This window comes from Nicotiana sylvestris, chromosome 7 (genome assembly GCF_000393655.2).
Source record: "Nicotiana sylvestris chromosome 7, ASM39365v2, whole genome shotgun sequence".
NCBI classification, from domain to species: Eukaryota; Viridiplantae; Streptophyta; class Magnoliopsida; order Solanales; family Solanaceae; genus Nicotiana; species Nicotiana sylvestris.
The window spans coordinates 82,799,892-82,871,980 of NC_091063.1; the positions used below are offsets into that span (position 1 = coordinate 82,799,892).

Genomic DNA, 72,089 nt, shown 5'->3' on the forward strand with positions numbered 1-72,089 from the left:
CCATACAGGATCTTATTGACACCAATAAGATCGAGGTCCAGACACCGGAGGCTCCTAACATCAACCAAAACCCACTGCCAGCCCACCACGAAACTCACATGATTGAGTTGGGGTGTGAGGGAGAGAATTAAGAAAACCCTCACAAATAGTGATGATGATCCAAGCCGCCCCGAAAGAAGTCTTAACCAGTGGAGGAACGAGTGTACAGTCGCAGAGAGGAGGCGTCAAGCCGGTAGTGATATTGGGAAAGAGCCCGTCCGCCATAACAAGCAAACCCGAGCCAAGCAAGTTGGTAATACCAGGGATCCTGCCCACACCGGTAGTCGTGTTGAAAGGGGTGTGTAGAGAACGGGTGACCATAAAGCCTGTGGTCCAGCTGCCGATGATTGACAGCAGGGCTGTGCCTTGGAAATATGAAAAGGCGGTGGTGATGTACAAAGGAAAACCGGTGGAAGAAGTCAGTTGTGAAGCGCAAGGGCTGACTCGATCAGGTCGATGTTTTGCTCTGGTGGAGCTAAGAAGAACCAACCCAGTTGCAACCAAGAAACCTGTGTCCGAAGAAGAGGCAGAAGAATTCCTGAGGAAGATGAAAGTACAAGACTATTCTGTGGTCGAGCAGCTGAGAAAAACACCGGCCCAGATCTCACTGTTGTCATTGTTGATCCATTCTGAGGAGCATCGTCGGGCCCTGTTGAAGATATTGAACGAGGCTCATGTACCCAGTGAGATTTCTAAAAACCACCTGGAAACCATTGCCAGCAAGATTTTCGAGGTGAACAGGGTAACATTCTCAGATGATGACCTGCCGGTGGAAGGTACGGAACACAACAAAGCTCTATACCTAGCCGTCAAATGTGAAGACTTGGTGGTGACTCGAGTATTGGTGGATAATGGCTCAAGCGCCAATATTTGCCCATTATCCACCCTAGACCAGTTAAAGATCGACCGCGGAAGAATCCAGAAGAATAGTATCTGTGTCCGAGGGTTTGACGGAAACGGAACAGCCACTGTGGGGGATGTTGTACTTGAACTGACCATTGGTCCAGTCCTGTTTACCATGGAATTCCAGGTATTGGACGCCACGGTATCTTACAACTTGCTGTTAGGACAACCCTGGATTCATGCAGCCAAAGCGGTGCCTTCCACCCTACATCAGACGGTGAAGTTCGAGTGGGAAAGACAAGAGGTCGTGTTACACGGCGCGGATACAACATGCACCATGGGCGGAACCATTGTACCTTTCATAGAGACCGCCGATGACAAAGGTCCTTGGGTCTACCAGATTTTTGATACAGGGTCGGCCAACAAAATTTCTGAAGGAGAAATCGTCCCGCACCCGAAGATAGCTGCCGCTACAGTCATGATGGTCTCGGAAATGCTGGGTAATGGATTTGTGCCAGGAAGAGGCCTGGGAGTCGAGCTTCAAGGGATAGTCCAACCTGTCTCCCTTCCTAAAAATCTGGAAACTTTCGGATTGGGGTTCAAACCAACCGCAGCAGACAGGAAGCAAGCGCGAAAAATGAAGAAGAGGGTCTGGTTTCTGCCCAAACCAGTGCCACGCCTCTCAAGGTCTTTTGTTAAAACAAGTGCCAAGGGGTCACCGATCCCAAAAATTCGAGGACCTTTGATCGGTATAAATGAAGACCTGAATCAGAGTTTTGAGAGGCTATTCGCAGATGTCAGTATGGTGGAAGCTGGAGAAGGTTCCAGCAGAGCAGAGATACAATTTGTGGGGCCTGAGGCCAAGACCAACAATGGGACGGTTACTCCTCTTCCTGTCCGAGGGGAGTCTTGGTAGTAGGCTTTGATTTATGTTTGTTTGTTTGTTCGGATTATTCAAGGGTGTAATCCAAATTTTACTTTCGTTTTTGTAAAAGTGTGAACCCTTTTTATCCCGCAAAGTTTAATAAAGTTCTTTTCTTTTGTCCCATTTTAATTTTGTTTTGTTCTTTTTCTTTCTGAATAGTTCTCTTTTTACTGGTTCTAATGACATGGCATGCACAGCGGATCTTCGACCTAGTCTAATAAATCAATCTGAAACCGACTCAATGATGCAAAAGGTCGTTTGTGACGATGAATCTGAATGTGACGAAGGTGAAGCCTTCGAAGAAATAAACAGAGAACTGTGCCAATTTGAAGAGAAACCCAAGCCTAACTTAAATGACACCGAGGCTGTGAATCTAGGAGACGCTGATAACGTCCAAGAGACCAAAATTAGCATCCACATTGAGCCGAATGTCAGAACAGAATTGATCAAAACTCTCAGGGAATTCAAAGATGTTTTTGCCTGGTCATATGATGATATGCCTGGATTAAGCACCAATTTAGTGGTTCACAAATTGCCCACTGACCCGGCATACCCTCCGGTCAAGCAAAAACTAAGGAAATTTAAAACAGAAATGAGTGTAAAGATCAAAGAAGAAGTGATTAAGCAGTTGCAATCGAAGGTCATTCGGGTCACTCGATATCCCGAGTGGTTGGCCAATGTGGTACCAGTCCCAAAGAAGGATGGAAAAATCAGGGTGTGCGTTGACTACCGCAACCTCAACAAAGCAAGTCCCAAGGACAATTTTCCGCTACCCAACATTCATATCCTGATCGACAATTGCGCTGGGCGCGAGATCGGATCCTTTGTGGATTGCTATGCGGGTTATCATCAGATCCTAATGGACGAGGAGGATGCTGAGAAGACAGCGTTTATCACGCCATGGGGAACCTACTGCTATCGGGTAATGCCATTCGGGTTAAAGAACGCTGGGGCAACGTACATGCGGGCAATGACTGCCGTGTTTCATGACATGATACACAAATAAATCGAGGTGTACGTCGATGATGTGATCATCAAATCTTGGCGTCAGGAGGACCATGTGGCAGACCTAAGGAGATTTTTCCAAAGACTCCGGAGGTATGATATCAAGCTTAACCCGGCCAAATGCGCATTCGGGGTTCCATCAGGAAAGTTGCTAGGATTCATCGTCAGTCGACGGGGGATTGAGTTAGACCCATCCAAAATTGAATCCATCCGAGATTTGCCACCGCCAAGGAACAAAACAGAGGTAATGAGTTTGCTGGGTAGACTCAATTACATCAGCAGGTTCATCGCTCAACTCACAGCAACTTGTGAGCCCATATTTCGGCTGCTGAGAAAGGATGCTGCGGTAGGTTGGACGGCAGAGTGTCAGGAGGCTTTCGACCAAATCAAAGGGTATCTGTCTAATCCACCCGTATTGGTCCCGCCTAAGCCCGGGAAACCCCTAATCCTTTACCTGACGGTCTTGGAAAATTCATTTGGTTGTGTACTGGGGCAACATGATGACACAGGAAGGAAGGAGCAGGCCATCTACTATCTTAGCAAGAAATTCACAGTGCATGAGGTCAAGTACACTCAACTCGAGAAAACATGCTGCGCCCTAACTTGGGTAGCTCAGAAGTTGAAGCACTACCTGTCTTCATATACTACTTATCTCATATCCCGCTTGGACCCATTGAAGTATATCTTTCAGAAACCTATGCCCACGGGAAGGTTGGCAAAGTGGCAAATTCTGCTCACAGAGTTTGATATCATCTACGTAACGAGGACGGCCATGAAAGCCCAGGCACTGGCAGACCATTTGGCAGAGAATCCCGTTGATGAAAAATACGAGCCCTTAAGAACGTATTTTCCTGACGAAGAGGTGATGCATACGAATGAGTTGGAATTACCTGAGGAACCGGGTTGGAAGCTTTTCTTCGATGGAGCTGCAAACGCAAAAGGGGTTGGAATAGGAGCAGTACTCATTTCTGAAACAGGACGGCATTATCCTGTTACGGCTCAACTACGCTTCTATTGCACCAACAATATGGCCGAGTATGAGGCTTGCATTCTGGGTCTGCGCTTGGCTGCTGACATGGATGTCCAAGACGTCTTGGTCTTGGGAGACTCGGACCTCTTGGTACATCAAATTCAGGGTGAATGGGAAACACGAGATCTAAAGCTCATACCATACCGACAATGCTTGCATGATCTGAGCAAGCAATTTCGATCGGTGAAGTTCAAACACATCCCGAGAGTTCACAATGAGGTTGCGGATGCCTTGGCCACCTTAGCATCAATGCTGCACCACCCTGACAAAATGTATGTTGATCCTCTGCACATCCAGGTCCGTGATCAGCACGCCTACTGCAATGCCGTAGAAGAAGAAGCAGATGGCAAACCCTGGTTTCATGATATCAAGAAATACCTCAGAATGGGGATATATCCAGAACATGCCTCTAGAGACCAAAAAGAGCCCTTCGGCGTTTGTCGAATGGTTTCTTCCTCAGTGGAGGAGTATTGTACAAAAGAACCCCAGATTTGGGATTGTTGAGATGCATAGATGCCAGTCAAGCAACGACGGTTATGGCAGAGGTACATGCTGGAGTTTGTGGGCCACACATGAGCGGATATGTATTGGCGAGAAAGATCCTTCGAACAGGGTGTTATTGGCTCACCATGGAACACGACTGTATCACTTTCGTGAGGAAATGCCATCAGTGCTAGATACATGGAGATTTGATCCATTCTCCGCCAACAGGGTTACATACGATGTCAGCACCCTGGCCGTTTGTAGCATGGGGCATGGATGTCATTGGACCCATCGAGCCGGCGGCATCCAACGGCCATAGATTCATTCTAGTGACCATCGATTACTTCACCAAATGGGTTGAGGCTAAAACCTTCAAATCAGTAACCAAGAAGGCAGTGGTGGACTTTGTTCATTCCCATATCATCTGTAGATTTGGGATCCCAAAAGTGATCATCACGGATAACGGTGCGAATCTTAATAGCAGCTTGATGAGAGAGGTATGCCAACAATTCAAGATTACACACCACAATTCCACCCCATATCGTCCCAAGGCGAATGGAGCAGTCGAAGCAGCCAATAAGAATATCAAGAAGATACTGCGAAAGATGGTGGAAGGTTCCAGACAATGGCACGAGAGATTACCCTTTGCTTTGTTGGGTTACCGCACTACCGTCCGGACCTCCATAGGCACAACTCCTTATTTGCTGGTGTATGGAACTGAGGCCGTAATACCAGCGGAAGTCAAAATTCCGTCCCTCCGAATTGTCGCTGAAGCCGGGATTGATGATGATGAATGGGTCAAAGCTCGATTGGAACAGTTGAGCCTGATAGATGAGAAAAGATTGGCAGCAGTGTGCCATGGTCAGCTGTACCAGAAGAGAATGGCAAGAACATATAATAAGAAGGTGCGCCCCAGGAAGTTTGAAGTAGGGCAGCAGGTATTGAAGAAGATCCTCCCACATCAGGTCGAGGCAAAAGGCAAATTCGCCCCAAATTGGCAAGGGCCTTATATCGTGACCAGAGTATTGTCCAACGGTGCTTTGTGTTTGACGGATGTCGAAGGTAGATGTGTCGACATGGCAATCAATTCTGATGCAGTCAAGAGATATTATGCGTAACTTCTTTAATTATGGCAATTTTTGGTTTATTTGTTTGTATTTGGCATTTATTGGATAATGAGATGACGGAGGCAGTTCTTTCTTCTATCCAAACACTTTTAACCCTTGCTTCCCCCTTTGAACCTTAAGTTATTCTTTCATACCCCTCTTTTGGAATCACTAATGGAAAAGACATGAAAAAAAAAAGAGAAAAGAAAAGGAAAAGAAAATGAAAAGAAGGAAAAGAAGGAAAAGAAAAAGAAAAAGAAAAAGAAAAAGAAAAAAAAAAAGAGAAGAAGATAAAATCATAAGAAATATAAAACCGTGGGAACTACGTTTGACCTGATTCCTCAAAGAGGATACGTAGGCGCCTCACGGCTCGGTCATAGTGTGCATCATAATAAATATAGGATGCATAATGTACATAGTGTGCACAATATGGCACAATGTGCGTAACGCACATAGCTCAACATAAGTGTAAAGAAATAAAATTCCCCAAGCAAAGAAAACTGAGGCAGAAGTTATGTTTTGGGTTCCAACAAAGGTTTGATTCCAAAAGTTGTAGCACATCACCCTTCAAATTGTTTTCATTTTATAGCCTTTCTTTAACCCCACACCAAAACCAATATCAACATCCAAAAGACCTCCCGATCAATGTCCAAGAGATGCCAAGTCAGGCGAATAAAGCCAAGAATAATACACCGATCCCCAGCAAAGAAGAGGATCGTAAGGCTGGGAATGAATTGATGGTCAAGGGAATCTCCAGAAAAGAGGGTCGTATCTACAATACCCCGATTTCCCGAAAGAAATAAAATGAGAGAGTCTTATCGGTGAAAACCTTCACAGGCACCGAGAGGCGATGTAAGATGAGGGATATGAAATGAGAGAGTCTTATTGGTGAAAACCTTCACAGGCACCATAAGGCGCCGGGAGATGAGAGAAAAGAGAGAGTCTCATTAGTGAAAACCCCTCGAAGGGCACTATGAGGCGACAAGATAGAGCAGCAAAAGCTACCACATTCGCAACAAGATGAACATCCATTTATCATCCCCAGCAAGTCAGACCATCGGACAAATCGATTGATACAAATAGACTGGGTCGGGAATCTATGGTGCACGCCATGATCACGGGGACCAGTCATGTCCTCCAGATAAGTTCTTTTGATTAGCTCCTCCCACAAAATATTGGTTCACAAAGTTTTTCTCTTTTCCATATCTTTATTTTCTTTTCCTAAAATGTGTCTTGAAAGGATTTTTCAAAGCTTACTACCAGAAACCGGAGGGGAATTCATCCAATGCAGGATAATACAAACAAGTCCTAAAGGCCGACCCCAGGCAATGCAGTAATCGCGCCCGACAATTTTGGAGGAAGTAAGCTCACAAAGGGAGTGGTTTCGAGAGTTTAAAAGCAGACTCCCACAGCATGTGTTTAAAGAGAAAGCAGAAGAGGGGATTAATTGAAAGCCAATCCCCAGCAGGCTAGAGACCCCCCGGCAGGCAACTCTGCCCACTAATCAATTATGGGACATAGAGCAAGAAAAGAGAAGAAAGGAAAAATCATCCGCCAGAAAGGCACCCTCTACCACCACGATGAAAACTAATTAAATCCTTTTGTCTGCTGCAGGAAAACAAAGGATTGATGATGGCAGCAAGATGCAACGCCAGGGAAGTCACCAAAAACCGGGGCAGAAAATTTTCTGCCGATTTAAGTTCTAGGTCGCCCACCAGTATAATGCGGGAATACATTTAAGTTCTAGGTCGCCCACCAGTATAATGCGGGAATACATTTAAGTTCTAGGTCGCCAACCAGTATAATGCGGGAATACATTTAAGTTCTAGGTCGCCCACCAGTATAATGCGGGAATACATTTAAGTTCTAGGTCGCCCACCAGTATAATGCGGGAATACATTTAAGTTCTAGGTCGCCCACCAGTATAATGCGGGAATACTTTTAAGTTCTAGGTCGCCCACCAGTATAATGCGGGAATACTTTAAGTTCTAGGTCGCCCACCAGTATAATGCGGGAATACTTTTAAGTTCTAGGTCGCCCACCAGTATAATGCGGGAATACATTTAAGTTCTAGGTCGCCCACCAGTATAATGCGGGAATACATTTAAGTTCTAGGTCGCCCACCAGTATAATGCGGGAATACATTTAAGTTCTAGGTCGCCCACCAGTATAATGCGGGAATACATTTAAGTTCTAGGTCGCCCACCAGTATAATGCGGGAATACATTTAAGTTCTAGGTCGCCAACCAGTATAATGCGGGAATACATTTAAGTTCTAGGTCGCCCACCAGTATAATGCGGGAATACATTTAAGTTCTAGGTCGCCCACCAGTATAATGCGGGAATACAGTTTTAAGTTCTAGGTCGCCCACCAGTATAATGCGGGAATACATTTAAGTTCTAGGTCGCCCACCAGTATAATGCGGGAATACATTTTAAGTTCTAGGTCGCCCACCAGTATAATGCGGGAATACTTTTAAGTTCTAGGTCGCCCACCAGTATAATGCGGGAATACATTTAAGTTCTAGGTCGCCCACCAGTATAATGCGGGAATACTTTTAAGTTCTAGGTCGCCCACCAGTATAATGCGGGAATACATTTAAGTTCTAGGTCGCCCACCAGTATAATGCGGGAATACTTTTAAGTTCTAGGTCGCCCACTAGTATAATGCGGGAATACATTTAAGTTCTAGGTCGCCCACCAGTATAATGCGGGAATACATTTAAGTTCTAGGTCGCCCACCAGTATAATGCGGGAATACATTTAAGTTCTAGGTCGCCCACCAGTATAATGCGGGAATACATTTAAGTTCTAGGTTGCCCACCAGTATAATGCGGGAATACATTTAAGTTCTAGGTCGCCCACCAGTATAATGCGGGAATACTTTTAACTTCTAGGTCGCCCACCAGTATAATGCGGGAATACTTTAAGTTCTAGGTCGCCCACCAGTATAATGCGGGAATACTTTTAAGTTCTAGGTCGCCCACCAGTATAATGCGGGAATACATTTAAGTTCTAGGTCGCCCACCAGTATAATGCGGGAATACATTTAAGTTCTAGGTCGCCCACCAGTATAATGCGGGAATACATTTAAGTTCTAGGTCGCCCACCAGTATAATGCGGGAATACATTTAAGTTCTAGGTCGCCCACCAGTATAATGCGGGAATACATTTAAGTTCTAGGTCGCCCACCAGTATAATGCGGAAATATATTTAGCTCTAGATTTTGGAATCAGTAGCCCCGCCTGAAGACGGAAGGTTACAACAGAGATCCCCAAGCAGGAAACAATAAAATCCCCAGTGCCAAGAAGCAGAAGGCTGCCAAAGCAAGCACACATTTAAAAGGAAGGAGGAACGCGTCTCAAAAGAAGCAGTTCAGAAACATTATAGCATGCCCAGTATAACAATGCTGATGAAGAAGCATACCACTCAAGAAACCATTGAAAGATTTAAAGAAGAAAGCCATGTTCCCAGCAAATCAAACAAAGTGATGAAAACTGGCATTCAGAAAAGGCGAAGGACCAGCATAATCTGCCAAGTTCACAAAATAAAGGCGTCAGAGGAAAGCGTTAGCCGACAAGAAAGCAAGACAACAAGAATAAGTTGGAGATAGATGAGATCTCATACTCTAGCTTAACTTCTTGTTTTTCCTTTCAAGATCAATGTAACAAGGAGACCAGTGAGCGGTAGCATCCTACAGTAGCATGCAACAGCGCACAACAGCAGCAAGCAATACAGTCACACGGTAGTCCCAGCTACCAAAATTTCCCGAACTACATTGACCTGATTCCTGTTCAGCCCAGGATATGTAGGAAACCTTTGAAGCAAAGGTTCGGTCAAATCTTTTTCAAAAAATGCTTCACACGGAGTATTCGGACGGGCAAAAATCGCTCGCTTTATCTTTGCGCGAAAACCCTTCGTGTCTTCGTGCAAAGAGGGGCAGCTGTAAGCACGTGATTTTTGCTTCACGGACAGTCACTCCAAAAGAAAAATAGTGACAAAGGACCTCGCTGTACAATTTTCAATTTTCCGTAACGTGTGCTGCTAGTCATGTGTGGTTCTGTCCATTTTTGCTATTTTTTTACATTATTAAACAAAATACAAAATGGGTATGTCCTAGTAATTAGACCATAATTCATTCAGTAAAAGAAAATTCACAAAAATATTCTAGGGTGCGATTTAACCTATTTAAATATTTTGATAATTATGTTAGGTGTTAAATTAATGTTTGTTTGAACTTCATTTTTTATTTTTAGTTTTAAAAATTAGAAAAAAAGAAAAGAAAGAAAAAGAAAAGAAAAAGAAAAAAAGGAGAAAAGAATGAAGAAAACGGTTTGGGCCAAGGAAATAAACCAAAAATAGGCCCATACCAATTCGATCTGATCCAGTCCAGGCCAATCCAATGGCTCAGGACCCCTTTTCAACAACCCGTTTTCAAACCCGACCCAATAACCGGTCTGACCCAACCCCTCACTTAAACCAAACGACCCCGTTTAACTACCAAACGACCCCGTCTCATTTCTCACCATCAGATCCAAGCCGTTGAGATCATCTGATCTAACGGCCCAGATCCGACCAGCCTCCCCATATATAAACTCAACCCTTCACCCCACGCCCCCTATCCGAACCCCCCCCCTTTCATCGTCCCCAAGCTCAAACCTGAAACCCCAAACCCTAGCAAGCCGCCCTAGCTTCCCTTTCACCAGAACCAGGCGGCACGAACGCCGGTGACCACCTCCTGAACACCCTAAGACCCCCTCACTCTCCTGAACATGGATCTGCTATCCATTTGCCTCGAATCACTTTCTTTCGTCTCGAATCTTCATTTGAAGATTTGAGTCGAACCCGGACTTATACCAAATTACCCCATCTTCATACCAGACACTCCCCTGACCCTCCTCGTGACCAAACCAAGCTTGGTTTGGTCCGAATCTACCCACAACTCCTAAAAAACCAGATCTGAAAATCCATACCTTAGAACACATGCACCTGGGGAATCCAGACAGTCTTAACAGGGGTTTGAGGTCTAATAGACCTTAGTCAAGGTGTTCTCATGTGAGAACACCCTGATTAAAGTTTGTTCGGCCTCAAGAGTTCAAAGTTGAGTCAGATGCGGGTCAATTTGATTTCAAACTTTTTCGGTAAGTTTTCTTTTCTCTTTGTTTTAGTTCTAATTAAGTTATCAGCATGATTTGTTGTTGTGAGTATTTGTTAGGGTCTGTTACTTTTTCTGTTTTCTTCCATCTCTAGCAAAGACCTTTTATTTGGTCGATTGATTTTCTATGTGTGTGTTCTGAATGTACTCTTTGATAAACATGATCGTCGATTAGTTTAATCGTCAGATAAGTTAACTCATATAGGCCCCCAGTAATTGAACAAAAATTGTCTGATGCCCTTTAGGTCCCTAAACGTATTGTTTATATGAGCGACTGATTATTACCTATTATAATTAGTATAGTCGACTCGATAAATATCGTCGATTAGTTCTCTATAATTGATGGATCAAATAAGCTAATAATTTCACGTGACTAATTGAACCTTGTCACTGACTGAATGCCCCAGCATTGTCTGAAATGAGTTTGTTTGCATTGCAAAAATGACTGAAAAGGTTCAGTCCAGGGCAGTCCTGAAATTGAACTCTCAGAAGTTCAAAAATGCCCTGATGCTGCAGTAGGCAGGGCAGTAATAATCAAGGGTTAACAAGGGTATTCTGGGGTGTTGAAAAGGACAAAAATATTAGTTTAAATGAACTAACAAGTGAGGTACTAATTAATATTAAACTAATGCCAATGGGGAACAAGACATAAGAGCATGGGAGTTTAAAATGAATACTAAAATGAGCCCATAACTCTTGATTAAAGAAAACCAGGCGTGGGGAACAAATGGCTGGCATAAAAGATGCTTAAGCATGGGTTTAATAGGGATGGGCAGACTGCAAGTTGCAGGATCCAGGCAGCTTGACTGCACTGGATTGCTGGCTTATAAATAGGCCATTTGAGAACTTAAAAAAGGGCGGGAATTTTTAGTCTTGAGGCTGGAACTTTTAGTCTGAAGAGAGGTCTAGAGAGTTTAAAGAAAACTGGAAAACATAAGGTAGTTTCCAATAAACACTGTAACCACACACTGTCTGAAAGCTATATAAGAATCCATATTGGTCAAGTTGTCTTGGCCAAAGTGCTGTTGTTTGCACTGACTGAGTTGCTTGTGATTGTTGAATTGGTGGTGTTGCTGCATTGAACACTCTGTTATTGCTGTTGTTTCTCTACTCTTTCCTGGAATTGCTTGTTTGGTGCTCGACTATTTGTTGGTTTTCTTCGTTTTCTGGGAAATATTGCTGGTTGTCTGTGGGCTGTGGAAAACATTTGGTTTGGCTTGTTGCTGTGTTTGTGCTGTGAATCTGCTGTTGCTGTTGTTTGCTGCGTACTACTCAGCTGATCCTTTTCCTTCTTCTTCTGTTCCTCTACATCAGGTACACAACCAAGGCACTATCAAATGTAATTGGAACATTAAGCATGAATGCGAAAAGAAAAGACCTGAAGTTGGTTTTCATACATAGATTGTTATATTAGATATCATGTACTGTATGATAATTTTCATTCTTGTGTTGACAATAGAAGCAGTCTGTATGCCCAGTGTAGATCCACATAGGTTAGCTAAATGGTAGCTTACATATCTATGCTGATAGGTGATAATATGCTCAATGAAATAGGTTGCATCTCAGATTTAGTTTACTTTGCAGTATACGCTGTAATGTATGCCAAGTATGAAAACCGTACATCATGGGTTAAGTTCTTCCTTTTCTGATTAATGGTCTCATATAACTAATAAACTCCTTGTTAAGACAAAGAACACAAAACTTGCAATCTCAACCTCGTGAAGGTCGAGTTCAGGTCAAAATAGTTAATCGGCTTTGATATTATTGTGTATTTATCTCATGTTCTAGCAAATAATAAAATGTGGAATGAAAGCAGTTTTTCCTTGTACAAACGCGATCGCAATTTTCCGTTCACATAAGCCGTAACTTAATAACTAATAAGTTGCGTTTTTCAGCATGTAAATAATTAGGAGATTTTTCTTTTATTTTAGAGACGAACTTAATAGAAAATGTAGTCGCTATAGGTTTATCCTTTTAAAATAAAAATGAGACGAGCCTCGCCAAATAAATCACAAACCGCCGGGGCCCTCAATAAAATACATAACCATTGACTAGACTTTGGATTTGGCCGTTTAATGAACCTTCACGGCCTCTTCCTAAAATAACAATACGTTAGACTCTTTAGGACGCGCCTTAATAAATCTTACCTTCTTAAACTCGGGTGCACATTTATGTGACCCAAATCCAATTCTCAACGGAGTCGAAATGTGTTTCTAATCACGGGTACATTGATTGTGACGTGGTTCGAGATGCGTGTCCATGACGTTGCAAATTCATTTTAAAAAATAAGAATGAGATGAGCCTCGCCAAATAAAATACAAATTGCGGGGCCCTCAGTAAATATTTGCTTTAAAAATTTGTTTAGACTTCGGGATGGACCGTTTAGTAAAATTCCACGGTCCTACCCAAAATAAATACGCTAGTCGCTTTAGGCGCGCCTTTAATAATTTAATTTCCTTAAACTCGGGTGCACATTGATGTGACCCAAATCCAAATCTCAACGGAGTCAAAGTGTGTCGACGACCACGGGTACATTGATTGTAACGCGGTTCGAGATACATTTTCACAACGTTGCAATTCTTGATAAAAACAGTAAATGATAAAAGCGGTTAAAAGTTAAATTTTGCACATAAGTTCACACTTGTATAAAATCAGATAATCAAGCCGAATATAACAGTTGAGCGACCGTGCTAGAACCACGGAACTCGGGAATGCCTAACACCTTCTCTCGGGTTAACAGAATTCCTTATCCGGATTTCTGGTACGCAGACTGTAATATGGAGTCATTATTTTCCTCGATTCGGGATTAAAATTGGTGACTTGGGACACCCTAAATCTCCCAAGTGGCGACTTTGAAATAATTAAACCAATCCCGTTTCGATTGTCCTTTAATTGGAAAAAACTCCCTTGCACCCTCGCGGGTACGTAAAAAGGAGGTGTGACAATTACCACTGAAGCTGAAGAAAGAGTTGGGGATGCAGTGCAAGGCACTCCACAGGTAGCAGAACAAGGAGTACAGGAAAATCCATCTAATTTGCCCAGTTCCCCGACCAATCAAACTTTAGTCCTAAATTGGAAACATAAAAAACTCCTATCGCCACAGCTACTTGTCTAGACATGAATGAACCTGGTGCCCCTATAAATCAGACCATGTATAGAGATATCATAGGGTCACTTCTGTAGCAGACCAGATATTGTTTTTAGTATAGGTCTGTGTGCCGGGTTTCAATCCAATCCAAAGGAATCTCATCTGAAAGTTGCCAAGAGAATCCTAAGATATCTCAAAGGGATGCAGGACATGGTTCTCTACTATCCCTCAGGAGATAACCTTGACTTAATAGGATAGGTTGATGCTGATTATGTTGAATATATGCTGGATAGAAAAAGCACATCTGGAACGGCACATTTTCTGGGGTCATGCTTGATCTCATGGGGTACAACAATACAAACGGTGTGGCTCTTTCTACTGCTAAAGCTGAATATGTGGTTGCTGCTTCTTGTTGTGCTCAACTACTACAGATCAAGCAACATCTTGGAGACTTTGGTGTATTTATAGCTTGAACCCGGTACAACACAAGAGGACAAAACGCATTGACGTGCTCATCACTTTTTGAAGGATAATGTTGAAAAGGTTTTGATTTGTATGAAGTTCAGAAAGATGGAGGACCGGGTAGTAGACATCTTCACCAAGGCACTGGCAGTAAACACTTTGAAAGAAATCATCTGGAGTTGGGGATGATCAAGCTTAACAGAGGGACCTGGTCCCTCGATGATTGGCTATGTTAAGGAAAGGTATACTACTAAAAGGTGTTTTTCGGCAACATCTAACTAAATCTATACTGTTATAAGTATACACATATGGTAGTTTCAGGATAAAAATAAGTAAGAGTGACATTGCACTTCTAGGAGTATTTGCTCAAAATTTTCAAAACCTGTCAAGGAACCTGGTTCCTGTTACTCAGGTTAGTAGTCTCTCCAATACTTATATGCCTTTTTAAGTTGTTGAAGTGTCATATGATTAATTTGTGTCTGCCTTTCTCCTGTCTCTCCTCCTAACTTTTGAAGTTCAAAATGTTAAACCTTTTCTGAACTGACCTGTTGCCCCAAAAAGACACTTCTCTATCTTACACCCAAATAAAACTGATTCTTTTCTTCAAAACCAAAATCAACCTTGTCTCAAAATAATCCTTCTTTCCAAATATGCCAGAAGTGAACCCAACTCTATCACTTTCCAAAATCCTAACTCCATCAGAATCAAAACCCCAAGAATTCTTTGGTAGATTTTGATGAAAGTTTAACTGAAAGGGAACATGGTAGATCTAATATTCTAGAGCGTGAGGCTGAAGTTGTTGCTGGATTTGTGGAAGACTTGAAGGATGGAGAAATTGGTAAATGTGAGGACTGAATGAGGGACCTGATTTCTCAAGTCCTTCTCATGAAGTCAATTTTAATGATGATCTTTTTCTCTTTGAGTTCTGTGTTTAAACGAACTTTTGATCCAGTAAAAAGGATTGATGATGAAGTGGTGTGACCTGCTGATGTGATTGTGGAAGAGAGAATGAAATGAAATATTTACATGTGAGAAAGAATTAAAAAAATTGTCTGAGAAAGATGCAGCAGATGATAAGGGTAAACAGATTGAGAAGAAAAAGAAGGAGACATGGCTGCTCAGGGATAGAAAGGGTAGTGTAAGTAAGGAACCTAGTTCCTTACAGAAGCAAAAGGTTAAGCCATTAGGTTTGGAGAGGTAGAAGACTTTGAAGTCTCAAAAAGTGTTGTAAGGCAGAGTGTTGACTCTGATATTGCTAGAAAAAAATAGAGGAACTTCTTGATATTGTTGAGTTCCAAAAATAGAAACACCTCTTTGTTCCTCCAAGTCCCAACATATATGAAGAAGAAGTAAAAACTTCTATGTTTTATGTGACACTCTAATGGTATATGTGCATGGAACTGTGTTTGTTCTTGATAAGAAGAAGCTTGGGGAGATTCTTGGTGATCTGATTGATGGTTCAGCCTACTCAGATAGGTTGAGCACCAGGTCCTCGTAGACCCTCGACAGAATAGAATGTTAAGTTGAAGGGTGAGAATGAAAGATTGAGGAAACAAGTGAAGGAACTGAGAGACCAGACGATCATTGATCAAAGGAGAGTAAATGAATGAATGGACAAGCTCATCAAGGCCTTAGCCCCTTACTTTTCCTCCAGCCCAGTGATCTATGTCTTTCACTCCTTCCAAATTCCCTTGAATTCTTATCTTCTTTTGATCCTTATATTTGATAACATTGGTACTTTAATTGTTTAAATTGCCATATTATGTATTGTTGAAACTACTGTGCTTTTACTATAATTACTCTACTATGGGCAATCACTCTATTTTGTGCAATGACATTCACTTGTTGTTCTTGTTATTGTTTATGCTGTGTTTCCCAAGTGGCATGAGTTAATGTTACTGAACTTCTTTTCGGTTGTGCCTCTTCTGTTATTCTTTTTGATGATGCCAAAAGGGGAAAGTTATAGAGGTGTCAACATGGGTGAGGAATAGAATCAAATTGATATATTGTGTTGTTCATGAAAGATAGCTCTACTTCGCAGGGGGAACATTGCTGATAATATGTTGATTATAGGTTTGATCCGCAGGGAAATATGTGAGAAATCTGGCTCTCAAGGAGAATATTAATTTTGGGTTTGTCATCATCAAAAAGGGGAAAATTGCTCTAAGTTACACTATGTCATGTTTTGATGATGACAAACCTTCTCAACGAACTCGGTACGGACCAGATGTGATCAGTACATGTAAGGAATCTGATTCTCAAGGGAAATAATTGTGGGTTTGTCATTCATCAAAAAGGGGGAAATTATGGTACTTTGAGTTTTGATGATTTGCCAAACAGTCTTGAGGAACCAGTTGTTATCAGCTCCTTTGGTTTGGTTCTCATGGGGAATATGGCTGATTCGTAGGGGGAACAATGTGGAGATTTGGTTCTCAGGGGGAATATCAATTCTAAGTTTGTCATCATCAAAAAGGAGGAAATTGATAGGTTATAAGTACCTTGGGCATAAGTACTTTACTTTATGTTGATGATCTAACAAACTTAACATCCAGAACTAGATAAGGAACTTGTTACATATTTACAAGACCTTGAGATCACAAAGTTCCAAGTTGGGATCCAGCGTGGGATATAACTCAACTCTTCAGAGTGGAAGGAATAGCTGTGGGAACAAGTCCCTACCAGTTCCCGAGTGTTACGCCCCACAGTATTACGTCGATGTTATGCTCTGTGGTAATATATTACGACGATGTTACCCTCTGCAGTAATACATTACGATGATGTCACGCTTCGCAGTATTAAGTTATGGCAGTATTGCACCCAGCAGTATTATATTACGGTGATATTGCGCTTTGTAGTATTAAGTTACGACAGTGTTGCACCCAGCAGTATTACATTATGGTGATGTCACGCTTCGCAATATTAAGTTACGATGATGTTGCACCCTGAAGTATTGTACGTTGAATTTGTCGCAAGGTAATTAACATCAGTCCAAGTAAAAGATTATTTGGATATTATAAGGATTATGCTATTTCACAAGTAATAAGTAAATTCGTAAAGATGTAAGGGGAAGCAAGTCAAAGAAAACGAATTTTCGTCCAAGTTTGGCATGTTGGGATAAAATACGGCTAAAGCTAAAATATTCGGTATTTATGGACTAGTGTCATACGACGTACCACATGACTATACTAGTAAGGTGTATAAGGTATGTAAAAAGTGAGTAATATTTTAAGTAAGTGGGAATAATTCTCAATTTTACGGGTAATTGATTAATTACCGAGTAACGGGACATTACCTAATTAATTGGGGATATATTTGGATAAGATTAAACCCTACCCCACACCACGTGGAAGCAAGCCACTTCTTGGAGAAGTGACTCTTAGTCTATTTTCATTAGGTGGCAACTAATAGTCACACACTACTTCATTTCTAGCAATTTTCATATTACAATCAGATGGATACTACTTCATTTCTAACTTTTTCAATACTACTTCATTTCTAACCTTTTTAATACTACTTCATTTCTAACATTTTCAATACTACAATGGGATGAGAGGTTTGGCACTTTGGAAACGAAATTCTCACAAAATTCATACAAAGTTCATACAATCAGAACATTAGCCGTGAATTTACAATTACAAAGCACTACAAAGCAGAATGTTAAGCCATTCTTCATGTTTTCAACAGAAACGTCTTGCAACAAAGCGGTTTCAACGAAAGTTATTAGAACTTAGAAACGTAAAATTTTGCGTTTCTAAATGAGTACGGTGCAATATTTTCCAAGAATATTATACGGAGTTTTCCCTACTCCAGGTATGTTAAGGCTATCCCTTCTTTCTTTTGTTATGATCCATATGATACGAATGAAACGTGCAAATGCACAAATTCCATGAATGACTCTATTCATAGAAGTATTAGAGATATATATGTTCTTGAATTTTCATGTGTCATAATATTTTATCATTTATTCATGGGTCTCAGAAAAATATGAAAGTTGAAAAGGGTTTACTTTATGATATTACTCAAAGGCAAAATGATCTTATGACATTCCGAAAGATTTTATTAATGTACTTTTCATGCATTGCATTCATGTATATTGACCCGTGACCAGATGGCATTATATATGCGTATATATGTATGTATATATATGTATATGGGATATGGGAAAGGTTATGGCGTTATATACGCACCACCACCTAATCAACTGGTATACGTTGATGATTTTGCCCACAGTGGCCGATATGATATGATGGGATGCCCTCAGAGGCTGATGATGTTATGAAACATATACATATGCACGACATGACATTCATGCAAATATACATGATGCTAAAAGTAATTTATGATTTACAGAGTTATCCAGACTTACAGGTTGAGTCAATTACTCTATAGTTCCTCCATGACTGTTATGTACTTATTTATGTGCCTTACATACTCGGTACATTTTTCATACTGACGTCCCTTTTGCCTGGGGACGCTGTGTTTCATGCCCGTAGGTCCCGATAGACAGGTCGAGAGCCCTCCAAGTAGGCTATCAGCTCAGCGGAAGATGTTGGTGCGCTCCATTTGCTTCGGAGTTACTGGTTTGGTTAGTATGATTTAGACATGTATTGTTTGGTATGGCGGGACTCTGTCCCAACCTTTATGATATTTATGTACTCTTAGAGGCTTGTAGACATATGTCGTATACGTGAAAGATTGTACGGCCATATCGGCCTATATTTTGAGTTTATAAATGATTATGTTAGCCTATTAGGCCCATATGTCACGTGTATATGATGATGTAATAAGAAAAGATATGTTATGTTAGTACTCGGTTGAGTAAGGTACCACGTGCTCGTTGCGGCCCATCGATTTGGGTCGTGACACCGAGGAGATTGTATGAAGTCAACTCTCTAGCAGGAAAGTTGTTGCCTGCATACGCTACTGTACAGGAACAGTCCAGCAGTTAACTTTCTGTGAAAGGCTTTTTACCTACCTTGCTTACATCATTGTAAGTGATGTCACACACGTATAAATACAATCAAGGAAGATAAACTAACTTACTTCATGAGAGAACCAGATAAAGGACCTGAAGCATGCCTGGTACAATCATTCAAGTTAATCGACTTAAGATAATCTAGGCAATGTGCCTTTAGATTCACAAGAACCAGATTAGGGACCTGATCCCTTAGTGTTCCCCTGACAGAAGTATAAGTCAACTATATAGCTGGAAAGCAACTGCAGAAAGTGACTGCCTGCAACTGTACACACGATAGTGCATCAGATAGTGCAGCAGTCACTTCCCATTAGGAAAAGGCATGTACTAACCAAGAATTGACATCACCATAGTGATGTCTTTTGTAGTATAAACCTAGTGCACAACACAAGACATTGACTCGAACACGTGCAAAAATCAAAAGAAGATATTATCTCAAGTGCTTGCCACAACCTCTCTCAAGAACAAAGTTATTGCAACCTCAAAGATCGGATCCAAGATTGAAGATATCTTAAGTCCTTAGGTTTGTTGAGTCTTTGTTATTTGTTCTTCATTTGTAACTCCTATCTTGCTTTCTTAGAAGCTGTGTTTTAGGAAACCCAAAATCACAAACCCTCTAAGTTTGTGTTGTGACTAGAGTTAGTCATAAGTTAAAGTCTTTGTAACTAGAGAGTGATAAAGTGGATTGTGGTAAGAGTATCACAAGTTAGTTAAGTTAAAGTCTTTGTAACTAGAAAGTGACAAAGTGGCTTGTGGTAAGAGTATCACAAGTTAGTTAAGTTAAAGTCTTTGTAACTAGAGAGTGACAAAGTGTCTTGTGGTAAGAGTATCACAAGTTAGTTAAGTTGAAGTATTTGTAATAGAGTCATTACAAAGTGGCTTGTAATAGTGAGATTACAAGTTAGTGAAGTTGAAAGTCTATAAGTGTAGGTCGTGATTTTTGTCCCCTTGAGTGGGATTTTTTCACGTAAAAATCTCTGTGTTTTTTATTTACTGTCGAGCTACTGTGGGAATAATTAGAGAACCTGATTCCCTATACTTGTTGGCTTTATAGTCTGTTGCTTACAGTGGGAATTGATAGAGAATATGGTTACAGTCTGGTGGACGCATAGTTTCTATCATTAGTCCTTGAGTAATGCACGTGAAATTCAAAAAAAAATAGGGCCATGCTAATTGTAGTGTATATAATTCTTTCTTGGGTTTTGGTTGAATTTTTTGCTATATTGTTACACACTTTATTTAGTAATTCAAAAACATCATAGCACAAGATTGTTATTTGCTGGAGAAAACGAACAGTGTAAAGTTTGTTGGAGAAAATGGCAATGATTTGTGGTAAATTGATAGGGGTAAATTTATCATTTTAGTATTTTATCCATGTATTATTAATATATGTATTAGTTATTCCATCTTCTCCCCCCGCATAAAATAATACACAGATTGACTCATAACTTATACATGTATTATTTATGTGGAATTGTAAAATGTCAACCAAACACGATACTCCCTCTGTTTCAATTTATGTGAATCTATTTGACTGGGCACGGAGATCAAGAGAAAAGAGTGAAGACTTTTGAACTTGTGGTGTAAAATGAGACACATATATTTTGTGTTGCTATAAATCAATGCATAAAGGTAAATTCTTTCCAAATATAGAAAGATATCATTTTTTTTGGCACGTACTAAAAAGGGAATAGGTTCACATAAATTGAAACGGGGGGAGTATTAGTTATGCTGAATTTTGTACAAAATAACTAATGCCTACCAAACATGGTATAAGTTATGTTATCCCTAATACATGAATAACTTTCTCCCTAACCGGCTACCAAACGACTCCTTAGTTGTAGACTAAGGACGTGACACTAAGGGGTCGTTTGATAGGAGGTATTATAAAAAAAAAATAATGCAAGCATTAGCTCTATGCATTACTAATACCTTGTTTGGTATATTTTTTTCAACATGTGTATAACTTATACATCATAGTTGGCATTATCCTATGTATAAGTAATGCATAGAAAATCTTGACCTTAGTAATACCAAGGCAATTAATGCATGCATCAGTATGGTTAAAGACAAAATTATCCTTAAGTCCATTAAAGCTAGAGAATATGGAGAGCATTTTTCTAAACAACTATTTTTCTTAAAAATTATGCAGTGCATTATAATTTTTAATACATCACACCAAACAGTAGATAAGAAATAATATCTGGATAACTATTACTTGCATTACTAATACATCTTATTCTGCACTATTCTTATACATCCTACCAAACGACCCCTAACGGCGACTCAAAAGGGCAATCAGAAAGGGTAATTTGGTCATTCAAAATCAACAAGAGTGAGAATGAAAAGCATCTGTTTTTTAGAGAGAGAGAGAGTGGTGGGTTATGGGGGGAGGGGGGTGGGGTGAAGAGGTAAATTAAAGAGCTGCCAGAGAGAGACGGACAGAGAAAGAAACCGTTAATTTCAGTTAGGGAGAAACGGGGCCGGTAAGCAACTGAGGATAATAGTAGTAGTACTCATGAGCGAGAGAGGGACAACAATGGCGGTTTCCGATGAGGACATAGCTCGAGCATTGGAGTCTCTCTTCTGGGAACCAAACCCTAACCCAAACCCAACATTCACCGGCATTCTTCAGCAGCTTCAGTCCAAGCTTGGCGGATATGACCTCTCTCACAAAGTTGATTTCATTCGTGCTAACATCCAAGACCTCTTCAATCGCCACCACGCTCAGCCTCCTCTCCTCCATCAAAATCACCACTTTTCCCTCCATTCCCATCGCCCCAATTTCCAAGCCTACCCTCCTGATTCTGGTGTGTCCCATCGTCCCCACGATTACTCCTTCCGCCCACCCCCACCTTCACCCCATCACCACCTGCCACAATCGGTTTCCAAGTCTGAGCCTTTTCCCACTGCACATGCCGCGGCGGCTCCTGCAGTGGCAGCTGCTTCTGAACCCCCAAAAGAGAGGTTAGTGGGTACTCTTTCTTTTTAAAATAATAAAATAAATTCTAGTACTCCCTCAGTCCTAAATTTATGTGATGATGTTTGATTGGACGTAAAGTTTAACGAAGAAAAGAAAGACTTTTGGAACTTGTGGTTTAAACATTTGTGTGTCTCATTATTTTGGGTTGACTAAAAAGTAAAGAATTTCACACAAATTGGAAAGATTCTTAGTTTGGTGAGGTAGTGGAACTTCTTTTGCATGTTAGACAAAGTTCCCCTCATCTTCTCGCCAAATGAATTTCAGCTTTAGTTGATTTCTATGTCTCTTCTAAAGAACCACGTTAGGCTGAAGTCTTGGTTGAATTATGTTGGGCACTAACTGCTTGCATTTAAGAGGATTACTTTACTTTTTTCTGATATTTTTACCAGTTTGAGGTTGTAAGGTAGAACTTAGGAAAAGCTCATCTTTTTTCCAGTCATTGCAATTTAAGAATGAAATGGTCCTTACTTGTACCCAATGCATGGAAGGTAATATAGGAACAAAGTTTGTGGGGATTTTGTTGGTTTGGAGTTGAGTGTATGCATCAGTTTAGGCCATCTTGAATGGGTGCTAGCGTAAATATCAGCCGTGTTATTGATGATTTTAAAAGCTTTAATATATTACTTAAGCGAAAAATCATGACAAACACTTGTTACATATGGAAGAAGTTTCTTACAGTGAGTAAATTTATTGTCCACGATATCTCACATCAAACAAAAAATGGCATCTTAAATGAACTGATTTTTTTTTAATCGGCAAAGGATAAGTTAATTGATTACCAGCTGAAATTTCAATGCTACTATATTGTAGAATTTCATTGGTCGACTTAAACAGATAGATTATTTTTGGTAGGTCAGCTAAACAGATAGATGTGATGAAAGCATGAGTTTTGACATATGTATCTCCTTAAGCTGCTGTAACATGTAGGTAGTCTATCTGCTGTCAAAATTGGGGAAATCAAACTAATTTAAAGTATCTTTTTCTTTTGCAGTCAGCTAAAATTATTTTTGTTTGTAATTCTTTTACTCGTGGTCTTTGAGTTGAATAAATTATTATCAATAATCATGGATAAAATACTGAAAAGGGCTTGTTTCCAAAAGATTTATTCTCCATGTTTTTTTCTCCCTTTCCTTTTCTTTTTCTTTTTCTTTTTCTGCCGTTGGGGTGGGGTGGGGGAGTGGTGGTGGAGATATAGGCCGTTACCAGCAAGATAGTAAGGTTCTAATAATTGAAGTCTTGATGAAGGTGCCAATAAATGAAGAAAACTGGTGACGTGTAACACCATCATTATCTTGTAGTATGCGCACCAACTTTCATGGAAAATACTTGTAATGGAAGCTTCTTTTTGCACCCTCCTGACCATATAGGTTGTAACCGAAAATTCTGGTGCAACTTCACTGTGTAATATTTGTCTGCTGCTGCATTATGTTAAATTAATTAATGCTTTATTCTGAGAGTTTACTGCTGATAGGTTTAATGAGTGATTTTGTCTTGTACTTTAGTGGTCAAAGTGGAAAGAAAAGAAGAGGTGGCCCTGGTGGATTAAACAAACTCTGTGGTGTCTCTCCTGAGCTCCAAACCATTGTTGGCCAGGCAACTTTGCCGAGAACTGAGGTTTCGATGTTCAGATTGCGACCTTTCCTTTCTTCTTGTTGATCTTTTTGGTTAAAGATGGTTTCTACTTTTTCTGCTTAAACTTTTCCATTCCGAACTCAGATAGTCAAGCAGCTGTGGGCATACATAAGGAAACATAATCTTCAAGATCCAAATAACAAAAGGAAGATTATCTGCAACGATGAGCTGCGTTTGGTATTTGATACGGATTGTACCGATATGTTCAAGATGAATAGACTGCTAGCTAAACATATAGTCACTCTCGAACCTTCAAGTATGATTCCACCAGCAATTGTTTTCTCTCTGTTTTTTGTCTGGTCTTTCTGACCCTTAAATAGAACTGTCAATTGGTTATGACATGTACAGAGCAGACTGCCCAGAACCCTAAAAGAGTAAAGACTGAGGTGGAATCTGGTAGTAAAAGCGAGGAAGCTGCTCCAGTTGTGATAATATCAGAAGCACTTGCAAACTTTTTGGGTACTTCAGAAAGGGAGATGACACAAGCAGAGGTTTTGAGGCAGGTCTGGGAGTATATAAAGGTGAATCATCTTGAGGTGGGTGGCCAAGTGAACATTTCCAGTCTATATTAGTTTGTCCAGTAGTCTGCCTTTTTACTGCAATTTCATGATTAGTTTCAGTTTACACACATTATGAGTACTTAGCTAACTTTAAGTAGAGTAGTAACCTATTTACGCTTTAGTTCACATTGCTCTCCGCAAAGCTAGCCAAGTAAACATTTCATGATTAGTTTCAGTTTATACATATTATGAGAACTCAGCTAAATTTAAGGAAAGTATTTCCCTCAAGTATGTACCTGATGTCTTACTTCATCTGCACATGTAATTCATCAAACAAGCATTCATGATTACAGACATTCATAATCTGCATCAAGAGAGTAGTTTAATGTTAATCATTAGGAACTGTCCTAATAAAAATTTGGGTTACTGTTTCCCCTGCATATGCTTTGAATTTGTGGTTGTGTTTATCTTGTGAAATATCTGCCGCCATGCTAATAATTGCAGGTCTATAGCATGTGATGAATGATTTCCACTGCGTTATTTTCATCTTTTTATCAATATATGCATCAATACTTCTATTGCAAATGTTACTTCTCAAAAAAAAGCTATGCAACTATGTTGAATTACCCAATTGTATGTTGGAAATATTCAACTATTGGTGTTGGATTCCCGTTGTATTATGTTTATTCTCTTTTAGTTTTCCTTGAGTTGTAAGATCAAATGATAGATCAATTGTTCCCCCACAACTACTACTTTCTTGAGCAGATCATTAGTTATCAATCTCTTGTTCTTGCTTTTTTCCTTTTGTGTAATTCATGAGATTATTTTGCAACCTGCTTCTTGCTTCTTCGAATTCCCTTACAGTATATGTTTGAGAATTTCATTACCGTAATTTATTTTCCCAACTTCCAGGACCCTTTGAATGCGATGGTCATACGGTGTGACGCAAAATTGCAAGACCTTCTAGGATGTGAAAGTATTTCTGCACTTGGCATACAGGAGATGTTGGCAAGACATCACCTTTTTAAGAAATCGTGACCACTGATCTGACTGGTTAACATAGCGTATGTAGTTTTCTTCATGATCCCTTTTATTACTTGATGTGGAGCAATTTGTTTCTAAAGGGGTTCCATTTTCTTTAAAGATTTTGTAATTATATATCAAACTACTAATAATTAAGCAAGTTTTACGTGCAGTCGTGAGGCTTTTTTTGTTAAGCACAGTCTCACTATGTATTCCAAACCTTTCAAGGTAACAAAAAGAATAAGCTGAGTCAGATAAAGATCAATGGAATTTTTATTTTTTTTTAAAAGGCAATGGAGTTGATACTAGGTCTACAAAAGACAATTAAAGAGTACTATTTCAAATTTACAATTCAAAAGGCTGTATGTGTCTATCACAATGGCAATGGCTTACAGAATCATAATCTGAAAAACCAAAAAGAAAATATTCTGAAATTCATCTTGTAAATATTGCACCACTTTTGGGTATCATGTTTGTAGTGTATAAAGACTGTAAAGAACTTCAACAACTGTAGCTACAAAAATGCATATCTTGAATATGTAAATTTTTGAGCTTCCTTCTATTACGTCTTATTGTATCTTTTTTCTCTATGTATATCTCTTTTTGTCACTTCTATATTAGCAAATTCTTTTTATTGATCACCTACAATCTTTCAAGATCATGATTCTATTAGAAATATCCTCATAATTAATGCCTAATTGGTTGAGCACATAATGACATAATGGGCAGAGTGAGCAACTGTAGTTTGACAATGTAAAGGCTATATCCAGGAAAGTTGGGTTTAGGTTCTTCTCATGCTTGCCCTTTTTTTTAGTTATTCTATTTCATATTGTTCTGTTTAGCTGAACTTGCTGCTTTTAGTTTTAAAAATTATTGGGCTTGTCATATGTAGTTTATATTTCATAATAATAGTGTTCATATTTCTCGGTTATGGTTATGTTATCCATTACTATCAATTTTTCTTTTGTTATTTGTGGTTGCTCTCATGTGAAATGGGGTTACACCAAGGCTCTGCGCTCAGTCCGTTCTTATTCGCCCTGGTGATGGATGCATTAACAAACCATATTCAAGGGGAGGTGTCATGGTGCATGCTATTTGCCGATGACATAGTTCTGATTGATGAGTCACGAGCCGGGGTTAACGGGAGACTAGAAGTTTGGAGACAGACTCTTGAGTCTAAAGGTTTCAAGCTGAGCAGAACGAAGACGGAATACCTGGAGTGTAAGTTCAGCACTGAGCCGGGGGAAGTGGGTGTGGATGTGAGGCTTGAATCACAGGTTATCCCAAGTAGAGGCAGTTTCAAGTACCTTGGTTCGGTTATCCACGGGGGAGGGGAGATCGATGAGGATGTCGCACATCGTATTGGGGTAGGATGGATGAAGTGGAGGTTAGCATCCGGAGTTTTGTGTGACAAGAGAGTGCCAACGATACTCAAAGGTAAGTTCTATAAAGCGGTGGTTAGACCGGCGATGATATATAGGGCTGAGTGTTGGCTTGTTAAGAACTCACATATCCAAAAGATGAAAGTAGCAGAAATGAGGATGTTTAGGTGGATGTGCGGGCACACTAGGATGGACAAGATTAGAAATGATGATATTCGGGAGAAAGTGCACGTGGCTCCCATTGATGACAAGATGCGGGAAACGAGGCTCAGATGGTTCGGACATGTACAGAGGAGAAGCCCAGATGCTCCAGTAAGGAGGTGTAAGCGGCTGGTTGTGGAGGGAACGAGAAGAGGTAGAGGGCGGCCTAAGAAGTATTGGGGAGAAGTGATCAGGCAGGATATGGCGATGCTTCAGATTTCCGAGGACATGACACTTGATAGGAAGTTATGGAGGTCGAGTATTACGGTTGTAGGCTAGGAGGTAGCTGAGTCTTGCGTTACCTTGTACTGTTGTGAGCCTGGTCTGGTAGGGTTTTTGTCTGAAATAGCTAGGGGCGTTGCAGTGTCTTACTATTTTCTCTTTTCGGTGCAGGACCTATTTACTAGCCATCATTTTTGTTTTGCATTTTTCCTTCTGCATTTTATGTTCCTATTTTTCTTATGATCTCTGTGGTGAAACTAATATTCTCTCCTTTTTGTTTTTCTTATTATCTTGAGCCGAGGGTCTTCGGGAAACAGCCTCTCTACTCCTTTGGGGTAGGGGTAAAGTCTGCGTACATACTACCCTCTCCAGACCCCACTTGTGGGATTTTACTGGATCGTTGTTGTTGTTGTCTCATGTGATTTGTGATGTAAACTTGTATATCCACTTGCATGAGATTATCTACGGCAGAGTATTAAGAAACCATTTCTATTTGCAGGTAATGGTGCTGATGCTAACTTGTTTTGTCTTTAACATGATTTAGCCCAATTCCTGGAGGAAAGTTCAGCTGCATTCTCCTTCACTTGTTTAGGTTTTGTAAGTTTTGCTCGAAGGTAAATTATTGGTAGAATTTGTTCTATGGGTTATTTGCAGAGTTCTAATTTGTAGCTTAATATGCCTTTTGAAATAGGATTGGTGTTCATAGGCAGTTACAGAAATGTAAATATGATTATCAACCTGCCATACTATGTTTTGTTGGGTTGTACATTTAAGATGCTGCTGCTGCCTTGTTTATGTTCTGTATATATATAAAAGCCTCAGTTTATGCTTGCATATGATGTATCTTAAGATTTGAGTTCATGAAACGATGTGAAGCTTGTTAGTGTTGCCCATTTATGGTTTTTGTGTATGCTTCCAAACGTTTCTGTAGTAGAGGAGAAGATTGAAAATACCCTAGTGGTTTTATAAGACTAAATAGCATTTTGGTATCTCGTTTATGGGCTAGTCGATTTTTATCCAGCATTTTTGAAATAGGTTACTTATTATCTTTTGTAAAAGGTGGCGAAATAACCTTATTTTTACATTGTTAGTTTTCAAATGAAGAAAAGTCATATATCTTGTAGGCTAGGAGGTAGTTGTATTTTACTTACTTCATACCTCTGTGAGGCTAGTGAGATAGCTAGTGGCAATGTTGTGTCTTACTACTCTTTTGTTTCTCGGAGTACCGGGTTAATTTACTGGTTATCGCTTTTGCTTTGCATCTATCTTCTGGTTCCCATGTTGTTACTTTTCCTATGATTTCTGGGGTGGTACTGATATTGTCTTTTTTTGTCTTTTTTTATTTTTTAGCCGAAGGTCTTTCGGAAATAGCCTCTTTACTCCTTCGGGGTAGGGGTAAGGTCTGCGTACACACTACCCGCTCCATATCCCACTAGTGAAATTTTACTGGCTCGTCATTGTTGTTGCTGTTATCTGAGGATTGAAACCTATTTCCAGTTATAAATCATTATTAAGTGGAGTAAACTTATCAATTGTCTCTAAAATTTAACCATAACCTCTGGTAGATACTCAAATTTAGACTGTCTTAATAACAACAACAATAATAACAACTACCCACTAAAATCCCACAAAGTGGGGTCTGGAGAGGGTAATGTGTACCCAGACCTTACCCGTACCCCGATACGGCAGAGATGCTGTTTCCGATAGACCCTCGGCTCAGAAAGACGGAAATAAAAAATAAGAAAAGACAATTCATTAGTAACTCCAATAGAAACTGTAATAGTAACAGAAGCATAACAACCAAAAGATAAATGACATGCAATAACATTAATCAGTATCTAAGGCCCGGAGCTAAGATGAACAGCAAAGATAGTGTGGTCTCAACATAAACTGCAAGCCATCTAAGATTAACCCTAATCCAACCTTGCCTCACCCCGGGTATGAAGTAAGGAAAGCTCTACTACCCCCTAACCTACAACCCTGATGCTTGACCTCCAGACCTTGCTATCAAGAGTCATGTCCTCGGAAATCTGCAGTCGTACCATGTCCTGCCTGATCACCTCTCCTCAATACTTCTTAGGCCGCCATTTACCTCTTCTCGTACCCACCACGGCCAACCGCTCACACCTCCTCCTCACCGGAGCATCAAGGCTTCTCTTCCGCACGTGCCCGAACCATTTGAGTCTCGCTTCCCGCATCTTGTCATCTACAGGGGTCACGTCCACCTTCTTCCGAATATCTTCATTCTTAATCTTGTCTATCCTAGTGTGCCCGCACATCCACCTCAGCATGCTTATCTTTGCTACATTTATCATCTGGATATGGGAGTTCTTAATCGACCAACACTCCGCCCCATACAACATGGCCGGTCTAACCACAGCTCTATAAAACTTACCTTTGAGTATCGATGGCACTTTCTTGTCACACAGGACTCCAGATGCAAGCCTCCATTTCATCCAGCCCGCCCCTATACAATGAGTGACGTCCTCGTCGATCTCTCTGTCCCCCTGAATCACCGACCCAAGGTACTTGAAGCTATTTCTCTTGGGGATGACCTGTGATCCAAGCCTCACGTCTCTGCCTACTTCCCTCGACTAAGCGCTAAACTTGCACTCCAGGTACTCTGTCTTAGACTTGCTCAATTTGAAACCCTTAGACTCGAGGGTCTGTTTCGAAACCTCCAACCTCTCGTTAACACCGACCCTCGTCTCATCAATTAGAACTATGTCATCAGCAAATAACATACATCATGGCACATCCCCTTGAATATGGTGTGTCAGTGCATCTATCACCAAGGCAAATAAGAACGGGCTAAGCGTAGAGCCTTGATGTAATCCCATAACAACCGGGAAATGCTCTGAGTTGCCTCCCACAGTCCTAACCTTAGTCTTAGCTCCATCATACATGTCCTTAATCGCTCTTATGTAGGCTACCGGCACGCCCTTTGCCTCAAGACATCTCCAGAGCACCTCCCTTGGGATCTTGTCATACGCTTTCTCCAAGTCAGTAAACATCATGTGCAGATCCTTCTTCTTATTCCTGTACTGTTCCACCAACCTCCTAATAAGGTGGATAGCTTCCGTAGTGGAGCGGCATATTAATATATTATTGTCCTTTAATTTGACAATATTCACGACAGTTCTCTTAATATTTGTAACAGACTAACAGTTAACTCCCAGCACCATTTAAAACTCCCATGTTCCTTTTTTTTTTTCCCGTATAAGGTTTAAGAGGAGGTTTTCATCACTTAATCCACTCTTCCTTCCGATCACTGTCCATATAATTTTAGAGGACTCTTGAAATTCTAGGAGTTTATTAGGGTTTCTTGGAGGTTACTCTATCCTAAACCCTAACTCGCACCTATATAAATTAAGGGACACATATTCCCTTGAAGAGGTGTCTCAAAATCTCATAAACTATTGGGGTATTCACAAAGAAATCAAAATATGGCCGGATACTTCTTAACAATCAAATAGTTCAAGAAGTTGGAGATCAAATACATCCCAGAAAGTCTGCATCATCCAACATTCGAGACATACGCGGCTTCAGCCCTCGAATCACGGAGATAATCAGGAGAGAAGAATCAAGGGAGAAGCAGAATTGTACTCACAATTGATTAGTAAAAATATTTTTCTCTTATTTTGTGATTGTAGTTTATTTTTCATATGGTGAAAATTAGTTGCAAATAGTATGCACATGGCTCAATCTCAAAATTTGATGAAAGCTACAGACACCAGATTAGTAAATTGTCAATGTTCTGTTTTGTGTGGAAAAGGTCCAATGTCCGTGACCCTGAAATCACATGCTGGATTCACATGAGATACAGTCACCGAAAGTGAGAATAAACAACCACAGATCTTGTCACATTCCAATCCTTTGTTACTTATATAAAAACCATTGCCTAGTAACAAGCCTAGCAAACTGCACTTAGCAAAAATGGCCAAAGTATGGTTGACCTTGTTGTTTTTTGCACTGATGACAGTGTACATTGATATGGCGAATGCTGGAACTCCGAAAACTATTTGCAGGGTCACAATTAATGAGCTCGCGGAATGTCTACCAGCAGTCATGGGCCAGAAACCTCCGCCACCAACAGCAGATTGTTGTGCAGCTCTGCACAAAGCCGATTTGCGTTGTATGTGCAACAAGAAATCTGAACTTGGCCAACTTGGGATCGATCCTGCAGCTGCTATGAAACTGCCTAAGCAATGCAAAATTGATGTTCCTCGCAGATGTTAAAGCTAGCTCAAGTCTTGAAATCAATTAAAAGACATGTATGTTAACGTGACTTGTTTTACTTCCTTGTGAAGTTGGCATACTCCATGGTTGTTTGCATTGCTATTCCGTCAGAATTTGAATAAACTTTCTTTTCAGTTATTGTTCTACATCTCAGAATTGACCAATATTTTGCTTCATCTAAGCTCCGCCCCTCTCAAACCCCACACCCACCGGCTACAATAACTATGCCTCAATCCTAAGCAAGTTGGAATTGACTGTATGAATTCTCAATGTCCATTTCGCTTCATGTACTCTCGTTTTGATTCCAATATTACAATTTCTGTATAGTGAGGATTCGTCGTAAATTAACTAGTTTTATGCCGGTTGTCAAATTACCTCACATATCCTCCTTTACCCGAGATTGAGACTGGTAATATGAACAAACTCACATGAGTGGAGTTCGCACCCACCATTTCTGGGTAAAGAAAAAAATATGAATAAAGTTAGTGACAACTTTCTAATTGGAGTTTCTTTTGATTTATATTGGAATACATAGCATAACCTATAGCCAGAGGTAGGGGTGGCAAAATGATTAAAAGAAAACAGTTATCCACCTATATTATCCATTAAAAAATGGGTTGGATAATGAACTTTTTAGAAACGGGTCGAATATGGATAAGAACCATATTATCCACTTAGAAAATGGTTAACCAAATGGATAACTAATTTGTTTAACTTTTACATTTGTAAAGCCTCAAATTGGGGGTTCCTCAAGTTTGAGAGACTATGAATTCTTCCATAAGTGATCATATTCAAGAAGTGATGCATAATATGAATATCCATATTATCCGCCGGATAACCCATTTTTTATCCGTCTCAAATACGGATCGGGCCGGATAATTTATTTATTTTTTGAATTACCCGTTTTCGACCAGTTCATATCTAGTGGCAATATTTTAAAGCTCTTTGGACAAATATCTTAGCCCTTCTAGACGGCTATGTTAAGTGGCAAAAGAAGTGTAAAAAGTGGCAAAATCCATCAGCCACTTTCTTGCCCTGCACAACAAAGTTCCATGCAATTACTACTATAAATAGCCACCATTGGTTATACAATTCTCCATCATCAGAAACAAAAAACTCTTTCTACTTAGCTTTCTTCTCTTTCTCGCCTAGCTTCTCTTATTTCCAATTTACTTATAATTTTTTTTTGTCTTTATTCTCTTTTCAATCTTGTTGGATTATTGTAATATAAATATTTTGCTGATTCCTGTATCCACTAAATAAAATAGAGGTAAGCTTGTTTAATCCTGGGGAAACATGTCACACTGCTGAAATAGTTTTTTAGGACTATGCCCAGCACGACTCAAGTTAATTCGTATATCTACTTACAATAAATATTATTGCAGTGTAATTGCTATTTTCCCGTTATTGTTTTACTACATATCCAATCCGACCCGCCCGTTTTACACCCCTAGCCAGAGGCAACGAGGTTGGCGAATCATATGAGACATAGCTAGAGTCAGCTTGGCCAAGCTAGCACACCAAAGAATGGTTGACAAAAAAGATTAAGTACGCGTAGAGCAAGAGCTGCAATTCGCTTTTTTTTTTAAATAACCATTTGGCATCTGAAAAGCATTGCTCCGACTAATTTAAAATTCGCGTTGCGTTGGGCCAATTTAAGGAGGAAATGCTCCATACAATGAGTTCCTCCATTTCTAGAGCTTGTTTCTTACCAAGCAACAAATAGAAATACACCAAAGGAGACACAAAATATTATGTAGTTATGTCGTTACAGCTACATCCATAGACAAATATGAGCAATTAACCGTTTTAGAAACGGTATAAGAGAATGCAAGATTAGAGTCAACGCTTCAAATAATTTCAACATTATTTTGAGAGAACAACCTCCCAAAATTCACTTTGAAAATGATTCGCACAGGTGTAAGCTATCTATTTGCCACAAGTTGCTCCCTAAGTAATCTTTATAACTTTGTGTATTGGAAAAAATTAAGTTCATATACAGAATTAATTATTAGTTGACATGTCATGACATGTGGACTGGTAAAAGAATGATAGTTGGCAAAGGATAGTTGAAGAGGTACGAGCTTCAGCAGATACGAACAGAGATTCAAGGAAGACAAAAAGGAAAGGCACTCGAACCTATTGATATTCAGAAGTCATATCAAAAGAATGAACCTAAATAGCAAAGGGTATAGATACGTATTATCGGTAATTAATAGGCATTAATTATGGAAAACGTTATGGAATCTGTATTGAATCAGTTATGATTACCAATAGTAACGTTACATTAAATGTCATTAATTGTCCATAAAGACTCTATTATGAGAGAAACAAAATGTATTACTTAGAGACAACTATAAAAGTTGAGGGCTGAACATTTGTAAGGATACAAAATACTATCAAAATATACTGATTTACTTTGCTTTCTGTTCAGTTGTTATTTACATCAATATTTTCTACTTATATTTAATTATTAATAACCCGAGTTCTTCTAATATTAAGCTTTGACCGAAATCCCTATTTTTGGTTAAACAAATTGGTTCCGTTATCGGGAATCTGATAATCGTCTGCTTTCCAAATCAATTCTTTCATCAAAAATGACTATGTCGAATGTCAACGACAATAACCAACACAATTTACCACCTCAAGATCCACATCATCAAGTGAATGATGCGGATGACAGAACCCCGCCTCCTTCGCCACAACATTCTCAGCGACAGTCACGAGAGGGGACTCTAGACGGATCTGAAGCAAATCAAAATGGCAGAGTTGCGAACGAACAAGCACTTGATGACGCTGAAGAAATTAATTGCTCAATAGGTCAATAACGCTCTCCAGGCTTTTACCAGTCAGTTGTCGGTTGCACCTCCAACACCAACTCCGAATAATAATACTTTGGAAAACTCACGTTCTGGACTCGTTAATTCAGGCAGTGGTGGAACTCCCAGCGAGTCTCATGATGGAGAACCAGGTAACATAGTTAATTCTGATTTACAAAATTTAGTATTAACCTTGCAGAAACAGCTCAAGGAGCAAAGCGATCGCATAGAGCAAATACCTAGAGTACCACCTGTAATCAATGGAATAGATATGGATAAATATTCACAACAACCTTGAAAGCCCAGTGCTGCTCCTCTGTCGATTCCGAAGAAATTCAAGATGCCCGATATTCCAAAATACGATGGCACAACTAATCCAAGAGACCACGTGACTGCATTCATAACTGGTGTGAAGGGCAACGATTTAACCAAACAATAAATTGAATCAGTGTTGGTCAAAAAATTCGGTGAAACACTCACTAAGGGAGCATTAACATGGTATTCTCTTTTGCTCGAAAATTCTATAAATTCTTTTGCTGAACTTGCATATTCATTTATCAAAGTGCATTCGGGAGCTCAAAAATTCGAAAAAAGAATGAAATATATTTTCAAAAAAAATCAAGGAGATTCAGAGCTATTTAGAGAATTCGTGGACAGATTCCAGCGTGAAAGGATGGTGTTACCACGCGTACCTGATAACTGGGCAGCTATGGCTTTTGCCAGTAATTTAAATGAGAAAAGTTCAGAAGCCACGAGATGACTCAAGGAAAGTCTACGCGAATTCCCAGCGACAACTTGGAATGATATTTACAATAGATATAGCACGAAGCTGAGGATAGAAGAAGATACCATCTCCCGGTCTCAAAAAAAGGAGAGGGTAAGTTCGAGACGTGCTGAAACTGAAAAAAGGTCCGGTAAAAATAAGTATGAGCCTTACATGGGTACAGCAGAAAGAGACTCACATTCAAAGTAGGACAATCCAAGGTATGATCATATATCGAGAGATAGAGAGCTGGGCTCATCGTCAAGGTTTGGGAAAGAGCGAAACGCACGAGAGACGCGATGAAGGAAAAATTTGGCGGTTACAATTTCAATGTCAGCACATCAGAATTAGTAGCAGTATTAAGAAGCATGGGTGATAAGGTGCAGTGGCCAAAAGAAATGAGATCAAATCCAAATAGACGAAATCCTGATTTCTGGTGCGAGTTTCATAATGATCATGGTCGCAAAACGGCAGATTGTAGATTGTCGCAAGGTGAAGTTGACCATTTATTAAAACAAGGATATCTTACTGAATTGTTTAGTGAAAAAGGTAAACAAGCATACATGAAGAACAGGCAAGAGCCCCCTAAACCTCCTTCTCCAAAAAGGACCGTCAACGTTATAAGCGGAGGAGAAGAAATTAAAGGCGTGACATACACGGCAGCCAAGAAAGTTTCAAAGGTCACAATTACACACAGGAAGCGGGTCCGACATGTTTTGGAAGAAAAAAGTATTACATTTGATGATGCAGATGCAGACGGCGTGCTAACTCCACACAACGATGCACTGGTAATATCTCTAGTTGTACATGACACTAACGTGAAACGAGTTTTGATTGATCTAGGTAGCTCCGTGAACATCATTTTGCTAAGAGTATTAAACGAGATGCAAGGTGAAGATAAGCTAGTACCCAAGGCGCATACTTTATCTGGCTTTGACAATTCAAGCGTCGTAACAAAAAGGGAGGTAATACTTACAACATTCGCAGAAGGAGTTCTCAAACATACGAAATTTCAGGTGGTAGAGATGGATATGACTTATAATATGATAGACCATGGATCCACGAAATGGATGTTGTGCCATCAAGTTATTAAATTCCCTTCACAATGGGGGATACGTCAAATCTGTGGTGATCAATAGACATCTAGAAGCATCAACTCTGTAGCAGATTCAAGCCCAAAAAATGAAGAAAATTAGCAGTTACAGAATTTAGTTGAGGATGCTGCAACACAAGCCTCAACTGAACACGGGCGGACGGATGTAGACTCGAGGCCCGATTCCATTCAAGAACCAGAAGAAAATGCAATAACCTAGAATTAAGTGAATATGACATCACATATTAACTTAGAACTGCAATAAAGTCACAGGTGTTAGCTAATCTTGCATCTGCAGCGGAAGTGACAAATGATGAAAATGCTTCTATAATTCATTTATTCCATTCAGTACTTGATCAAGACAAAAATGAGGTAAATTTCAATAAATTAACTTGGGATTGGAGGAACGAGGTTGTTACTTTTTTGTAGTATGGAATTGTCCCTGAAGATAAGAAGAAGGCTCACGCGATTCGTAAAAAACTGCTCGGTACTGTTTAAAGCAAGGCAATCTTTATCATAAAATGTTCGGTGTTCCCCTAGCAATATGCACCGGATCTTCTCAAACAGATTATGTGATGAGAGAAATACACGAGGGGCATTGTGGAAATCACGCAGGAGGAAGATCTTTAGTGAAAACCATGATTAGAGCAGGCTATTATTGGCCCAAAATGGAAGAAGAAGAAGAAAATTTTGTAGCTAAATGTGACAAGTGCCAAAGATGCGGTAACAATATGCATAGACCTGCAGAGTTATTACATCCGGTCATTGCACTGTGGCCTTTTATGAAGTAGGGGATGGATATCGTGGATCCACTACCATAAGCAAAAGTCAAGGTAAGATTTTTGTTAGTACTTATTGATTACTTTACTAAGTGGGTAGAAGCAGGTGCTTTTAAACAGGTATGAGAAAAAGAGGTTAGAGATTTCATTTGGCGAAATATCATATGTCGATTCGGCGTACCAAAAGAAATCGTATGTGATAACGGCCCGCAATTTATAGGCGCACAAATCACAAAATTTTTTCAGAGTTGGCAGATTAAAAGAATTACTTCAACACCTTACCATCCGGTTAACAATGGACAAGCTAAATCAATGAATAAAGTCATTATTAACAATTTGAAGAAAAGATTGGAGGAATCCAAAGGCAATTGGCCAGAGGTGTTACCGGGTATTTTATGGGCTCACCGCAAAACCGCAAAAATAAGTACGGGAGAAACACCGTTCTCACTTGTATATAAAGCTGAAGCCTTGATCCCAATCGAGATAGGGGAGCCAAGCACAAGATATACACAAGCAACTGAGGAATCTAATGAAGAGGAAATGCAAATAAACCTAGATTTACTTGAAGAAAGAAGGGAAGCTGCATTAATAAGGATGGCAGCACAAAAACAAGTTATGGAACGATACTATAATCGGAAAGCTCGCCTAAGATACTTCAAGAATGGGGACGTCGTACTCAAGAAGGTTTTTCAATCCATGAGAGCAGCTAACGCGGAAAAGTTAAGTCCAACTTGGGAAGAACCTTATAAGATTCACGGTATCGTAGGAAAATGAGCATACGAGCTGGAAACAATGGATGGCAAGATTTTACCTTCACATTGGAATGTTGTTCATCTGAAGAGATACTATTTCTAAGGAAAAGAAGTATCCATGGGTAGGTACCCTCATTTTAAAATTTTATTTTTGAATTGTTAAAATTTTACTAGTGATTTTAGATGATAGGCAAAAAACTAACCCATACTAAGTGATGAATCACGACCTGCAAGACACGTGGAAAATATAAATTCCCGGTCTAGGGTTACAACTATTCTGATAGAAATTCAAACGGGTTAAGCAGTTTTCATCTAAAAACGTACCTCCGAGTCCCGTATATTTTCCTTTTCAGGAAAATGACCGCGTGATAGGAGTAATCAAGTGCTCGAGATTTCATACTTCAAAGCTCAAACACTTGGGGTACTATACAATATATATAGGACATATGGATAAAGAAGGCAAAGAAGATTGAATGCAAGTTAAATTCAAGTAAAGCCCAAAAGTCAACTCATCAAAAATGCAGAGCAAAGTCCCGAGCCAATAACACAAGCCAGTCAAAAAACCCTCATACGGATTTAACAATCTTATGATATCTATGTTAAAGGCAATGTTTAGTCATGGGTTAAACAAAAAAACCTTGGATTTTTTTTTCCTTTTTTGCAAATCTGTTGTAATCAAAATAGTTACGAAAAGTTATAGAAGATATTTAAATACATGTAAGATGTTACTTAAACTTGACAAAGTTCTGATGAAAACTTTATCAAAGTTATTTCAAGAAACACGTGTGTTCCTATTTCTTTTTCGTATATTTACATCATTATGAAGTTGAGACGTCTTCTTCATTAAGTGTCGAGTATAAAGGGCCCTCTTTTATAAAATTCATGTTTGATTCAGACATTCATGAAGTTAATAAAGCATTTTATAAAAAAATGCAAAAAGGGTAAAACATAAACCCACGAATTAACTAACAAATCCTTGAGTATAAAGGCAAGAACGAGCAAAATAGAAGCTCAAGATAACTAAGTTAAAAGAAAAACTTTTTAATATTAAAAGTTTAGACTAAGTATGAACCTAGTCATAAATTGATTGTCATTTATACAAAATGACCCTGAAAAGGTCTGGGGACGTTTCATTTTCAAAAGACTAAACCCTCAAATGGGACTGAGGGTTAAAACCACATTCCATCAAAAAGAAAAATAAAAGAAGTCACATTTCATAAGCTTTCACTGAGAGGCTGAAGAAGGATCTAAAGCAGTGTCACTAGTAGTAGAAGGTTCGAGTTGACTTGAAGGAATTGGAGCATTCACTGTACTCATATCATCTTCAACGTGCTCGGGAGTATCAGCCATGGGAGAAGGAAAGTCTTGGCCTTGCTGAGTCTTTTCAATAGTCTCTTTTATCTTTACTAACTCAGCATCCAAGTTAAAACCCTCTTGGCTAGCCTCCACAAGGGTATCGTGGCGTGTGTTCAAAATTGCCCAACTCAGTTCAATAGCAGTCTTGTCCTCAAGAATCTCGTAATCTCTCTCTCATTGATCAATCTCATTTTTGATCTTTTCATTATCAGCCAAGGCATAATCATAAGAAGCTTGAAGAGGAGCACGTGAACTTTCTAAAAAACGGACCTTATCAGAAGACTCACGGAGATCTTCTTGGATCTGAGTAAGTGTTTGCACAAGTTCACCGGCATAAACTTCTTTCTCACTTAGCAAAGTCTTCCGTTGTTTGATCTCTTCACTCGCCTTGGAGAGTTGCTCAGAAAAAGATGTTTCAAGGAGATTCTTGTCCTTGTTAGCTTGATTTGAGGAAGCCTTCTCAATTGCTAACTCTAAAGTCAAAACCTTCAATTGTTGCTCTAAGGTGCACGTGCTCTCTTCTAACACTTCCATATCAATTTGAAGGCTTTCATATTGTTCTCTCCAGTTGTCCGCTTCAATTTGATAATCATGCATTAACTGCTCCATGTGGGAAACCCTCTTCATCATCCCTGTGCCAACAAGATTGATCTAAAAAGGGTAAGAACCTTAATAAAAGGAATACCTTTAATGATGACTGCATTATGTCATTCATCCAAGTTAAAGAGTTGTGACTCTCAAGCTTGGATTTCTCAACTGGACTAATCAGAGGTTTCAACCACACATCAGCCCGACCTGATTTTCTCAAAAGGTTACCATCGGCAGGAACCTCGATGATAACTTACTTCATAGCTCCACTTCCACTTGAGGAACCAACCTCAGTATGATGGAAAGTTGTAGGGGGAACTGTGGAAGGAGTTGAAACAACTTGGGGTGGAGCAGCAATGGAAGCAGTTACAATTGGTAAAAAAGACATCATAGGAGCAGGCATGGAAATGAGGCAAGGGGCACTTTGTCAGAAACTAAACCCAAATTGTCACTATCAATCCCATGAGCAAAAAGCTGATCGTCAGAGTCACGAGCAGCTGTGGGAGTGTCATTATTGGAGATCACCCTGGTGGCTTCAATAGGCTCGGTAATGGGAACAGAATGGAGAGGAGATGCTTCATCGTCTGAAAAGACACGTCTTTTGGCTCGTGGACTTTTTATCAAAGAACCCTCATCTTGTTCCTCCTCCTCTTCAGAATCTTGGACTGAAGTAGCCTTCCTTTTTGACGAAGAACCCAAGATTATCTCTTGAGCTCTTTCAAAAGAAACTTTAGAAGCTACGACAGCATCAGCACTTATACCACGAATAGGAAATCCTGATAAGAAGAAGGATCAAAACAAATTCCAAAGGAAAAAAGAATGAAAGTACGAAGGATATAAGAGAAAAAGCATTTACCATGAGTCTTCACTTTCCAACCAAACCAATGTGAAAGGTTTTTCCAAGATCTACCTTCCGTCGGAGCAATATTCAATAGTTTTCCTACCCAACCACGGAAATTGGGAATCTCATCAACAGTTCCTATGGTTGTTGAAAAAGAGGAAAAAGTTAAAATGGTAGCAAGCAAAATTGAGGAAAAGGTAGAAAAAGTTATAAAAAGAAAAATTACATGCAAAATTCCACTTTTCAGAAAATGGAACATTTTCTTGACCCACTAGACCAACAGTGGGGGTGGAAACAAACCTGGTATACCAGCCACAGTCTTTATCATCCTCGGGGCTAACCAGTACTCTCTTACTTCTCGCTACTAAAGTAAAAACACCTTGGCGGAAACGTTTAGGAGAGTAGAGATGAATCAGATGAAAGAAGGTAAAAGGCAAACTAGCCATATTGTCTAAATGCCTCGAGCAAGCAACAACCCTCCACATGATGAGGCCAATTTGTCCTAAACAAACGTTGAAAAAATGGCAGAATTCAATGATAACAGGATCAATAGGGGACTTGAAATTTAGTGTAAAAGGTATGTATATACGAAAGAAAACCTAGTCAAGTAAGATATAATCCTTTGGTTTCATTGGGAATTATAATGGGGAAATCATACCTCCAGTGGCAATCCCTACGAACAACAGAGATCAGACCTTCAGTGATTTGAGATGGGTAAATATCAGCACGATCTAAAGAAGACATAGAAGAAACTTGGTTTCTAATTGACTCTCTATCAGTATAAAAAGATAATTCAGCAGGGACAATTTTGTCTACCAAAGGCTCATGAAGAGGTTCATTAGAGTCTTTATTTCTAGACGAAGTCCTCTGTGAAAGAGAACCTCTAGTTCTAGAAGGTCGAGTAGAACTCACTGAATGAATAGAAGGGCCTCGTGACGATGAAGACCTTAAATTACGAAGTCTTCCTCCTCTCCTACTTCTAACAGGAGCAAGAGGAAGGTTATCAACAATGGGGACTATTCGAGGGTTAGGGTTTGAAGAAGACATAGTAGTACGAGGAAGAAGAAAACTAGAATTGAATATTCTAAAACTTTTTATGAGAAAGACAAAGACGAAAAGTTATATTTATACTTGGAAGCAACCGTCAAAGGAAAAGGTGTAATGATGGAAACGTCATGATAGAAGTAGTCTCTTCGTAATTGATGAAGCCGTAAAAAACCTTAAAAAGCACTGAAAAGTTGCATAAACAATCGGGAGACTCCACGTGTTACAAACATTAAATGGAACTGACATATGAAGTGTCAGTTCTAGAGAAGAAATAATGGCGGCAAATATTCCAGCTTTAATAAGATCCACTTCCCAAATATTTTATTGATGAATAAATGGCAAGTGGAGGGACTATCTGTATTGGAAAAAATTAAGTTCGTACATTATTAATTATTAGGTGACATGTCATGACACATGGACTAGTAAAAGAATGATAGTTGGCAAAGGATAGTTGAAGAGGCACGAGCTTCAGTAGATATGAACAGAGATTCAAGGAAGACAAAAAGGAAAGGCGCTCGAACCTATTGATATTGTTTACTGTGAAAATGGTAACAATAATTAAATATGTAAATGGGATTCTAAAAATGCATGATCTATTCTCGAGCTAGTTGTTAAAGCAGATTATGCTAAAAATGTTAAGTTTAACGATGGAGCTCGAGTTAAAAAGAGGCAGTAACCAAACCGAAGGGGGGCTGTTGCCCGGGTGCATAGATGGTCAATAGGACCTCAGGGTCGGCATTAGTATCTATCTCGAACTATCGGGGTAGTTGGGAATGGTATAACAGGCAGGGATATGATCGAGCAAGGCTCTATGTTACCAATATTGAGCAAAGTAGTGAAGAACAAATAAGAGAATGATAAATGCTAAAGGGGCTTCGGGCCAGTGAGAGCGAACAACTTAGAAGAAAAGAGAGAGAGATATTATGCACTTGTGGAGAGAATGGAGCAACATCCCCCCTTTACAAGGTAGGGCGAGTCCCCTTTATATAGGAGGGAAGACTCAGCTACAAGTAAGTGGAGATTAATTACAAAGTACGGTGATGGGATAGCTTGACGTGATGCCTCAGCATAGGCTCCGGATAGGTCGAGCCTATCAGACGTAGCCATGTGCCTAGGGGCTTCCCTCTCTGTCCTAGCTTCGTTCTTCATTTCCTTTGAGTCGGGCTTCGACGAGCCCCGAGGCCGAGAACTCGGTCGCGGTCTCCCACCCTCGGGGTCCCTGGGCATGCTTTCGAAATGTCTTGATAGCGAGAAATCAAGTCTTCTAATTTTGCCGCGTACAGATAGTCTCCGTGTTTCCTATAACGAAGTGATGGGAAATGATTCTGACACTTGACTCCTCGAGCTTCTTTCGACGATGCCATATCGATGATGCGACCCCTGGCGTAAGCTTCGCGGTGATTTGACATCCACGGGCTCGTGATTTTTGACCTCATTAATTGCACTCCCTGATTCTTGCTTACCAAGGTGCAGGTACAGCCGTCAGTTTTGTTTTCTATGGATGCATTAACTGTGCTCGTCGGTCAGTCTTCCAAAGCCTAGATGACCGTGTCATAATCCCCTATAAATGGGGGTGCCTTGGCTTTGTTTTTCCTATCCTAGTTCCTTCGTTGGCTTGCTCACCCATCTTTTCTTTTACCGTCTTCTTTCACCTTTGAACATCATGCTGGGGGCTTATAACCTTAAGGCCGTTTGGAGGTGTTCCCTTAGAATGTGTTGTGGCCTTCTACCAGGGCTTCCCTTCGTCGAATCATAAATGTGATGTCCCGCTGTTGCTGTGGTCGTTGGTATGCTGGCCCTTGCTACTGCTGCTGGTCTGAGGTGATGAGGGATGAGGAGTCGGATCCTCCCTTATGTAGGTAGTCGTTCAGATTTTGCACCGCTGCTCAAAAGGGGGCTCGGATTATACATTGTTGCTCGCCTTCATACCCCGGCTCGACGTGGTTCTCTCCTCCGAGTTGGGGGCTTGCATGGCTAGACATCCCAAGAAGCGGATTCAAAGTAGCCGTGCAAGCAGGACCGATGATTGTTCGGTCCGTTGTCTCTCCGAGGCTTCCTTGGCCAAAGAAGGTACTTGAGCTTCGGAGAGCTATGGCAATTTTTCATCCCTCCCTGCCACCCGCCTTGTCCCTTGGGGATATCAGTGTGGAAAGTTGGGATAAAACTTCTGAGAAGGAGTGTCCGGAGGCGGGTGTTGTGGAATTTCAAAGGTGGGTTGGTCTTAGGGCTTTCATCTTGCGTGTGCATCCCTTTGTCTCTTCCTTTAGGAGTAGAGATCCTCTGTTAGCTATTGTAATTGTATGTAATGACCCCTTGAGGGCTGCCTGTACGCAAATTTTTATGAATAAGAATATACTTTGTTGACTTCTACTTTCCTTACTTTGTTTTGTTTCTGTATGCTCTCATGCCCTTCAAGGCTCTTTGAATGCCTTCTTTTACTCGTTGACTGCTGATATCTGACTTGAGCGCAAGCGTTTACTCTGATCTTCTGCTGATCAAAATGGCTCTCCTCCGAACCCATCGTCGTGCTTCGGACCAATCTTAAATTGATCTGATAGGTCCGGGCTATCGAGGCCCGCTGAGTTGTTCGGAGATCATGAGTCGAATTTCGAGGCCTTCGGGAACGTTATCCTGGATGAAGGTCGTCTTCGGGTACCCGGGGGTCCCTATTGATCTTGATGTAGATAACTTTTATAGAATGTATAAGATTGACTTCTGCTGAGGAGTTTGCTTATATTTGGGTGCTTCCTCGGACCTTCGTGGAGCTTTTGCGATCGGAGCTTCCTGTGTTTACTCCTCTTTTCAGAAAGAGGGGATCACGAGACCAGGTGTTTGCCTTGCGTCGATTGTCGGCGTTTAAAGCTTACTGAGGTCCGACGTCTTTGGGCCGGGGGTTCTTGATGTAGAGTGCTGCCTCGAGCTTGGAGATAATACGAATGGCCCCTCGAGTCTTGACTCCTCGTTGAAGGGTGTTTTTTAGATCAGGTACCAATCCATCGATCTGTTTTGATGCTGTTGGCTTCCCGGGGCTTGCCTCGGGCAGGTGAATCGTCGCTGCTTCTCGCATATATGTGGGGCGCTGCTTCTCACATATATGGGGGCGGCTTTAGCTCCTTCTCAAGACTTCACTATTTTTAGATAGTCGCCTTTCTGCTTTGGCACAGGGTACTTCATCTCTTTAGGCGCAAAATATGTTGGTGCGCGCCCTTCCCTTGACTTGTTAGTTTCACCATAGTCATGGAAACCACTTCGGGGCCGATCTAGCAGGGGACGTGGGGCGCTGCTCTTGATGCTCAGGAACCGAGGGATTTTACTCTGGAGACGGCGTCCTTGATAATATAGGAACACCTGGAGATGATGAGGAGGTACTGCGGGTGGAGCGAGGGGATAACACTGCAGGTGCTTTCCCCAGATGAGGGCATCGCGGACTCTACTAATGGATTTTTGAGCGTATACCTATACCCTTTCGCATTTGGCCCCCCTGATAGGGTTGTGCTTGATTTTTGCTCGAAGTATCGAGTTACCCTGGCCCAGATACATCCGTCCTTTTGGAGAACGGCGTTGACGACAAGATTCTTCGCGGAGAAAGTCGGGCTTGAATTCACGCTTGACCATCTTGTCAGGCTATATCGACCCTTTCATCATCGAGGCCTGCTAAATCTGAGGTGTCGTTCGTCCACACCCTTTGTTGTTAATGACGAGGAAGGCAGGGATCTAAAGTGGGCCAGTTGGTTTATCCGGGTCCAGACGACCGATATTATCCCTGTGGAGTTTTTGCCATTTCTCGAAGGGTGGAATCATGCATGTGAGTGAGGCGTTTGGTGCTTTTTTAGATTCCACATATAGTGAAAACTAGCTGAGTAATAATGTTGTCTCCCTTGTTGCAGCAACTTTGTGGACGCCGGGTGAAGTCCATGATCTGCCCGGCTGGGTCCGGAGGCCGGTGATCCATTCGTCCTATGGTGAGCGCAGGTGGCGAGTTATGCTTCGTACTAGATAGGGGGCGCAATACCAAGGTATGTGCATATGCCGCCTTTGTCTTGCCTTCGTATACCCGAGGTAATACTTTCCCCTTTCATTTGCACTAGATTTGCCGTTTGTAGATCTCAGGCGGTCCCTTGGGATGAGGCAATATTTTTCTGAAGAGGGGGAGGAATAGTTGGCCTCTGGGCCGAGGGACGACGGCAATAAGAGGGATCGACACCCTCGATGTGATGGAGCCTTTACCGGTGCTGGTCGGGCTCACACTTCTGAGGAAGGGGCGTCGCCCGAGTCTGTTGCTCCCGGAGAAACTGACTTTTGGCCGGCAGTTTCTTTGAGTGAACATGTCGTGCCCGAGGCCGGTTCTTCTGGGGTTGCAGGGGCAGGATCAACAGGAGTGTGTTCTGACTTCAAGGAAGTCCGTTGGCTTCAATTTGTGGTGAGCTTATGCACAGTTTCCCTGTATCCCATGTCCTCCTCCCTCTATTGAACCTTTCTTGTGCAGGCCTGTGATAGGCTTAGGTCTGAGCTGCTCCATCAAGGGGACAAGCTCTAAAAAATTCTGGATGAGGGCAAATACCTTAGGCTCCTTAGTAAGGAGAAGGAAGTTGAGCTGCAGCATTGGTGATATGAGGCGTATCGGAGCTCGAACTTTGAGAGTTATTTGATGGAGCAGGTAACTTCCTTTAGTACGTGCTTCGCTCCTTTATAACTTCAAGGCTAACTCCCTTTTGCCGTATCAGTTGCAAAAAAAAAGGCGGAGGCCTTGGAGTGCCTCAAAGGCAACGTCAACCGCGTCAGAGTTGCTTGCAAGGAGCTAAGGGCTCAAGTGCAGGCTCGAGCTTTAGAGGAGATGAGCACCTCGGCTAAGGTCCTTACCTTCGAGGTCCAACTCAATTTGACTCATGACAATGCCCAAGTTCAAGCGGATATGCTTGGGAAACTCGATTCTGATCTCTCGAAGGTCAGAGCCGAGATAATTTATTCCCGGGCAGAAGCGGCATTAAGTTGAACCAGGGCTGATCGTGAGATGGAGATTCATACGAAAGATGTTGTTGATGCCCAAGCTGAGTTGAAGCGAGCCCTCGACTGGGAGAAGAGGATCGAGGAATATGTTCTCTGTAGATCCGGAGAGAGGTACTCAAGGAGGTCGGTGCAAAGGGCTTCGTTCTCTCGGAGGAATTGGCTCGAGCAAGAGTGGACGAGCGTGATGCTCGGTCACTTCTTGTTGACATTGCGGAGGGCGAATTTCTCAAGTTGTAGCCTTTTAGTGTAGAGTGTAGATTTTGCCGTTTTGTCGCTTTGTCTCTAATATATATAGGGCATGCCTGTAGGTGGAGAATGCGCTTTTTCGCGCATGTAATATATAATAAGAAACTTGAAGCTTTATTTCTCTAGTACCTTTTTCTGTTGTCGCTTTTGATCGGGCAGGCTGGTTATGGTGTTTGGCGAGATCTTCATAGGTCCGGAACAGATCGGTCAGACCTGGGGGCTCTTTAAGTGCGATCCTTGGTGTCACACCTCCTTTTTGCGCGCCCGCCCCGAAGGGTAAAATGCGCGAGGGAGTTTTTTCTAATTTAAGTGACAATATTTGAAATGGGATTATTTATTTAATTCAGAGTCACCACTTGGGAAAGGTTTGGCTTTTGGTGTCCCAAGTCACCGGTTTATCTTGAATCCCAATTCGAGGAAAATGTTCGACTTTCCAAATGAAGTCTGCGAACCAGAAATTCTAAGTAAGGAATTCTGTTGACCCGAGGGAAGGTGTTAGGCACCCCCGGATCCCGTGGTTCTAGCACGGTCGCTTAAATTGTTATAATGGCTAAATATCTGATTTTAAATACATGTTATAACTTGTGTGCTTTTATTAGATTTAAACCGCTTTTATTATTATTTATTTTTTATGGAATTACAACGTCGTGAAAATGCATTTCGAACCACGTCACAATCAATGCGCCCGTGGTTGTTAATACATTCCGACTCCGTTGAGATTTGGATTTGGGTCACATAAATGCGCACCCGAATTTAAGAAGGTAAGATTATTAAAATGCGCACCTGAAGCAATTATCGTATTATTATTTCTGGGTAAGGCCGTGGAATTTTGCTAAACGGCTCATCCCGAAGTCTAAGTAATTTTAATTAAACATTTATCGAGGGCCCCACAATTTGTGCATTTTATTGGGCGAGGCTCATCTCATTTATTTTAACAGGATAATCCTAAAGTGCCTACATTTTTCTATTAAAATTGTTTCTACAAAATGAAAGAAAAAAAGATCTTAATTTATTTACATGCTTGAGTTGTTATAGTTGAGTTTCAGATATGATTCATAAATTCTGAAAATGATGTAAGCAGGGCGGTCCGTTGCCAATGCGGGCCCAGGACCAATGTGTATGGCATAAAACTAAACCTGGGCCGTCTTATTCACGTATTACTAACTAGTTACATTATACTAGGCATGTTCTCAGTTTGTCAAATTAAAAAAAAAACTTAGCAATCTAATTTTAATCCCAAACCAATTACATGCTGGAATTAACCAATATTATTTAACTAAACAATATTTTCCGAAATGGTCTATTCGTTTGATTTTTAACTTAGACGGAGTTACTACACCATTAATTTATTTTTTAGGCAATATATATATAGATAGTTCATCCGTTAAGCTATCGTCAGATGTTCCACTATATATATATATATATATATATATATATATATATATATATATATATTAAATAGCTACATGATTCTGATTTTTGTAAGCTAAATAATTTATATATACAAATAAAATTCAGAATATAATTTAAAATAAATTTAGAACTTCAATTCTTCATTTTTCGTATTCATGCTTCCTGTTTCAGTTTACAATAATCAGCGTGTCAGTTGTGTACCTGATACTGGAAGCAAAAGAAAAGTGAGATCAGCAAAAACTCAGTAGCATACAACAAAAGCAACCCCAACAACCAGTAACAACCAGCAACGAGAAACTTAGTGGCAGATTTTAAAATCAAGACAAAAATCCAGAAACACCAACAACAATCAACGGACAGAAGCAAAGGGAATCTTTTCAGATTTTGAAAGACTAGTTAGTGTTTAACCCTTAATTTCTGAATCCGTATATCAGAATATTTGGATTGTATATCAGGTGTATACTATTCTTCTTTTGAATTTCCAAAATATTTTTCTTTTTATTTTCTAAAGTCTTAGTATTTTTCGGAATTTCCTCTCTCTTAAAATTTTCTTCTCTCTTCTCCCCCCACTTATCTGATCCCCGTTTCTCTATTTATTCCTCATCCCAAACTCTTTAATCCATTAATAAAACCATCACTTTCTCCTACCAAACCCACTATCTTTTCAATCATGCTCCACTACATTAAACAAATATATCAACTTCACCCCATTACATCTTGTCCCCCATGCCTAACATAAACAATTACCATATTCCCCTCCACTACAATTTGTCGTGTCCCCCATTTATATTAAACAATTATATCACCTACACCCCATTATATTTTGTCCAACATGCTTAACATAAAGAATTATTCAAAATGTTCAATTCCCAAATTACCCTTTCGACCCTATTGCAATTACCATTTTACCCCTGAACGTACTGCAAATTACCAAACTACCCCCATCAGCTATAACCAATTCACCTAATCAATCTTAACCAAAATATAGCCAATATGATCAATTTCTAACAATATTCAACAACAAAATCAAACTAAATGATGAACAACAAAGAAACAACCAAAATTATCTTGATTGAACAAAATCTTTAACAAAAAACAAACCTACTTTCAGATTCAACAACAATAACAACAAACAAATATATTCAGATTTCTAAATTCAATAATCATTTGAACTTAAAATCTAACAACTTTACAACCAACAATTCCTATATTAAAGCTAAACAAAATCATGAAGCAAACTGAAGAAATAATCAAAAATGATAATCAACAAACAAGAAGATCAAACTTATACTAATTTCGGATTCAATATCAATCAAACAAAGAATAAACATAAATGAAAAGATTCAACAACAATAACAAACAAGCTTTATTCAACTTTAAATTAAACTTAAACAAAACAAATAAACATATTCAAATCACTAATCTTCAAATAATCAATTAATCTTTTTAAATTAAATCCAACAAAATTATAACAAAGATATATGATCCAAAAATTAAAAACCAAAACATAACTTCACATTAAATCACTGAATTAAAAACGAACTTCAAAAAAATGAATACGAATTAAATCTATATTAACAACAAACAATGGATTCAAACGATTTAAGCTAACACTTTTCTATATTAAAACTAAATCCTCTTAAAATTAATAAAACAAACTGAAAAATAATTTAATTGAATCTTCAACTTAAATCTATCAACAATATAATTAATCAAACTAACAATTTCTACAAAAACAAACAAGAAAAACAAAACAACTAAATAAAAATCAAGAACAAGAATCAAACATTTAATGATTTCATATCCGAAAAATATCAAACAAATTACGGATGGGAACGAAACTTAAAACAACTAACCGGATCGGAACGATGATGAACTTGAACAAAACAAATCTGCCCGGAAACGATTATCGCACCGAAATCAACTCGAATCTGCCCGGAAACTTAAACAATAGACGAAGCTCGACGGAGGGGTGTTTGGCGATGTGGGGTTCTGAAGCAGCAGCAGCACGTTGCTGCCATGCTGCTGAAGCAGTAGCAGCATGAGCAGCAGCACGTTGCTGCCATGCTGCTGAAGCAGTAGCAGCATGAGCAGCAGCATGGAGAAGAAGAACGCAGCAGCAACCCGCGAAGGAGCTGCCATGGCGGCGATGGGGAAGCATCCGTGACGCGACGAAGAAGATGTAGCCATGGCAGCCGTGATGCAGTGGTGACACTGCTGGTGGAGCTCGACAGAGTAGCAGCAACATGAAGGATGAAGAACACAGCAGCAGCAGTGTTGGAGAAGAATAAGACGCAGCAGCAGGATAAGAAGCAACTACGGGCAACAATGGTGAAGGCAGTAGCAGCTGCTACTGCTGAGCATGTTCGATGTGAGGGCTGTCATGGATGGTGGTTTTGAGCTGGAAGGAGCAGCTGCGTCGAGCAGCAGTGGTGAAGAACAAAATGCAGCAGCAGCAGTGGCGGAGGAAAAGAAAATGCAGCAGCAGTCCAATGGGGTTCGTTTGGACGTGAACTGAGTGGTCGTTTGGTTGGTTATGGCGACGTGGGGTTCGACGGAAAGTTGGCTGCGTTTTTTTTTATTGAAGAAAGAAGATGAAGGAGCTGTGCCTCTGTGAGTGTGTGCTATATGTGTTGGAGAAGGAGAAGGAGGGCAGCCATTGTTGGGGAGCTTTGGAGAAGAAGGAGAAAAGGAGAAGAAGAAGAAAAGGGGGGGCGGATGGTTAGTCTAGGTTTTTAGGTTTTTTTTTTTTTTTTTTTTTTTTTTTTCAAATGCAAGATAGGGGGTGTTGGGTCTCTTGGGTTATGGACCGGGTCAACCCGGTTTGAAATGGGCCGGGTCATGGGGAAGGTTGGGTCATTTTTTTGGGCATGTGGCTAGAAATTGAAGAAGAGGCCTAATTCCGATTTTCTTTGTATTTTTGCTCTCTTTTCTTCTTTTATTTTTCTAAAACTAAATTATAAAAATACTTAAATTATTATTAAGAATTAAATTAAGTTATAAAAGCGCAAATTAACTCCCAATAACAATTAACGCACAATTAAGTAATAATTAAGCATAAAATTGTATATTTGGACATTAAATGCTAAAAATGCAAAAGATGTCTATTTTTTGTAATTTTTCAATTTTTGTAAAACAAACTTAATTACTAACAATTGTATAATTAAATCCTACATGCAAAATGCGACATATTTTTGTATTTTTAATAATTTAACAAATAAACATGCACAGACAAATATACAAATAATTACACAAAAATACCACAAAAATTCAAAAAATTGCACACCAAGAAAAAATCATTTTATTTTGAATTTTTTGGGAGTAATTCTTTCATAGGGCAAAAATCACGTGCTTACACTTGGCACGAGCAAGTGTTGGGGCCTCCGTGCTTGGCCCGGCTGTTTAGGCTTAGTTTCCGAGTCGGGCTTCGACTCGAGCCTTCTTGTTCTTGAATTTTTTGTGCTTGTGCGGGCAGGTAGTAGTCATTTTTATCTCTTGCCCTTGGGCATTTGCCGTTCCAACTATTTTGGGTCCAGTCTCCGAGTCGCATTGTGACTCGAGCTTCAATTGACCCTCAAGCTCTTTCTTGCTTGCATGGGCAGATGATGATGGCCCTTTGTGCTCTGGGTCTAAGTGACCATACGGGCGCGTGGCCCGAAGGTTTACTCGGCTGGCGACAGTGGCACTTATGCCATGCCCTTAGGCATATTGCAGCTTCCGGGTCCAGTCTCCGAGTCGCGTTGCGATTCGACCTATAATCGACCCTTAAATTTCCTTAATTTCCTAATCGGCGATAGTGGCACTTATGCTGTGCCCTTAGGCATATTGCAATTTTCGGGTCCAGTCTCTGAGTCGCGTTGCGATTCGAGCTGTAATCGACCCTTAAATTCCCTTGAGTTTCTGGCTGGCGATAGTGGCACTTATGTCGTTTGGTCATTGAGACCTTTTAATATGTGGCCCGGAGGCTTGCATAGTTAACTATTTTGGTTCCGGTTTCCAAATCTGGTTACCATTCGAGCTCATTTTAATCCTACAGTTGTCAATTTTTAAGCTGGCGACAATGGCTCTTATGTTGTTTGGTCGTAGAGACCTTTCAATATGAGGCATGTAAGCTTGCTTAGCTGGCAACAATGGCTCTTATGCTATTTTTGCCCGTGGGCTTTTTTATAGGCTTTGTTTCCGCTCGTTAAGGCCTTTTATAATATTTTTGCCTGACCCATCGTCGGTTCCAGAGGAACCTCGATTTCAAGTCGTTGTCGGCGATGTTTCGAGCACCTCGTAAGGTTCATAGCTTGTAGGTCGAGTAGATTGATGCTCTTGCATTTTGGAGCCGACATGGTCGGAGCTCGTTCTTGCCTGTTGAGGGAAGCCTGTTTTAACCAGTTCTTTCCAAAGTATATTCGGAGTAGTGACCTATAATTTTTAGTGATAGTCGGGCGTCCCCGAGCTGCATTATTTTGGCTATATCAGCCATTTTGACCGTAGTCATATGCATTTGGCCGTAGCCATTTTTGATCCCAAGTGAGAGCTTAGGCATCTACGTCGAGGGTATGCCCTTTAGGGATTCTTACAAATGCGACGTATAGCCTAAACTTTGGGATTTTCATGCCTGTAGAGGTCTACCAATTTGTCATGCCTATTGAGGTCTTATAGTTTGTCATGCCTATTGAGGTCTTACAGTTTGTCATGCCTATTGAGGTCTTACAGTTTGTTTGTCATGTAGAATAGATCTGGTTACGCCGAGGCTGCCCGCTAGGGGTCTTACAGTTTCGGGTTTTCCAGTCGTATGGCGATCAACGGCAGTCTCCGAGTCATTGAGTTTGTTTAATCTTGAAGACCGCTTCTCTTGAGCTCAGAGTTACCTTCTAGGGGCTTGATGAGCCCGAAGTTGCCTTATAGGGGCTTGATGAGCCCGGAGTTCCAACCCAGGGGTCGTGTGGGCACTGAATTGTTTAAGTCTCCGAGTATCTCGGGACGTATCAGGCGGAGAGGCCTTCGCCGTGAATATGCCGAAATAGCCTTTTTCGAAGTATGAAATGCCGGAAAGATATTCTTTATTGCTTGGCGTAAATATAGGCCGTGAATACATATTGTCTCATTGCTGCGAGCTCGGCCCGCGTGGGTGTTGCTCCTCCAAACATCTAATCCGTTTACATGATTCCATTTTGAAACTTAGCCCGCCATTTATTGGCCTTTTCGGGGGGACGGTGTCCCTAAGAGAAGGTCATCGCACGTCGTCTGACTGTAGAAGAAAGGACTGCGATCTCGTTGGATCCCTTTTTGGGGAGTGCGCTGCTCTGCTAATAATCTTGTTGGCAGGACCTTCTTTAAGTTGGAAGCTCACTTGGAGATCCGGGGCCTCTACAGGATCTTCGAGTGGAATTCAGAACTTCTGAATGCCTCGGCTGATTTCTTGCATATTGGTTAGTAAAAGAAAAAAAACAACAAAGGAGTGGAGTAGTTCTTCCTTGCTACGGGATGTGTAGGCGGAGTTTTGAGGCGTGAGCCTTGATGCAGCCTTCTGTTATGTTCAACTAGGCTTGGCCGAAGATGTGGTTTTGATTACCCTTTGATCCCTTCGAGGGCGGAGGCATTGATGCCGGTGATGGGTCATGTGGTGAGGGATTTCCTCTCGTCGCGTGTAGCTCCTTGTCGAATGTTTTAGTCCCACCTCTGTCGGGGAGTTTCATCCCTTTGGCAAAGTGGGGTCGAAGTCACCCCTGGGAGGTGTGCCCGTTGTCATTTGAATAAAACGTCTGTGTTTTGCGGGCTCAGCATTTCCAGCCCGAGCTCAGGCGGGCTGTATAGAGTTAGCGGCTTTCCTGATCGTTGTAGCAATCGGCGTCTGGAATCAATCAAAGATTCGAGGTGTGGGAGTGATTTGGTTCGTTACTCCGAACTGCCCTATTGGCTTTGGCCTGACATCGTCGGTACAATTGATCGAACCACCTGTATTCATTAAAACATGTTTTATTTGAAATAGGTCAAATGAAGGAAAGGGTTACCAACGCGTTAATACGAGGCCGAGGTGAAATCTCGGCGTCTCTTTTCTTGGATGCAAGAGTGTCCTTCGGGTATATTCCCCGGACCCGTATTTTCCCGGCGATGAGCACTTTCTCTCTACACATTATGTATCTTTGAAGGGTGTCGCCGCCCCTTTACCGTCGTGGCAGTACGTTGTGTCTTGTCAGCTTCATTTTTCCCGATCTCCTTCCTCCCTTGGAGCTGGACTCAAGACTGACCGCTCGATGATACTTGGTTGTGATCTCTATCGAATAGTATGGTTGTCGTTCTTTTGAGCCGGTGACCGCACGCGCCTCGCGATTCTTGCACTGGGCCATGGTTCTTTTGAAGGGTCCTTGGTCGAATAGGTATGAGCCACCTGGCGTTCTTGGCTTTGCTTATGGTGATCACGGTGTTTGGTATAGCAATGCTGAAATCGTACTCGGTTGGGCAGGGTTTCCCTGCTAGTTGTGCCTTGTTAAATCTGGTTCCATTGGAGGTTCCTCGAGGGTGCTCTCCTCGGGCTATTTCCCTATTGTTGCGAGGTAGGTTGCATCTTGAGTCGTTCCTTCCATTTGCGGTGCATGAGTGATACCTTAATCTGTCTGGCATCAGCTTTTTTGCCGGGAGTCTGCTTGGATATGCCGGACCCGGGGAGGTTCCCGAACGGTTATCCACGACCTCGATTCGGGGCTGGTGCTGGGTATGGGCATCTAACCAGACCTCGGCTGGGTATCTGATCAGGGTTCGCTTGAAATGTCCACGAGTCGTTGGGCATGCTTCGTTTAGGCTTCGGGTGAAGGCATGTGTTGCCTGATTATCCGAAACCGGGAGCGATCTCATTCATCCTATCAGGGAATGGGGTGCGGCTTCCTGCGGCATTTCATTTCTTCTTCGTTCGGCCTCAGGTGTATCTAGCCCTCTCGATATTTCATTGATGGCACCGGCGCGTGCTTCCGCGGAGGACCACGCAGGTATGGTAAGCGAGTCTGTGAGGTCAGGTGCTAGGCAGTGGCACTGCGTCATGGTTCCTTTCGAGAGAGTTCTTCGAACTTGTTCAGCGAGACGGGCTCGAACTCATCATCTTGGAGGTCGTTGCCTCTAAACGAGCACGCGCAAGTGGTGGTGCACCCATAGGGATCCGAGGTCCTGTCGCACCTAGGGAGTTTCGGCATTCCAGATTTCTGTGAAGCGAGTTCTGGGACCGTTTCCTCGGGAGACGGTTGCAGTAAGAGCTTCCACGTACCTGATTCGATCCTTTCGAAGAGATTCCCAAGCATCCTCACTGCGGCAGGGTCGATTACCGATCCGTCGTTACTTGATCTCTCGGGTACTAGCTCGACATAAGGAGATGTTCCCGGCGCTACTGCGTTGGGAGTCTCCGGGAGACTTTGCAGCCGTGCAATAGCCAACTGTCGTGCCTGCAACATTTTAAAAATAACATGAAGACTAACTTCCTATTCTACCCAGGCCGGGGTTTTTTGGTCTTCCTGTTGGTCAACACGCTGTGTGCTACCATTGGTGCGCGAGGCTTTGTTGACCTGTTGCGCGCCTTGCAAACCCGCGTCTGCTTGAATCGATCCAAATGCGTTATCGGGGTCCTACGGTGTCGCGCCAACCTCTGGAGCAGCCATACTGTCTTCACTGTGACTTTTGGGGTAATCGTTCTCGATTTTGCCTACCGAGCTAGGCGTTATCCTGAAATCAAAAGATCTTGGGCAAGAAAAAGTGTGAAAGATAACGTGCGTTTGTGTGACGAAACCAGCAAGAAAATAATCGCTATTATTTTTAGCCCCACGGTGGGCGCCAAACTGTTTACCGTAAAAATGGTAGAAACAATTAAATTTGTAGATGGGATTCAAAAAATACGTGATCTATTCTCGAGCTAGTTGTTAAAGCAGTTTATGCTAAGCATGTTAAGTTTAACGATGGAGCTCGAGTTAAAAAGAGGCAGTAACCAAACCGAAGGGGGGCTATTGCCTGGGTACATATATGGTTGATGGGACCTCGGGATCGGCGTTAGTATCGATCTCAAACTATCGGGGGCAGTCGGGAATGGGATAACAGGCATGGATATGATCGAACAAGGCTCTATGTTACCAATATTGAGCAAAGTAGTAAAGAACAAATAAGAGAATGATAAATGCTAAAGCGGCATCGGGCCAGTGAGAGCGAACAACTTAGAAGAAAAGAGAGAGATATATTATTGCACTTGTGGAGAGAATGGAGCAACATCCTCCCTTTACAAGGTAGGGTGAGTCCCCTTTATATAGGAAGGGAGACTCGGCTACAAGTAAGTGAAGATAAATTAAAAAGTACGGCGATGGGATGGCTTGACGTGATGCCTCAGCATAGGCTCCGGATAGGCCGGGCCTGTCAGACGTAGCCATGTGCCTAGGGGGCTTCTCCCTCTGTCCTGGCTTCGTTCTTCGTTTCCTTCGAGTCGGGCTTCGACGAGCCCCCAGGTCGAGAACTCGGTCGCGGCCTCCCGCCCTCGGGGTCCCGGGGCATGCTTCCAAAATGTCTTGATAGCGAGAAATCAAGTACTCTGATTTCGCCGCGTACAGATATTCAGAAGTCACATCAAAAGAATGAACCTAAATAGCAAAAAGGTATAGATACGTATTATCGGTAATTAATAGGCATTAATTACGGAAAACGTTATGGAATCTGTATTAAATCAGTTATGATTACCAATAGTAACGTTACATAAAATGAACATAAAGACTCTATTATGTGAGAAACAAAACGTATTACTTAGAGATAGCTATAAAAGGTGAGGGCTGAACATTTGTAGAGACACGAAATACTATCAAAATATACTGATTTACTTTGCTTTCTGTTCAGTTGTTATTTACATCAATTATTTTCTATTTATATTTAATGATCAGTAACCCGAGTTCTTCTAAAATTAAGCTTTGACTGAAATTCCTATTTTTGGTTAAACACTTTGAAGGTCTATACGATCTATAATCTATAATCTATAATCTATATTATGCTACCACGTGAGGAAGAAATAGTTTTAATTTATAGGAGTTCGTAATCATTTCCCACAAAGAAAATGAAACAACAAAAAAGTGGTAAATTTGTATTTTGTTTCCAATTCAAAGCTAACTATAATCTCAGAAACGCTAATATACCTGTCTTAATTCCATTATGCAAAGGCAAATGAGACAGCTTCTATCATGAGACGAGACGACCATACCAAATTATTACTATGTATTTGAGCAACATTAGTTAAGGACATATATAGAGTAATATATATATATATATATATATATATATATACTGGAACATGACCTAGTGTTTGAATATATATGTTATTGATGACGATCCTGTCAGTTCATGCAATTAGAACGAGCAACTCCAAAAGATGGCGGTGTTGGTAATTTGTGTTGAAAATCAGAAAATCAGAGAAGAAAAAACGTTTTTCCTAAGGACACACAAGCAACTTGTAGGCTCAGAATTATTTTATGCATTATTTATTGAACTAATTTTTCCTTCTCCGATTTTCTGATTTTGAACAAAGATTACGAACAAGCAGATGAACAATAAGTCCAAAGAGTTAGAAACATCTGAATTAGAAGACTACTCCTACTATATATACACATATTAGTTCGAAAAATACAACCTAGTGCTCGATTGTTTTTCTGTTGCATGTCGGTTAATAATATTAGAACATCCCCATTCAGGTTAATAAAATTAAAGATTCAACTATATATAGTTTCCGGATAAGTTTGCAATCGACGAATAGTTAATTAGTTCGCATTTTGGATATAGGTGAATGTTTCTTAGTTGGAAGTTAGTCACTACATTACTTGATTGTATAATAACCCGATATTTTTTATATTCATCAATTATAAAATTAGTGATTAATTGAGTTTATAGCTATTGGGGAAAATATAAACTAGTAGAAGAAAATTTATGTAATATATTATATAGCATACTAAATAATTGACTAGTAGATTTAATTTACAATAACACATACTAGTAAATTATATAGTAATTTTGGATCATAATATGGTTGAAAGAAGTGGTCCAAGCCCATTCTAAATGCTGCCATGTTTTAGGGACCTAGGTATAGAATAAGTGAGTTTTGGTTTCTTAGTGTTCAGTGGGAGATATAATAATAGAAAGATATACTTGCGCAAAAAAAAAAAAAAAGACCGTGGAGATTTCTGACTTATTCTAAGAGGCTTCAGGTATTATTATTTGGTATTGCAATTTCAATTTGATCGAATAATAATGACAACTAGAATTTTATGAAGCATGATTGTAGTAATGATCGAGATAAATAATTATGGCCTAATAATTGAGTGTTTAAAGTTTTAGGTATAAGAATAGGATATAAACTAAAGGAATCGATTTGGACTTCACAATTTTAGAACATTTGATGGCTTAGATGATGATATAATGTTACTGTTTTGATTTCTAAAATGAGAGATACTTACTTCACAATTTTAGAGTATTTGATGGCTTATAGGATGATAAAACGCTACTGTTTTGGTTTCTAAAAGGAGATACCTTAATTTCTACTCTAGAATTATTATTACTGGAATATAAGTTTTAATCTATAGGAATTTCAATTAATTAGTGAGTACGGATTGAGATGTTGGGATTTGAATCCAACTAGCTAATTGACATTGTTAGTAAATATTTTGTATAGATTGTGGTCATTGGAGGCCGTTTGGTTGGTGTTATAAACGTTGAAGGATTGGTGAATGTCCCGTTAGCGAGGTAAGTGAGATTTTAAGTCTTGGGTGCTTGCTTTTCCAAAATTCGTTTTGAAAGTTTTTTTTTTTTTTGTCTGGTCCATGTGTTGGAACGAGCGTGCGCTTGGCAGAATCGGTGGTCTTTGACCAGCCACAAATATATATTATTTTGTAAAAAGCTAAAATTATTTAATAAGTAATTTGTAGTGTAGTGTGATGTGGCGTAGCCTTGTGCTATGGCATTGGGGCGTTAGAAATTATTTCTTCGTTGTCGTAATATATTTGGGGCATTGTGTATATCGCAGCTATATATTTGGGACATTGTGCATGCCGTCGTGATTAGATTTGGGGCATTGTGTATGCCGCCGTGATAGATTTGGGGCATTGTGTATGTCGCCGCTATATATTTGGGGCATTGTGTGTGCCGCGCTATATATTTGGGCAATTGTGTATGCCGCCGTGATAGATTTTGGGTATTGTGTATTTCGTGGATTCGTTGAGGTGTTTGGTTAATTTCCTACACTGTCGTTAATGACAAGTCCTTAGTGTAGATTGTATTGAGATATATGTAGCATTGTTGAATAATTATTTGGATCTTATAGAGTAATTATATTATAAAGGAATTTCTGTGAATATTATTTGTGTGCGCGTTGTGTGTTTGTATTTTCTAACACTTGTTCCAGAGGTATTCAGAGTGGCGGATCGATGATCTTACTGGGTTATATTTACGTATAACTCACTCCTTACCTGCATGTCCATGCAGATACTATTGGTGAAGACGGAGCTAGTAGCCGACGAGTTCGCTAGAGTTGATTCAGTTATTGAGGTGAGTCGCCGCATTGTTCGTGGAGGCTGCTCAAAGAGTCTTTATCATTTATTCATATGAGGCCTTTTGTAATTCTCTTAGATGCTCCATGGTCTAGTGTGGGATTTGGGCTACAGTTTTAATCTAATATTTTAAGATATTAATTGTTCGTAATAGTTATCAGATTATTTGGATACTCATTTAATTAATCAAATGCTGCAAATTAATGGCTAAGGTAAGAAAGTATGGTTCGCCCGACAGGTGGTGTTAGCTAGGTGTCAGTCACGTCTAAGGGGTAGTTTGGGACGTGACAGATTATTTAAGAAAAATAGATGAATTTTCATAAAGCACTATAGTGTGGAGTCTAATTACCATATGTAATTATGATTTGCCTAATTACCATTTGTAGTGATCACTGTTCAATTGTCACCAACTTATATCACTTTTATTTAGATGCGCAACGAATACAGTCCGCGTCAACTGTATTCGTTCGGGCGACGAATACAGTCTATATCAATTGTATTCGGTCGCACAATTGTATTTGTTCGTGCAACGAATACGACCTTTATCAACTGTAAGACCTTCGCTTACTAATTAGAGGGTGCTCTAACCAACTAAGGTTGCTCTCTTGTTTCAGTTCAAACAATTGATTTCTTGTTTCATTACTACATGTAAATTTGCTATAAAACTCAAATATAGCTACCAATGATAATTTTCTGAGAGTATAGCTACAAATGCTAAATAGAGTGTATATATTTGCTTTGTCGCGTAATATTTCTATGTTCCAAAGCATTGTCAACTACCGAAATCCAGGTAACATGACTGCTTGTGTGTTGGGCCTGACATTGAATTGTTGTGTGTTGGACCTGATATTGACATTGAAAGCCCACCTCGTCTTGGGCCCAATGGGCTTGATGTGGAGTTGTCTCTGAAAATTTACTATCTAGAAGAAGCATAGGTTGAGAACCCACTTTGAAAATTGATACAACTACAAGAAATACATACTATTATTTTTTCCGTACATTTAAAGATTGACTGCTTTCTCGAGCAAATAGAAAATATAAGTCGCCTTTTTTTTTCTTCCATTGAAGCTCAGTAGCGGATTTAAAGTTTTAAAGTCATCGGTCCTCGTCGAAAAAAGTTCCGGAAAAGATAGTAAAAGAATTAAGCTATGAGTACTCACTCATTACTTATCTTAATTTTTTGCTAATTGTCTATGTAAATATACTTAATTCGGGTAAAAATAATGGGTGCTTGAGCACCCATAACTTTCTACGTAAATCCGCCATTGTTGAAGCCTAAAGGTGGTTATGCTAATAGAAAGTATGTAAGTAACAAACAAAAAGCATATTTGATATTTAATATTTCTATCCGGTCTTTGAATTCTTTATGCATCTTATGTTCAAATCTAATAAAAAGAAACAATAATAAAAAATTTGCAATGTCCCAAACTTTAATTAGGGAAACTTCGGAGATGTCAAAACTTATTTTTTGAATAAAATTGTGAAAAAACAAAAGGTTATTGTGATAAACGCAATGTGCACTTCAAAATCAAGAAGTCAAGTCCTCGTTCGTATGTGGTATTTCATATTGATTTCAACATCATATAACTCATTTAATTAAGTAGTGAATATGACCTGACAAAGGGAAAAAAGCAAAGGGAGGGGAGAGAGAAAAACAATAATACTTGGGAAGTAATTGACAAAATAACAAAAAGTTTGAAGCTCAAATTGAATGTGTAATAAATTACATCATCGTGCAAACAATTATAGCGTCCTTTTCTGTTGAACAATTCTTAAGGCCACAAACGCGTATTCGAGTGCGCTCCATCCAATTTATCATAATATCCGACTGCACCTTGTAGCAAAACGTCATTGTTCAAAATTTGTGGGCCTTTTTTTTAAAATAAATTCCTCGAGGGTTGAAAATGTCAAAATGGGAAATTGGATTCAGTTACACACTTCTTGAATTCTTTCTTCGTTTTTCTTTTGGGTTCCAACTTTTTTATATCGAATCTTTATGTATCAAGATATATTTTTTCAAATAGTATTTTCTTCTTTTATTTATCAAAGAGTAACACCTTTCCTTCAAGAATTTTGCTTCGTATTAGATTTTTAATAATAATCCATGAAACCTACAATTTCGACATGCAGATAGGTCTTACCACTAACTTTAGTTGAAAATTATTGAATCGAAGCTCGGAACAAAAAATTTGTGGCATGCTTCACGCATATAAAAAATGAAATATTTGGTTTTAATGGAATGTACTTTCAACGTTTAATACTATGCTAGTTTCTTAACTATTTGCCGTTCAAGGAAAATAAGTTAGTTGACTATTCGAGTACAGCTTAATATTGGATTTGTGATAAGAGTACACTAGTCGTGCTAAAATTTAAACAATAGGATAAATCAAGCCCTAGGACCCAACCAAATTAAAATCACATATTAATGTGAATTATTGGAGAGCCGTCTCTCCCAATTTGCTAACTCATAGCGCCATGTGCGGCCATATGCCAATCTAAGTCCCATCTAGGAACTTTCTTATACAATCATTTGGTGACATTTTTATATTGTGATATTTTAACTTTTTTGATTTATCAACAAACCATATGATATTATAATGGGCATGAATCTGAAGGGTAATATGAGATCATCTCTTGCATCATATTGCATAAGCACTCTGCATTACATATATGTTATGCCTTTACTATAAACAAATAAACACTCTTTATCCTAATTTTGCCATTACAATATGCTTAAGTTCATTTTAAAGCATAATGAGAACTGTTTTTCTAATTAATAAATCATCTGGTCCTCAATTCTGAAATAACTATCCCTTCAACATCTAGCAAAAATACTCCATCGTGTTCCATGGTTATTAAGGTGTAATACAACGCTAAAATAATGATCTTAGAGTTATTTTCTTATGCTCAATATCTTTGATACTCGAGGTGAGAAGTAAGAAATAAATGTAAAAGTAACGATCGTTCTTCTTTCAGAAGGCCTTTTGATAAGTGGAGTATATGATAATTTTATTAAATAAAAATACAAACTTGCAATTATTTATCATTATTATTTTGATATAGTTATCATGAGTATAGAATAGAAAAGCCTAATTATGTTATAATAGAAATAGAAAAGTCCATTTATTCTCTTTGATTTAAACTCATGAAACTATAATTTAAGAAAGAAAACAAAAACACTATTTTACCACTGAGATATGCTATCCCATAGGAGACGATTGTTCCTGACTTTCTAAATCCATCAGAAAATTTACATAAATCCGTTAGCTTTATCTGTATTAGCAATTCACCAACTTATTTACCGTTGGCCACATGCAATGTTTGCAAATATTTTGTTTTGTACTAATATGGTATAAATTATTAGAACTAAAATATCCTTTTCCTTGGACAAAACATCTTAACTGGACATGTCGATATTGGCGCATAATCTATATTGTAGTATTTTGTTTTATATATTTTTTTGGGGAACTATATATTCCTTCGTTGGTGCCCACTATGTCATTTGAACAGAATACTATGCACGTTTACATTACTAATTTATAGCATTGTACATCGCGTAGTGCTTAATTGTATTTTTTTAGGGTTGCGGTTTGTTTCTTGTCAAATGATCTACACCTTTATGCTTCATCCATTAATAATCTTATTTTTAATATATTTATTTTTATACCCAATATTTATTCTGTAATCTACTAACTCACCAACCGTCGCAGAAAGAAGTTGAGTTTTCTGACCGACCATTGTTTTTCTATGATAAAATTTATTTGTGACTAGAAGTTAAATTACATTACAATGAGCATCCATAGTTATTTGAATATAAATTAGTCAATTCATTTTGATTTTCCTTTTTTTTGGTTAAAACTTTGGACTTTGTAAATAATTAGTCAATTAGATTAATCATGGATGATGTTGACACTGCATGTTCATCTTGATTATATAGGGAAATCGGGGTTATATTTGCATTTCACCTTAGATAAAAGGAACACCTTAATCCATTATGTATAGTATAATAACTCATTAAGAGAAACTTTTCTTGTATGTGCTTTTGGGAAATATGCACGTAATTTTGTTATATGACGTTGACAATAAAAGTTCCTTTAGGAAATATTATTCTATAAGTCTATTACCCAAAATGATTAGTGATTTCAGTAAAAATTAGAAATGAATACGTGAGTGTATGTCTTTAACATTCAAATTAAATATGCTAACAAATATATTTTTCGCTTTAATTCAACAATATGCATTGTACTAGCATTTTCTATAGATACAATTCATTAGATATACAATCAAATTTCTATATAACAGTTATCTTCTATAGCAATACTTCATTATAACAATCAAGTTTTTTTGAACTAATTTTTCATGTTATATTATAATATATGTTTGCTATAACAATACTCCGCTTCCAAAAAATGACCATAACAAATAAAATTATTATAGAAAAGTTTAATTGGGTTAAAACATTATCCAAAGAGTAAGACATGGGGTTAAATGCATGCACTTACTGTAGGTGAAGTGTATGACTATTTTATCTAAATGCTTAAGCTGTTAGAGAGAACATACTTTTATTGTTTGATTATATATTCAACACGCCCCTCACGTGCGGGCTTGATTCTTTTTCATAAGCCAAACATGTGAAACTTCTTTTTTAATATTGGGTGGCGGTGAGACTTGAATTTAGGACATTTGCCTACTCTAAAATCATGTTAAAGTGTGTGATCATCTCATCTAAAAGCTTAAGATGTGAGAGAGAAGACACTTTTATTTATTTAATTATGTCTTAAACACTACCCTCGGATGTTATCAATGTTACAGAAATCTTCCAAGTCCAACAGTTAATTTTTATTCTGATACGCTGAAGTTATTTTTTCTATTGATGAGTAAAAATTAGCTTGAAACATTCTCTCTTCTTTTTTCTATCTTTTTTCTGGGCACAAATTAGCTAGGCATATTCCAATAACACAAAAATAGTGGTCAGTCACATCAAAGACTCCCATTATAACAGTTCTCTGCTTGCTTTTCTATAGCTGTAGTCTCGATCGTTCACCAGATTTTCAAAATTCTTGGTTCTCACTTGTTTTCTTTTATTTGTATTTATGTTACATCCTTGACCTCCAATAAATTGGTAGACAAGAAACTTAGCTGTTATTAGTATCATTATGATGCATGCTTTTTTGCTTACCCTTTAAATGAGTAATAATTAAATTTATACGCGATTTAAAGGATACGTGATTCAATTTAACACAAATGATCTAGAAACAACAAATAATTGAATTAAAGTAAAGCAAAACAATTAAACCAAATACTACGAAGTAATTGAGCCTGGCGTTAGACTTGAACGTTAAAGACTGGTCCCAATCGAAGAGTGGAGCTCGGTTTCAGTTGAATGAGATAATAGCTGGAGAACACTTGAACAATTGTTAAAGACAAAAGTAAACTTTATTTCTTTGATATGCGTGCCAACAGTGACCCAAAAATAAAAAGGTTCTCCCCTTTATATAGTAGGAGAGTTTCAATCCTAGTACAAGTCTAAATAAGGTAAAAATCCTTTTATTCTAGTAAAACATGATACGCAGTAAATATCGGGCATGATCTGCGCCGTAATATCCGGTTAATAGAAGATATTTCAACTCCTACTTCGTCCTCTTTAACCATCCTCCCTTTAACCTCGATTTTTTATTTTGCTCGAGCTTGATTCTTCCCATGTTCGGCTATGACTTATTCCCGACGTATCATTTGTCCCCCCGGGCTCTGATCTGTGGTCGTCCTCGGCCTTACCCGAGCCAGCATCAAACCGCGTTGTCCCTCATTTCTTCATAGAAAAATCGGGGGACCCTTTATCCCTGAATTTACCCATACACAGATAATCTTCTCACTTCTTGGAGAGTAGATTTATAACAACGACGAGAAGTGACTAGTTGACCCTGGTTCCTTCCTTCATACACCATAAGCAAGTTGACGAGCTAAAACGTCCCATCAGTCACGTCATTCTGAATTTGGACACATGTCAGCTGCCGGATGACTATCCTCGGTAATTACTAAATGTGAAACGCCAGACATTCATTATTCATTCCCTATAAAGGTTCGGTTTCCTTTTTTCAATTTTTACTTTCTGATTTTGTACCTTCTAGAATCTAGAGTTACCCTCAAGTTTTTCATCTGTTCATCAATCCTTCAAATCTTCATAACCTATTCTTCATAGCTTCATAACTTATCTTCAAACCTTCATAACAAATCTTCAAACCTTCATACCAAATCTTCAAAACTACATATTTCCATATTAGGATGGCTAAGACTTCGAAATCGGTACCCCAAAGCACTGCCCCGACAACTTGTTCCTCGGCCACCAGCACCGAAGCGACACTTTCGATAGTGGCCCCAGGACCTTCTCTTAGAGAGTTCATTCCTGGTGGTTGCCCCATGGATAACGACTTCAAGGTCGAATAAGCCTTTGCACAAGGAGACCGAGGTGATGAAGCATGGATGTATGTCTGCTCCATCACCGAGGAAACACTCAAAGTGGTCCGAGAGGATTGCAAATGGGAAGACAAAGATATAGTGGTTCCCAGTCTCGATGAGGATTTCACGACGTACGTGGAAGGATACTTAAGCGCTTATACGTATCCTTTCACGTTTGGTCCGGTAGATACAGTGATCCTCAAGTTTTGTAAGAGGTACGAGATCTGCCTCTGACAAATTCACCCATCTTTTTGGAGGATTGTTACCCTCCTCCGTCATTTCGCTAACAACATGGAGGAGCCTCAGTTCACTATTGACCATATGCTCCGAGTCTACAGCCCCCGAATCTTCCGAGGGGGGTTAATCAAGCTCGTCCATCAGGCAAAGAAGGCTCTCTTCTCCTGTATAGACGAGGACAGGGATCGAGGATGGCAGCGGATAAAGACCGAGGATCTCATACCTTCTAAGTTCCTGCCATTCCTTGAGAAGTGGAACTCAAAACATAAGTTCACTTCCCCTCAAGTTGTCAAAGTACTCTTTTGAATATACTCTTCTTTCTCATTATTTGTTTTACTTGGCATGCAGTTGTTTCCCGAGTCCACAATGCAATCCCTCATTTTAGAGAATGGGTTGAGGGCATATACAACAACTCACATATCCCGAGCGTGAGTGGTGAAAGCTTTCTAAAGGCAGGTGGGAGGCTCGTTCTCATGGTAAGTGCCCTTCTTTTTTGGTTGAATTGTTCTTTAGGCTGTTTTTCTCTTGTCATTGTTATGACTAAGCCTTTTTCCTCAGGCTTACCCAAGACCACCAAACTTTGAGCAATCACCGAGTCCGTAGCCTCGTCCCCATCTAAAAACCCTCTACTTCACTACAACCTACTGCTGAAGCTGCTGCGAAGAAGGAGGAGAAAACAAAGAAGAAGAAAAGGTCTCCCAACTCCTCAAACGCTCCTGCCAAGGCTAAGAAGAAGAAAATGATTGTGGTCAAGGTCAACAAGAGGACCAAAAACACTTCCAATGCCCGTGTCTTGAATTCTGAAGCTCTTTACAGGCTTAAGGACTATCCTGATGATGATGACGATATGGAATTCATCACGCACAAGCCGATTGATGTTGACCTGGAGTTGGCGCCCCCGGAAGGGGATGCTCGAAAGCCTGAGTCCTCAATAGCTCGGGGCTCGAAGAAGTCAAGTAGATACTACTTCGCAAGAAGCTCCTCCGGTTCCGAGGGAGACCACCTCGGGAAACACTGGTGCCGGAGTCACCACCTCATATGGAGGCCTTTTTAGACGAGGCTTGGGCTACCATATAAAAATCAACTGAGGCATCCTGAGCCATGGAAGAGGCTCCCAATTCATTTTTCATCGGCTTGGATATAGGCATGCTGGAGAATTACCCCGGATTTGGCCACTTGGAGATCCCGAAGAGGGTTGTACAACCGAAGTAAGGTGGGCCAAGTTCGAGCCCAAATCTTGAGAAAAAATTCCACCCCTAAATGTAGACCCTGACCGGAATGCCCGCGGATACTAGCATGCTATCCAGCAAGTCGGAGTGGCAACTATCTTCGTTCCTTAGTAACTAAAGAGGACCAAGTGTAGATGAACGATGTAGATGGGCCAAACCTCTTCAACGAGGCTCAGCAGCCGCTGAACAGGGTATACCTTCTTCTCTTCGTATCTTTGAAGAGTTCTTTTTGCCTTAACAGAAGTTTAACAGTTTTTCTTTATTTATGTCTCAAGCCTCAGTGCTTCATCATGAAAGCTTTCACTGGTCCCGGGTGTGAGCACGTGATTTTGCCCTATGAGAACTACTTCCAAAAAAAATTCAAAATAAAATGGTTTTGTGTTGTTTGTGATTTATTTGTATTTTGTCTGTGCATGTTTATTTCTACTTTAATTAAGAAAAATACAAAAATATGGGTTGCATGTGCATTTAGGATTTAATTTTATAATTTAGGAATTAATTAAACAAACAAGTTTGTTTTACAAAATGGAAAAATCACAAACAATATGTACTTTGCATTTTTTGCATTTAATGTTCGAATTGTGTGATTTTATCCTTATTTGATGTTTAATTTCGGGTGATAGATTATTAAGAGTTAATGTTTTAGTTAATTGTCAATTTTATAATTTAATTAGGATTTTTAGTTGGTAATAAGGAATTAAAAAGAAAATAGAAGAAAAAGAAGAAACAAGAGAAGAAAATCGGACTGGGCCAATTTTAAAAAACAGTTCAGGCCCAGTCCAAATACCCTCTTACCCGGTCCAACCCAACCAGTCTTGGGGGCAGGTGGAACGACACCGTTCGGGCATGAAAAATTTGGGTCGTTGATCTCACTCGATCGAACGGTCCAGTCAATCTCCAGATATATCCAAACGACGTCGTATATAGCCAATAGATCCAGGCCATTCATTTCATTTGATCCAACGCCTTAGAACAATCCCCACAACCCGAGCCACTTGCCCTCGGATCGACCCTGCCCCAGTACTACTCCAAACGACACCGTTTCCTTTAAATGAATTGATCCAAGCCATTGATCGTGCTTGATCCAACGGCCAGGATTAAACCACCCCCTCCGTATATAAGTCCAACCTCTAACCTCACCCCCCTAAGCCATACCCCTGTTCATCGTCCCTTTCAGAGACAAACCAAACAACCCTCCAAACCCTAGCCGCCCTGAAACCCCTTCGCCTGAAAGTCGGCGGCAACAACGCCGATGACCATGAAACTAACACCCCTAGAGCACCTAACCACCCTCTCCACGAATCCCTTACCCGTTTTGCTCGAATTAGCTTGTAGCTTCTCGGATCTTCAATCGAAGATTCGAGCAAAACTTGAAACTACCCCAACCAGCCCCAAACGCACACCATGGCACCCCGTGATCACCCTCGTTATAGATTCGTTAACCGTTTGCCTCAAATCAACCTCCAGCTTCTCGAATCTGCAATCGAATATTCAAGCAGAACCTAAACCTACCCCAACCGGCCCCAAACTCACACCAGACATCTCCCTGATCTCCCTCGTCACCAAACCACCGTTGGTTTGGTTCGAATCAGACCAGAACCTTTCAAACCCCAAATCAAACCCCCAAGAACCCTAGAAAGCCAAAGGTTGAAATCTGTCCAAATTAAAGGATGATTTGGGGTCTAATCGACTTTAGTTGAAGTGTTCTCAATTGAGAACACTCGATTAAGGTCCGTTCGACCTCAAAGAGTTCGAGTTTGAGTACGAATCAGGGTCGTCCAGTTTCCGAGTTCCTGAGGTATTTTCCTTTTCCTGTCTGTTCCATTTTGTGTTTGTTTATTTTGTTTACTTTGTTTAGTGTAGCTTTATTGATTTTTTAATTTTTGTCGATTGATTCTGTCCTTCTTCATCAGACCTTTTATTTGGTCCAATTTTATCATTGCTTCTGTTTGTTGTCGATTGTTATATATTATAACTGTTTAATCAATCAAATAAGTTTCGTCGTTTAGTCTGGTATGCTTGAGTGTTAGTTTAACACGATAGTAGTTTAATTTTGGTTTTGATTTCATAGCTCATTCCTGTCTGTTTTCCCTCCTGCTCCGTTTGTGTCAAAATTTTGGGTTAAAATGAGCTCGTTGATATTTGAACTTAGAACTGAACCTGTTAGTATATTCAGTTCATTGAACTGGATTTATTGGTCATTTGTTATCCTGAATTACTAGCTGATTTGAATTGATTATAGCTATTATAGTTTGTTGGATTCAGCTTAGTTAGTTGGTAGGTTTGAATAGGTTAGAGTTGAAAGCTTCAATGCAGAGTGAAAGGGATTGGGTAGGACAGTAATTTCAGGGACTTTAGGAGGGTATTTTGGGATTGAAAGATTTGAAATAAGTTAAGTTGAATGTCCTGACAGTGGGATATTAAAATACCAATAAAGTAATGAATTGTTTAATAATCAGTGGGGAACAAAGATTAATGGCATGGGAAGTTGATTAAATAAGTTAAGTTACCAATAACCTTGGATTAAAAAAAGAGAAAAACATGTAGTAGTGGCTGTCAGGGAATATCATGGGCAGAAATACTTTCCTAAGTGCTCCATAGAGCTGGAATATGGGATGAGGTTTTGGGTTTAAATACAGAGATTAGTAGAGACATTAAGGGGGTCTTTTTGAACGGGCACTAAGGGTTTAGAGTCAAAAACAAATAGAAAAAGTCCACAGATGGACATACATACAGAGAAAAAAACAGACATTGAGAGACAAATAAGGGAGAGGGCTTGAGAGACACACACTTCCTGACCTTGACAAAGATTGAGAAAACCTATTGTTGCATTAGTGCTCCTGAAGTCAGATTAGAATTCCAGTTGATGAGTTGCATGTTTCTAGCTTGATTTCTGATTGTGAGAGTTTCAGAGGTTTCCTGGTTGGTTTTCTAGTGATTTTGGGTTTATTCAGGCTGGTTTTGAGTCAGTTCTGGTAATTCTGTTTGGTTTTAAACACTTCTGGATTACTGGTTTATCACTTGGGTCTGCTCGTTGTTCTATATTACTGGGCATTGATTACTGTTGTTGTTGTTCGAGTTATTGTTATAGCTGACCTCTTCTACTTCATTTATTTTCCAATTCCAGGTACACGGCTTTGCCTTTGATAGTTGCGAGCTGAAATATGAAAGGATTGAAGCATGAAATCTAAGTTATTTCAATTTCTATAACTGTATATTCAACATTCAACTTATTAATGTGGTTTAGATTTCTGTTTATGTTGTATTAAGTGGGCTAATAAACTGCTAAGTATGAATGTGTCTAGTTGAATCATAAAATCGTGTATTCATGTATACAAAACGTACAGGAATTTTAGTCGTTGAGAACCAATTGTGATTAATTGGAAGAAGTTCATGTTAACTTTAGTTAAATTCATGTCAACTATTTTCAAATCTGTTTGAAGAAAACTCATGTTATGAGATAGAGTTCCCAGTAGCATTTGTCGTGTAGATCATAATCATAGGCGAGCAGGTGGTTTTAATTGGTGACTTTAAGTTGAGTCCCAGCGTATTAATTTGCATGTAGGAAAGGTAATATCCAAATAACAAATAGGATTTTGAAATTGACAGTTTGTTTGCCTATAGAGCATTGAATAAAGCCATGATCCCTGTACAGAGGCCCATGATGGACCGGTTATCAAATTGAACTGAATCTATTTGAGTACTTAATCACGGTTAAGTGACATGCTAATTAATTAGGGCCTTTTTATTACTAGAGACAAAATATGATAGAAAAATGTAGTCACTTTAGGATCATCCTTTTAAAATAAACGAGATGAGCCTCGCCAAATAAAACGCACGGACTGCGGGGCCTTCACAAATGTAAATTACTTAGAACTCGGGATCGGCCGCTTAGCGAACTTCACAGCCTTTTCCCCAAATAACCACGCGTTAGTCTCTTTAGGCGTGTACTTTAGATAACATTACCTTCCTAAACCCGGATGCACATTTATGTGACCCAAATCCAAATCTCAACGAAGTCGAAATGTGTTGCTAATCACGGGTACATTGATTGTGACGAGGTTCGAGATGCATTTCTACGACGTTGCAAATTCCTTATAAAAATAATGAATGAGACGAGCCTCGACAAACAAAAATACACAAGCTGCGGGGCCCTCTATACGTGTTGGTAAAGTTACTTAGACTTCGGGATGGGCCGTTTAGCAAAATTTCACGGCCCTACCCAAAATAATAATACGCTAGTCGCTTTAGGCGCGTATTTAATAATGTTATCTTCTTAAACTCGGGTGCACATTTATGTGACCCAAATCCAAATCTCAATAGAGTTGAAATATGTCAATAACCACGGGTGCATTGATGTGACGTGGTTAGAGATGTATTTTCACGATGTTGCAATTCTCGGTAAAAAATAATAATAATAAAAGAGATACACAGTTAAAAAATTTGCACATAGGTTCAACATGTATTAAAATCAGATAAATAAGCCGAATATGACAGTTGAGCGACCGTGCTAGAACCACGGAACTCGGGAATGCCTAACACCTTCTCCCGGGTTAACAGAATTCCTTACTTAGATTTCTGGTTCGCGGACTGTAATATAAAGTCAATGTTTTCCTCGATTCAGGAT

At 39.9% G+C, this 72,089-nt stretch overlaps 1 protein-coding gene and 1 long non-coding RNA gene across 3 annotated transcripts; both read left to right on the forward strand.

Annotated features, from left to right (window-relative positions):
* Positions 1–21,439: 21,439 nt before the first annotated feature.
* On the forward strand, positions 21,440–31,439 carry LOC104240060 (uncharacterized). Of its 2 annotated transcripts, XR_011401096.1 has the most exons (7): positions 21,499–22,078; positions 23,597–23,708; positions 23,811–23,982; positions 24,075–24,262; positions 25,139–25,290; positions 27,554–27,668; positions 28,405–31,439. XR_011401096.1 is itself a non-coding variant. In XM_070150972.1 (6 exons), exons 1-5 carry the CDS (start codon positions 21,630–21,632, stop codon positions 25,262–25,264), a joined length of 1,047 nt encoding a protein of 348 aa, XP_070007073.1. In that variant the 5' UTR covers positions 21,440–21,629; the 3' UTR covers positions 25,265–25,290; positions 27,554–27,888. The 2 variants fall into 2 exon arrangements, 1 of the variants encoding a protein (XP_070007073.1); XM_070150972.1 differs by lacking the exon at positions 28,405–31,439 and having other exon boundaries at positions 21,440–22,078; positions 27,554–27,888.
* A 26,703-nt stretch (positions 31,440–58,142) lies between these two features.
* On the forward strand, positions 58,143–59,732 carry LOC104247238 (uncharacterized). The gene is made up of 3 exons (XR_716149.2): positions 58,143–58,202; positions 58,667–58,737; positions 59,476–59,732. It is a non-coding gene; the product is annotated as an uncharacterized lncRNA (long non-coding RNA).
* Positions 59,733–72,089: the final 12,357 nt, after the last annotated feature.

What these genes read in the sequence shown, in the direction of transcription:
- LOC104240060 (XM_070150972.1), top strand. Translation starts at nt 21,630, where the DNA reads ATGAGCGAGAGAGGGACAACAATGGCGGTTTCCGATGAGGACATAGCT. An exon ending in TCTGAACCCCCAAAAGAGAG is followed by an intron (nt 22,079 to 23,596) that starts GTTAGTGGGTAC and finishes CTTGTACTTTAG; the next exon opens with TGGTCAAAGTGGAAAGAAAA. An exon ending in AGTCACTCTCGAACCTTCAA is followed by an intron (nt 23,983 to 24,074) that starts GTATGATTCCAC and finishes TGACATGTACAG; the next exon opens with AGCAGACTGCCCAGAACCCT.